This window comes from Trichosurus vulpecula, chromosome 1 (assembly GCF_011100635.1).
Source record: "Trichosurus vulpecula isolate mTriVul1 chromosome 1, mTriVul1.pri, whole genome shotgun sequence".
In the NCBI taxonomy this organism is placed as follows: domain Eukaryota; kingdom Metazoa; phylum Chordata; class Mammalia; order Diprotodontia; family Phalangeridae; genus Trichosurus; species Trichosurus vulpecula.
The window spans coordinates 330,156,594-330,228,682 of record NC_050573.1 but is presented as its reverse complement, the minus strand read 5'-3'; the positions used below and the strand labels follow the sequence as shown (position 1 = coordinate 330,228,682).

At 36.2% G+C, this 72,089-nt stretch overlaps 1 pseudogene; it reads right to left on the bottom strand.

Annotated features, from left to right (window-relative positions):
• Positions 1-32,842: 32,842 nt before the first annotated feature.
• LOC118837950 lies at positions 32,843-52,893 on the bottom strand (annotated as a pseudogene).
• Between the last annotated feature and the right edge of the window lie 19,196 nt (positions 52,894-72,089).

The following is a 72,089-nucleotide window of genomic DNA, read 5'->3' as shown; positions in this document are numbered from 1 at the left end:
TGGAGGCTTTTGATGTAGGCTCTTTGACTTTTTTGACTTCTGGCTGTATGTTTTGGTCTTCTTTGTCACCAGAAAAAGATTTCAAGGTCTGAGTCTGAATCTGAGACCATTTTTGCTGCCTGTTCATGTTCCCAGCCAACTACTTGACCCTTGAGTTTATCCTTCATAGTATGACTGCTTGTAGACTTGAGAGTACTTTGTCCCAAGCTTTAGGGTTCAAGCGCTGCTGTTTTCAGAGCTACTTCTACACAGCAAACTCAGCCACAGCAGTGCCCATCCTCCCCCAAGAACTGCCTACCCAGACCATAACCCAGATCCAAGCAGGCTCTGCACTCCAGCTCTGATCTGCTGCTTAATTCCTCCCACAGGGTGGGCCTGGGGCCAGAAGCAACCACAGCTGGAGCTCTGGAAGCAGCCCCAGAACTACACCACTTCTGTGCCACCAGGGCTAGGGCAGATCACGCACTCCTTTCACTCTGATCTAGAAGTTTTTTCCACAGCCTTCTCGTTGTCTTTGGCGTTTGTGGGTTGAGAAGTCTGGTAAATGCCACAGCTCAATGATTCAGGGGCCTACTGCCTGTTCCACCTGGCTACTGGTCTGGTTGGTCCTGGCAAGACCCACACTGGGCTGTGCTCTGCTCCGCTTCCAGGTCCATGAGATAGACCCTTTCCAGCGACCATCCAGGTTTTCCTGGGCTGGAACCCTGCTTCCCCCTGCTATTTCGTGGGTTCTACAGCTCTAGAATTTGTTCAGAGCCATTTTTTACAGGTGTTTGGAGAGACCTGGGGGAGAGCTTAAGCAATTCCCTACTTTTCAGCCACCATCTTGGCTCTGCCCCCGAAAGCTGAAAAGTTTTGAAGAATTGTTTATGGGCTAGGTATCAAGTTAAAGGAATTATTTAGCATCAAGAGATGGGGGTGAGCAGGACATGTAATTTTGAAATATGATGTTTTCTCTGGTAAGAAATTACTTTACTTTGAGAAAGGTAGGGGGCACAGTGGGTAGAGTGTTCGGTCTCAAGTCAGAGAAACTTGAGTTCAAATCCAGCCTTATATACATTCACTAACAGTGTGACCCCGGGAAAGTCACTTAACCTCTGTCTGCCTCAGTTTCTTCATCCGTATAATGGGGATAATAATAAGACCCTCCCCCCTTCTCCCCCAGGGCTGGTGTCACAATCAAATGAGATATTTGCAAAATGCTTAGCACAGTGCCTGAAACATAGTAGGCATTTAATAATAGGTGCTCTCAAGAAAGGCCATCCTTCCTTAAGAGTATAGACTGTGTGTATATGTCTGTGGTTGAGAAAAATAAGATTAAGAACAAAGTAAACATGCAGACAGGGCAGCGAGGTGGTGCAGTGCAGTACCAGGCCTGGAGTCAGGAAGGCTCATCTTCCTGAGTTCAAATTCAGCCTCAGACCTTTACCAGTGATGTGACCCTGGGCAAGTCACTTAACCTTATTTGCCTCAGTTTCCTCATCTGTAAAGTGAACTGGAGAAGGAAATGGCAAACCATTCCAGTATCTTTGCCAAGAAAACCCAAAATGAGGTCACTAAAAATCAAATACAACTGAAATGACTAAACAAAAAGAAATGGAAACATGCTGTTAAATACAGCCATTCTCATTTTAGTTGTCTTAATTTATTTTCTTTGTTACAAAAGAGCCTGCATAATATAATATTGTACTCGGGAACGAAGAAGACATGGTCAGATCCTACTTCTGATACTCAAGAGCTGTGTGATCCAAGGGAAATCACTTAAGCTTTCTGAAAATCAGTTTCCCTATTTTAAAAATGAGGGGTGTTAGACTATATGGCTTCTAAGAAGCACTAATTCTAGGATTCTATAGCTCATAGTGGGATATGGGGGTCATTGGGAAGTTACAGCAGCATAAAAATCCATTGATATGTACAGATTGGACATAGAGTTGGTGTCCCTTCTTTGCCTGACTCTTGGGAAGGACTCAATGTATAGACTTGCCTCTTTATAGCCACAAAGAAAAGAAAGTGCAGGACATGCAAAGAAATAATTTTATATGCATATCCAATCTGATTCAGCAGTTCCTGAGTCATCAAGTCCTTCCATCTCCAAAGAGAATTACAGGTCTTTCACCACCATATGTCATCAACCCTTGAGCCATCATTGTTGGAAATTAACTTCTCCCAAGTTTCCACATGGTTGCTTAGATTGAAATTAGCCAGGAAACATTTGTACATGTTGAAAGGATTGTCCTCTCATTGGTCAGTACACTCCATTACAAATAAAATATTCTATTTTTAACACATTTTATTTTTTCCCAATTACATGTAAAATATTTTAACATTTATAAAAAGTTTTAATTCCAAGTTTTATTTTTTTCTCACTCCTTTCCTCCCCTCCCTCGTCATTGAGAAAGCAAGCAATTTAATATAGGTTATATATGTGCAGTAATGCAAAACATATTTCCACATTAGTTATGTTGTGGAGAAAAAGAGCAAAAAAAGTTGAAAATAAAGTATGCTTGTCTGCATTCATATTCCATCAGTTCCTTCTCTGAAAATGGATAGAACTTCTCACCATGAGTCCTTTGAAACTGTGTTAGATCTTTGTTACAGAGAATGGCTAAGTCATTCACAGGGGGTTATTGTACAATATTGCTACTATGTATAAGGTTCTCCTGGTTCTGCTCACTTCAGTCTGCGTCCATTCATATAAGTCTTTCCAGGTTTTTCTGAAAGCATCCTGCTCGTTGTTTCTTAAAGCACATTAGTATTTCATTAATCATATGCCACAAATTGTTCAACCATTCCCCAATTGATGGGCATCCCTTCAATTTCTAATACTTTGCCACCACAAAAGGAGGTGTTATAAATATTCTTGCACTAGTAGGTCTTTTTTTTTAATCTGGCATACTGACCTAGTAGTGGCATTGCTAGATCAAAAAGTCTGTATAGTTTTATAGACCTTTGAGCACAGTTCCAATTTGCTCTTCCTAATGGTTGGATTAGCTCAAAATGGATTAGTGTCCCAATTTTTGCATATCCTTCCAACATTTGTCCTTTCCCCTTTCTGTCTTCTTAGACAATATCATAGGTGTGAGGTGATACCTCAGAGTTGTTTTAGTTTGTATTTCCCTAATTAACAGTGATTTAGAACATTTTATATGACTACAGATAACTTTAATTTCTTTGTCTGAAAACTGCCTGTTCATATCCTTTAATCATTTTTCAACTGGGGAAAGACTTCTATTATAAATTTGACTCAGTTCTCTATGTATTTGAGAAATGAGGCTTTTATTGGAGAAATCTGCTGGAATTTTCCCATTTTTTAATTTTCCTTCTCATCTTGACTGCATTGGTTTTGTTTATGCAAAAAAAAAGCTTCCTTTTAACTTAATGTAATCAAAATTATCTCCTTTACATACTGTAATGCTCTCTGAAAGGTAAATATTCCATGATCCTCTAATCTGATGATGGCATCATCCTTTATTTCCAAATGTTGTACTTATTTTGACTTTATCTTGGTATATAATGCAAATAAAATATTTTTTAAAAAATTAATAATATATAGAAGAGAAAACTAGACACTTACTGAACCAAGAAATATGATACCAAAATATTGAATTATAGATTACAAGTTAAATAAATTTCCTCACCCTCATCTAGATGAACTCTTAGTCAGGTTTGCAAATGTGACTAAGTTATCTCTAATTTTGGCCACTCTTACACAACTAGGAGTGATCTGCAACAAAGATCTGGCCAACTGGACAAATACCTACACTACCAAACTTTACCCTGACCTTGGAAGGGTCCTGATGAGAAAAAGTGGGAAGCCATCTCAAGCAACAACATTCCAAGAAGAGCCACTGAAAAATTCTCTGTTTGTCCTTCGTTTTCAAAGAGGACCATGAAATCAGGAAAAATGATGAAATGACTTGCAGTTGACTTTAATTTGAGCGAGGGAGGGCTGTGCAAGGTCACCAGCCTCACTTTCTCCTCCAGAGCCGTCTGGATCCAGTGGCCTGATATTCACCAGGAGGACTTGAGATAGCTCAGGATGCAATGGGAGACCCTGGCCCTTTTCGGCTAAGGCCCTTTCAGGTTCTCACTTTGAGTGAGGTAAGGCCCATTCAGTGAATAGGCCTCTTTAAGAAACCAGTCAAGGGATGAAAAAAAAAATCAAACTGTGAGGGAAAGATCCTCAGGGTTGGTAGTCCAAAGAGAAACAGTTACCATTGGCATTCACTCTGAGCCTGGAGGGCCCAAAATATAGCCATTAAGTGGAGCTTGGGTGGGGAACTACTGTGGTCTAACATATGAGCTTCAGAGTGAAATGGTGGAGAAGAGAGAAAGAAAGAAAGAAAAAAGGAAGTTAGGAAGTTAGGAAGGAAGGGAGAAAGGAAAGAAAGAAAGAATGAAAGAAAAAGAAAGAAAGAAAGAAAGAAAGAAAGAAAGAAAGAAAGAAAGAAAGAAAGAAAGAAAAAGAAAGGAAGGAAGGAAGGAAGGAAGGAAGAAAAGAAGAAAGGAAGGAAGGAAGGAAGAAGGGAGAAAGGAAGAAAGAAAGAGAAAGGGAAAAAGAGAAAGGGGAGGGAGGAAGGAAGGAAGCAAGGAAGGATGGATGGTAGTTGGAAGGTAACTAGACAATAAATACCAAGTTAACTGGAAGCTTGGATGGGAAAAGTGTCCATATTTCCACCTGTGGTCTGATTCTGTTTTGTAACATGAAGTCACGAAGAATATTAGGAGAAGGGATATGTAGTATTGGGGCTATGGAAGAGACAATATTGCTATTTCCCATTCTTTGATTCTCCTAAGGAGAAACTATTCTCTTGGAAGCTGATGATGCCTTCAGCCTTTTAGAGAAAGTCCTTCATTCACTTTTCTGTCTATGAGTGAAATGTGTACAAACTTGTTTGTTACCTATTATTTCAATTTATTTTTTTAAAAAAATCTATTATAAAATGCACTAATCTTTAATCTCATTATTCACAACTTTGAAGAGTCAGAAATATGAATTGGTGAAGTTTTCCAAGCTTAATCTGAAGCTTGCTAGTAAAATTGTCAGAGTTTTGAGCTAATACATTTAATAGCAAGGAAAGTTTATCAGAAATGTTTCCATGAGTTACCCGACACAAACAGCAAAAGTACCTCCAATACGATGCTTATGAAATCTAAACCAGTAAATCCTCAGAAGTTAGTACACACGATGGAATATTATTTTCCCTTACTTCTGGAAGGCAGAATATCCATATTTAAAAGTAAATGTTGCCTATTCAAAGGAAGCAGGGCAAAGTCTCCAACATATACAGACTGTCCATTATAGTTAGTATGATTCATAGCTCATCTCAACTTGCTCATCAGTATCAATTGACAGTTTGACTAGAAAGCATCATACCTCATTAGCAAATCTGGTGTTTATCTATTTCTTAGCCTAGCCAATGCCCAACCCTAGGTTTCCACATGAAACTTAATTCTCTTCCTGTCTTTTTCATCAACTTCTTAAGACAAGGATAGCTTCCAAAGTACATGATTCTGCAGCATTAGTTAGAATCTATCATTTTAATTTTCCATATAAACATAGATCTACATACACACCATAAAAGTGTAGCAGATTTATGACATATTAAAGATATAATAATAGTGATACACGATTCCCTCACCCAACTACCCATCTCTCCATCCACAATAAATAAAAAAGAATAGAAGAGGGCAGATTATTTTATAGCTTAAGAGACATATTCAATTACTTAATAATTAACCAACAATAATTTACAATTAAGAAACAGTATGAGGAGCCAAAAACTGTATGTGAAGATGTAAGAGAAATCAATTTGGCTGGATAATAGTATTCAGGAGGGAGGATGACATTCAATGAATCCAGAAAGACAGAAGAGAACCATCTAGTCCATCTGAATTATGGAAAGGTGTCTCTAAATAGTATAAGACCAGAAACTGCAGTCAACTTTTATGGCTTAAAAATTGAAAACTTGATTCCTAAAAGGTTTCTCATACCCATGTAATTTTAATCATATCATCATTATGTATTACTTATTTTTATTGTTGTTGTTGAGTCATTTTTTTAGTTATGTCTGACTCTTCATGACCCCATTTTGGGGGGCCTTCTTGGCAAAAATATTAGAGTGATTTGCCATTTCCTTCTCCAGATCATTTTATCAATGAGGAACTGAGGCAAACAGGTTCAGCCTGGTCACATAGCTAGTAAGCCTCTGAGGCTGAATTCGAACTTATGATGAAATATTCCTGATTCCAAACACTGTTCCAAATCACTGGAATAACTTAGTGCAATAGAAAGAATGCTGAGTTTAGAATCAGAAGGCCTGAGTTCGAATCCCATCTATGCCACATGCCTTTGGAATCTTATTCTACTCACTTAACATATCCAGTATCCTCATCTGCAAAATGAGTGACTTAGAGTAGATTAACTATAATGTTCCTCCTATCTCTGAATCTACATTCATATCAACGTTAGAGTTTGGCACAAAGCAGAAGTGACTTAGTGATTTCAAGCAAGGGATAGTGAAACACAATATAGTTGCATTATTTTCTTTTTGTCCTACTATGTTCGATTACAGTGTTCTATTATCTACTAAGAGAAAATACAATTAAAATAACCAGTTATAAATATGGTCAAGGACTGAACAATAACTGTCAAAAGTAAAATCCTACAACTTCATTAAGCCTTGGCTGAAACACCCAGCTGGCCTGGAAGGTTAATCTATTTAGAGGGCAGACGGTAATCATATGGAACGTTCATAAAGTCACATACAATTATAGTATACAATCTGTCCCATGGAAGAGATTACATCCTACCTGATGAAAAAAAGGTGCCAAGGTTGACTCCTTGTAATCAAGAAATAACCTTAGATCAAGTTCAATTTTATGAATGAAGATTTTATCTTTAAGTTTTAATATTCTTCTACTAAATCTTTCTTCAAGGCTCAATATGATATGGAAATAATACAGGGTTCTGTAAATCTGATTGACTCAAGTGTTAGCTCTAACATATCCTACTAAGTTTAAATAGCTTTTTATAAAGCACTATGTCTGTCATCTTGGGACACATCTAGCTGGGTGAGAAATGTTCAGCACCATAAAGTTGGTTATCAGGTGATGAATTTTAACCACAGCAATTCATTGATATATTTACTAAGTAGGAGAAAACTGTAAACTCTTTGGTGGCAGGGCCTGTTTCATTTATGTCTGCATATCCCCTATAACCAGTACAGTACCTCACAATTATTAGATGTTTAATAAATGATTACTAAACTGTTGAATTTTAATGATCTATGAGAAATGGAAGAAATAATCCCATTCTATATGATGATTATGTTAAAATATTTTGGAATGGAAGAATTTGAGCTACAAATCAAATATAGTAAGAAATAAAGGAAGGAAGGAGGAAGGAAGGAAGGAAGGAAGGAAGGAAGGAAGGAAGGAAAGAAGGAAGGAAGGAAGGAAGGAAGGAAGGAAGGAAGGAAGGAAGGAAGGAAGGAAAGAAGGAAGGAAAGAAGGAAGGAAGGAAGGAAGGAAGGAAGGAAGGAAGGAAGGAAGAAACAAAGAAAGAAGGAAAAAATTAAGTAACTGGGAAAATATTTGTTGCAGGTTTCTCTCATAAAAGTCTCATAATCAATATATATATATATATATATATATATATATATATATATATATATATTAGGAAGTGATTCAAATTTAGAAGACAGAGACATTCTCCACTTGAGAAATGGTCAAAATACATGAATAGCTTAAAAAGAAAGAAATTCAAGCTCTCAAGAAGCATCTGGGAAAAAATACTGCAAATTAAATAGTTAGATAAAAAGAAAAATAAAATAATTTTGAAGTTCCACTTTATACCTATCAGGCTAGTAAAGATGACAAGAGAAAAATGACAAATGTTGGAGCTGCTATGGAAAAGGTGCACTAAAGCACTGTTGATGGAGCAGTGAATCAGTCCTGCTTTTCTGTAAAATCATTTGGAAAGATGCCCCCAAAGTTACTATAATTTATGTAGTCTGTTACCCAGCTATGCAACTATTAGGCCTATGTCACCCAAAGTAAAAGAAATAGGAAAAAAATATATTTGCACAATATAAAAGCTCTAGGGCAGGCAGATGGCAAAATAGAAAGAGTGCCAGATCTAGAGTCAGGAAGACATGAGTTCAAATTTGGTCCCAGACACTTATTAGCTGAATGACCCTCGTGTCACTTAAGCTCAGTTTCTTTGTCTTGGTTTCCTTATCTGTAAAAACAGATATAATAATAGCATCTCCCTCCCAGAGTTTTTTGAGGATCAAGAGATTAGATATGTAGATATAAATATATATGTGTGTGTATATATATATATATATATATATTCATATATATATACTAACAAACTAAACTGTACACATACACATATATGCACATCAGACACACACATATATCATATATATATATATATATATATGTATGTATGTATGTATATGTATATGTGTGTGTATGTGTATCTCTTACCTTCAAAGAGCTTACAGTATAATAGGGGAGATAACTTGCAAGCAAATAGGTACAAGGCAAGCTTTATACAAGATAAATGGGGAATAATTAATAGAGGGAAGGCACTCTAAGAGGGGACTGGGAAGGGTTCCTATAGCAGATGGAATATTAGTTGTAACTTAAAAGAAGCCAGGGAAGCCAATAGGTAGAGATGAGGAGAGAAAGCATTCCAGGAATGAGGAAGAACCAGATAAAATATCCATAGTCTAGAGATGGAATGTGTAATTCATTGGACAGGCAGAAGACCAATATCACTGGACCAAAGAATACATGATGAGAAGAATAATGAATACATCTTAGGCTGAATGGAGGGTGGATTGGACTGAGGAGAAACTTGAGGCAGGCAGATCCACTGGTAACAATTCAGTCATCTGCTGGGAGAAGGGTACCACTAGAGTGTCTAAAGATGGTGAACCAGCTCAGATCAGAAACAGAATAGATAAAAACTTTCTTGCCCAGTCATCGGCCTGTGAGTGGCCACTATACTTCCAGTCTGGGCAAGATAGGCAAAAGAGACCTATTCTCAAATAAATAACTAAACAGATAAAAGATCAAGCAATAGCTGTCTAGCTATTTATCTAGCTAGCTAGCAAACAGATAATAAGATATACGGATGGATAGATAAAAACTAGAATTCAAAGGACTATCAATAAATGGTTTATAGCAAATGAATTGCAAAGCTAATAATCTAGCTAATAGATAACTAGATCTATGAATAGATAAATAGATAAAAAGTAGACATTGAAAAAATAATGATACATGAGTAGTTTAAAGCAAATGAATAGTAAAGACATAATTGGAAAGGACATATTTACAAATCTAAATTATTTGCAAAACTGCAATGTAAACACAGCCAGCATTCTAAATCTAAATTTAAAAAAAAAGATTTTTATCTGTTCATTAAGAAAGAATTCTACTAGGTACTAAGCTCAGTTCAAATTTTCATATAAACTTTAAATTAATACAATCATATTTGCATGTTCATTTTTGTCCTTTTGTCTCTAGCACCTGGTACTGTGTCTAGCAAATACTTGACATTTGATAAATATTTGATGATTGACAGATATCCATTTAACATAATGTGCATGTGAGTTTATGTGTGCATCTGTGTCTTAATTATTATTAAGTCCACCAATGAGGCTACTTATCACTCTATAATGGTGGGGTCTGAAACTGGTGCCAAATTAATCATTTTGCTAGGGTAGGTTTATTATAATGATAGCTGTCCCATGAGAAGCACGTATTAGAGTGGAGTGAGGTCAGGCTTTGCAATTCTCCCTTTAACATATATTAAATGTATAACTCTATGCATGTCCCTTAACATGTCTAAGCTTTAGTCATTCCTTTAAAACTGTAAGTTAGCAATAAGAGGCTGATCTGCATCGGTGTAGGAAGTTTATACAACTGAAATTGATCACAATGATTAAATCACATGCGAGGACCAGCCAATTGACATACACTAAGTTTATCCTCCTTCCTTTTCATTTAATTTATGAACTACATTATAAAGATGCAACCTGGCATTTTTCACTGTTAAAATTATAAAGATTATTATCTTTTGGTCTTTATAGTTGCTGGTTCATAATTTATTTTTTTCCTCGCTGAAATTAACACAAAAAATAGGTAAACAACATTGAAAATTGCCATAAATAATTCTATAGAATTATTGTTATTTACAAAGGGATAAGCAATTAAGATATTTTATAGAAAGAGAATATAAGCAAAATGGATTGACTTTGATAGACTTAGCTCTTCTCAGCAATGCAAGGACCCAAAGCAATTCCAAAAGACTCATGATGGAAAATGCTATCTACAGCCAGAAAAAGAAATATGGAGTCTGAATGCAGATTAAAGCAGACTATTTTCTTTTTTTATTTTGTTTTATGTTTTTCTTTCTCATGGTTACTCCCATTTGTTCTAATTCTTCTATACAACATGACTAATGTGAAAATAAGTTTAATAGGAACGTATATGTAGAGCCTATATTGCATTGCATGCCATCTTGGGGAGGGGGAGGGAAAAGAGGAGGAGAAAATTCAGAAATTATGGAAGTGAATGTTGGAAACTAAAAATAAATAAATTAACTTATTTAAAAAAGAGATAGCAGATTCCCTCTCATCACAGTTGGTTGGGGAAACGCAGCATGATCCCTCATCAGCTTCATTTTAGAGGACATTTTTTTTCTGTTGTGGGTTAGAACAAGTAAAATCCTCATCAAAGCTCTTCAACTATCTGGAGATATCTTTGGTAAAGTTCTTCTTCTCCTAGCTAAGCATAACTAGTCCCTTCTCAAATGATCCTAATAAGGCATGGACTAAAAGTCCTTTTTCATTCTCACTGCCCTCCTCCATACACTCTACAACTTAACAATGTTCTTGTTAAACTTTGATTGCCAGAACTGACCATATCATTCCTAATACAGACCAACCACAGGTAAAAAAAAGAGCTTATTTGCCTCACGGTTCTTTCCTTAATTCTCTCCTTTCTCTAGAGTTTTTTGTTGATATTGTTCTCTCTTATTTCTTTAATTGTAACCTTTAGCTAGATGACTTTCAAATCTAGAAGTGATCTGACTCTCAAATGTATACTTCACTTCCTTATCTCACCATATTTACAGCCGTATACATTTAACATCCTACTTTGAACATAGATTTCTACTTATCATACAAACTCAACATACTAAAATCTGAACTCAGCACATTCTCCACAAAACCTTTCCCTTCTTATAACTTATTTATATCAATATTACCAGAATCTGCTCTATCACAATGTCTCATAACCTCAGAGTTATCTTAGGTTATTTTTCTCCACTTTCCAGAGTCAAACATTTGTTAATTTAATAATAATTCTTGTAATTTATGAAGCTAAACATGCTATAAAACCTAGCCAATAATAATAATTCCTTCTCTTCTGTGTGTACTCTTCTTTCCACTTAAACTAAGCCATGGTTAAAGTCCTCATCACCTCTCTATTCTACTATTAAAATATACTTCTACTATTATAATATGATTCTAAGCTGTAACTTTTAATTCTCTACAAACTTTTATTTACACCACCACCAGAATATTCTTCCTGTAGCATTTTTTTCTGATACTAATATGTCTCTTCTCAAAAAGTTCTAGTTATTTTCCATTTCTTGCTAAAAACAAACAAACAACAACAATGCAGTCATTCTACCCACAATCTGGCAACAAACACAACTCATAATGACATAAGTAGATAAGACAACATAAAAACACAAGTCTTTATGTGTATAAACATATATACATACATATATATATATATATATACACACACACATATATATGGGTAAAACTGATTTATGTACACGTTGCCTTCTCTAATAGAGCATACAGTTCTTGAAGGTGGAGATGAATTTTTTTCTCATTTTTGTGTCCTCAGTGCTGAGCACAATGCCTGGCACATATTAGGTGTTTGATAAAATATTACTGATATATTGGCTTATACTATTATCCCTTATATACTCTACATTTCAGTGAAATTTTAGTAGTCTCTGTCTCCCATCCTTATCTTGTCTCCACCTCTTTATTCCACTGACCCATCTGTCATAATCCTGGAATGCTGAATGGACTTTCCACCAATCTTCATCTGTTAAAGGCCTTTCTCTCCTTTTTTCAAGGTCCAATTCAGGTGCCTCCTCTTGCATGATTCCAGATTTCACTTCCTGTAAGAAAACTCTGCTTCCTCAGAGTTTTCATGGAATAGACTTCTTTACATTTAATAAAATTTCCTTTTATCGTAGTTATTTGTGTACATACCATTTGCTTACAATTATATGGATGGAAAATGAGACATTTCTTTTATGTATTGTGGTATTTCAAGCTACTAGAACAATACCTAGTACACAAAAGATATTTAATATAGCTTTGACTTAATGGATTTGAGGTTGGGTTGGTAATTTTCTATATAATAGTGTATCAGGAAATGGCAGAATAAGGAAAAGTACTAAACTTGGACTTTTAAGAAATAGGCTCAACTCAGATGCTTACTAGATGTATTACGTTTACTAAGCATATAAATTTACATCATTGGATTTCAATTTTCTCATCTGTTAAAGCAAAGAGAACAATTGTAGTATCTTCATTGTGGACTTGCGATTAAATTTGTTTGCAAATCATAAATTCTTCTATACATTTGAGACTATTATGCTATGTTAAATGCTTTGCCTATTTGAGTCAGACATAGAGTAATCTTGACTAGGAACTATAGTAGCAGGCATATTTTAGCTAAGCCCACATTAGTTTGAATAACAAATCCTGCTTCCATATTCAAAGTAATAATTATGTAAAATGATGGTAATTGGTTCCAACACAATGGAAATATGCAGTGGAAATACGAATAATGCAACTATTTCAAGGGATTAATTATTTGCATTATGATGTTTAGTTACATTGAAGAAATCCTAAGTATAAATGTTGCAATCCAATCAAATGTTTTTGTGATGTATACCTAACCTTGATTCATATTCTATCCAATCAGAGATTAGTAGGCCTCCACTTCTAACTTGTTATCCAATCAAAACTTTTCTGGTATGAGGGGAATGCAGATAGATTTAGGTCTTGCCATAGTTTAGTAGGAGATGCATCTTCTGCATGTTATGGATTACAGAGGAATCTTTCAAATTGCTGAAACACAGTACTGCTGGAAGGCAATAGATGTGTGTCAAAAGGAAAAGGTTAACCATCAATAATAAGCCTAGTTATTTTTAATATAATATCATTATATATTTTTTAAATTATCAAGCATTCATTTTTTTCTCCCATGTCCTCATCCACTTAATATTGACTGAGAGATAAGTATACCTTGATCCAGAGGGATTAGGTACCAACTTATCAGGAAACTACCCTGCAGAACTCTTAGGGAAGGAAGGGCTTTTGCGTGGAGGTGCTTGATGGGAGTGGCGTTTGTTAGTATCCAAAAACATTTCCGTAACGGATATGATATACTGAGGGTGCTTTGTTTATTGGGAACTCCTAGCTGAAGGTTGGGTCCTGTTAGGAGTATCAACCAATCTAACATAACATTTGGAGGAAGACAGTCAAAGACCCTACATACTAATGTCAATATTCTCAGTTTCAAGAAGGAATTTATCTTCTTCATCACTGAATTTCAGACTAGCTCTTAGCCTTGGCATCCACCATAATTTATAATACTGGATATGCTTTTGTATTAAGGGTATATTTACACAGAGAGTTCATTGACAAAGTATGCTAGCATAGTATATGCTGGCTCCCTTTCTCCCCTACATTTCCTTTAAATCAAAAACCAAAACCAAAACTCATAGCAACAACAACAAGAAAAAGAAGAAGAGAGTGCTAGGAGACAGTAAGTGTTAGCAATTTCACTGGAATGCTAGATGATATTGGGTGATCCATCAAACCAAGCTGTACCCATTTTTTTTTTACTCAGAGAAAATAGAATCTGTTATCAGTTATCTTGTCTTTCCTCTCAGGGGAGATGCCTATAAAATACCAGTGCTTTAGAAAGCAGTGTAAAATAACACAAACTCACTTTCTTTTCCTTCAGTTATAGCTCTGTTTCCTTTTACTGAGACTGCTCTCCTCCAGCCTGTCCCAGGGGAATTAGTGGTATTCTGGTTTTCTAATGCTGGCTTCCTATAGTTTCCTTTCAAAATTCCATTAGATACTAACCACTCTATTGAAGAAAAAGCATATTGTTGCTTACAGTGAGACCAGCTAGGTATCCTAGTGTTAGTCTTTTCCAGCACATTGGTTCTCATGTTTCCTTTTTTCCCTTTCATTTTCTTTTTTTCATGGATCATGGTAAACATGAGTTTCTAAAAAGGATGGCTATGTAATCAATACAATTTTGTTATTGGAGGGCCTATGAAATAGTTCTTTTGCTTCTCAGTTCTCTAGGGATTTTTTTTCAGAAATGTTTATTTTGCATCTATTATGTTTGGTATACTCTCCTTATATAGACCAGTTTTATTAATAGATGCATAAGTTATTTCATAATGTTCACAAACACACCACTTACCTAAAATATAGTACCTGTGAAAAAAGAAGAAATTGCTTAATAGTTATCCATTCCAAACAATCTATGGATATGATATTTACCATATTTAAACAACATCAACAACCTCCAAACATCCAGCAATTGTGAAAGGTGACCAGATGGAACAAAGGAGGTAAAAATATAATTGACAAATAGAGTGAACACTCAATTTATAAATGGAAGGTCTCTGGGAATAAATTTCACTTTGCCAGTTATGTTCATTAATTTTTGAGCTCCCCTGCTGTGTACCCACCAACGATTTGTATATTTTCTTCTGATCTGCTATAATCACATATACACAAATATACATATACATACATACATATGTGTGTATAAAAAAAAAAAAACTCTGGATTTAAGCATTCCTAGAATGCTGTTCCAGAATGTTGATACAAAATTCAATTAACAGCTCTTTTGTCTGGTCCATGAATATCTAATCTATTAAAGTGGATTTAAGAAAATAACTGTTACCTCATATATCTAGCATATACACATCTTTCCTTGGACAGAAGGAATTGGAAATATGTTACTTTCAACAATGTTTTTTGCTTTATTGGGATGTATATCTATTAATACAGTTCCCATGCTAAAAAAACTCTACATATTCTCTTTTTCTCAGTTTTTTCTCTTTCCTGACAATCACCATTTAAAAAAAAATCATAGATTCGGTGTTGAAAGATAACCCAAAGATTTTCTAGATTAACCTAATTTTAAATGAGAAAGCTTAGGCCCAAATACAGAGCAGTCAGGTTACATCTAGGCTACTATTTCTAGGTCTGAGGCCCACAGTACAGGGAGGTTATTGATAAGTCCTATATTTAACACCTCATCATTGTATAGAAGTGATCCTTTGTTCGCAAAGGCTATGACAATAGAACACATGCTATAGTAGGTTTTTCTAGACTAGAAAACCTTTCTGAATAAGTCCCAAAACTCTGGAGCTAAGAACTGGATTTGAGATAGAGTCTGATGATGTAAAAGTTCAAAAATCCTTCACTGCTTAGACTAAAGTAGATGACACCATGGATAGAGCACTAAGTCTGGAGTCAGAAAAACCTGAGTTCAAATTCAACCTCACTTACTTAATTTCTTATCTGCCTAAGTTTCCTCAACTGAAAAATAGGGATAGTAATAACACCTAACTCTAAGCATTTTTGTTAGGATCAAATCAGAGAATTTCTGTAAACCACTTAACATAGTACCTGGCACATAACAGTGGTTAATGAATGCACATTCCCATTCTTACATCATTCTCTGGACACTTCATTTCTATTAATTCAACCAAAGATTATATTTTCCTCTTTGGTTGCTGCATCACACTTTTAAGCCATATTGAGCTTGTAAATAACTAGGGTTTTTTAAAGAAGAAATGATGCATTTTAGCCATGGTTCTTTTGACTCATACTAAGGCAGTTGAATCTGTGAATCCAAGTGTAAGTCACTTCTTTCGACAGTATTCCACTTCGTTGTATTAGAGTTGGTCTTCTGTTACTGTGTATTAAAATCATGAAACATTATTTTATCAAGTAATAAATTAGCTATAACTTCTAATGTTGATATCTGCCCAGGCCTCCAAGCCACTTCTTGGTTATCTCCTCACCATGGCCTGGCTCTCCAACATCTTCCCTCCCCCCTCCTGAAACTTCAACTCCACCTCTTGGCTCTCTCACTCTAATAGATGAAATTTCTATTATCTTCCTTGGGCAAAACATATGGGGTCTTCTTGACTTTCTGCAGTATTCTTGTCATACCTGTCTCTTCCAAACCACTTTCCAGCACTTAATTATATCTTGTCTTCCTTATACTGTAAGCCTTTCATGGGCAGGGATTTGTATCCTTGGCACTATGACTTACAGAAAGTAATTACTTAAATTCATTCATTCTCTCTCTCTCTCTCTCTCTCTCTCTCTCTCACTCACTCTCTCTCTGCCTTTCTCCTGTTTGTCCATGTGTTCAGGTCACTGATATATTTTTTGAAAAGGCAGGGCCTAGATACAGAGTCCTTTAGCACTTCTCTGGAGAAAATCCTCTAGGTTGACAGCATCTTGTAATCAACATACTTGGGGTTGCATTTTTCAAAGACTTCTAAACCTAACTAAGTGTACCATTTTCCAAACTATATGCCCCCTATTTATAGATTAATATGGATATAATCCTATACAGATAGTATATATAATTTATATATGTAATCTCTATTATAATGATACATAATTGATATGTTTGTATCCATACTGATCTATAAATAAGGATATATGTGTATATACCTACACACAAACATATGTATATATCCATATTTATTTATCTGTAGGATTATATCTATCTATACAGACATAAATATCTACATATCTATGTCTTTATTGTCTGTATTTATGATTGTTGACTAATTTCTATGAAAAATATCATGCTTTCATATCCCAGAATACACAGTCCATTGTCCTGAATCCATTTATCTACCACTATTTAAACCTTGCTGTCTTTCATACTTACAGCTTTGTAAGACTGAACATAAAGCAGGTGTTACTACAAAACTGCAATAGGCAAAACCATTTTTCCCTGAAATATCAGCAACATGCATCCTACATTATTATTAATCAATTTTTTATCACACAGACAATTCAAAAGAAGAAAGAATAGGAATCTAGACATCTTATATCGCCCTCACCCCTCCACCCAAAAAAAGATTTTAAAAAAGGAAGAGACAAAGTTATTTGCCCCATTACATATAGAAATATTCATGTCTGAAGTGTGCTTTTGTTTTTGTTTTTTAAGTCAAAGATCTAGGGAAATAGCCACAGAAAAAAGGAAACATTATGGGCCTCACCAATAACACTGGAAACATAAATTTCATATTATCAATTTCCTATTCTCTCTTCCATTTAGACACAATTTAGGACTTCTTCACTTTTCAAAGGATTCTGCCAGGAAATCATAGGAAGTACTATATAAATACCAGAACAAAGGGTTTAAATGACTCCATAAATCTAATTAAGGCAATATACATGTATAAACGCAAACAGAAGATGGTGCTCATTTATATTGTTGTTAAGTCTCTCCCTCCAGACTGTTTCTACATGGTATTATATATACTTAACCACAGGCAAGGTGAAATAAAAGATAGAGAAAGATCCATTTCATTTCAATTCCAGAAAATGAAGCAACATTTCAAATTGCCAGAAACACTTGTTGTTAATTGCTTCTATTGATTGTTTCAGTTCTGTTGTGGTAATCCAGATCTCCTTCTGATAGCTCTCTGCACTGTAAAGTGAGACATTCTTTGATTCATGAATTCTTAAATTGAAACTGAAGCCCAAGTTTCCAATCATTAGGCCCCTGTGTATACCCCACAACTGAGCAGCTCTTAGCCCCACATTATTTAACTTCCTTTCACCATTCTAACTCTTACAAATGTGGCTATTTTCTTTTAACATAACCTGTCAATAGAAATAACAGGAACAAAATGTTAACCTTCCTTTCCTTTCTCCTTTCCACAAGAATACTTTGTCCTGAAGACTAATGCCAGAAGTAAAACAAAATGACATTTGGTAATGACATTCATTTAAGGTTTTTATTCTTTGATGCAAAATTGCCTTGATTTTTTTTTCATATGATTTCACTTTTGAATGAACATTAATCTGGGGGCCTAAAATGTAACTATTTTCTTTTCTTACTTGGTTTCTCTGTCTGTGATAGATGCGAAAAAATTGAAAGACCAAGAAATCTCTAAGACTTGTCACTAAAGGAATGGAGATGGTAGCTTTAGCAGTTATTCATAATGAAAAACTATTGGAAAAGGACTGCTTTAGTCAGGAGAAGAAAATACCAGGTTTTGAGGTCCATCTTAAGCTATAGAAGTTATTTAGAAAGGCAATTTAAAATGCAAAATAAAGGAATGAGGAAGTAAAAATGTAGCCAGGAAACAGTCCAGTCAAATAAAACTTTTACAGATTCCTTGAGGATTTACATCTGTATTCATTTCACACTACAAACTATTCAAAACATCCCATAGCTTGGGGACAGTTGATATAAAGCTAAGTGGTTGAACACAGGTTGTATGCAATAGAAGACAGATAGGAATGAAGAGGGAATTTATTAATATGAATAATGTATCAGAAACACTCTCATGAGTCTATATATGCTCCACAGCACTTAACATTGTATTTTAGTATAAAAAGCATATTTAAAATTTGTTATTCATATTCACCTAAAGTTATTTTTATAATATCAAGCACACTTTCTTTTTCATATTGTACCCACATTAGACTGCAAGTTTTTTGAGAGCAGGGACTCTTCTGCCTTTTTCTTTGTGACCCCCGAGCTTAGCAGAGTTCCTGCCACACAGCAGGTGCTTAATAAATGAATGTTGACTAATTTACATTTGGCTTATTGTTTTTGGTGAGGAGGGGAAGGGGATAAGGATAAAACCACCAGCCAAATTCCCCACTGTACTCAAGGCAAATTGTTCCATTATATTTCAGTGTTTGTGGCTCAGTAATCAAAGGGTAAAGTGCTTAACATTTTTATGAATAAGCAGCTTGACTTTGGATTTGAGAGTAGATGGAATAGAATGACCTCCTTATCCTGAAATATTTATGAGTATTCCCTTACTTACAAAGGAAATGCCAATGGTCAAGCTCATCTGAGCCAAACTGACTTTAAAATGTAGTCATCTAAATCCAATGTTGTATAAGTGAGTGACTCCATAATAAATGAATATTTTGCCAGCAGCAATGAACTTCAAAGCTAGTTTATTTTATATGTACATAAAAAGGAAACAACTCAATTGCTTCATTTTCCTTTTGAACATAGGTAAATTTTATATTCATGTTCCCTGAAAAGGGTCTGACAGAAAGGGGCAATAGATAGTGTTAAAGAAAAGAGAATCAATTATTGGAACACAAAGCTAGCCATGTTAAGAATTGCTGTTCCATAACATAAATAGAAATATGGAATAAAATATAAATCCTATTATCCTGCAGAGTTATATATACTTTCAAGGGATACTAGCATAAACGAATATGGCTAAATTCCACATAAAATAGATTAAAATTATTGAATCTTTAAAAAATGGATGTGTAAGCTTGAGTCACCATGGCATTTAAAGTTAGCAAAAATGAGTATAAAGGAGGTAGTATTTGATAGGGCCAAAAGAAAGGTACAAATAAAATACGGTAAGCAAATTTGAGCAATCAATGTTCAGCCTCCAATGGGAGAACTGAGGAAGTCTTCATGGAATATGAGAAGCATGGGAGCAGGGCCGGGACTGAATCCTCAAGGAGGAGGAGGATTTCATATTCGTTTGGTCCATATATTCACCTCCAATTAGACTTTGATATTTCAGTGACAGACATCCCCCCACCCCCAGTACTTATCACTTTGGCTTTCACAGAATAAATAATAATACATGCCAGATTGGTCAAATCTACACAAAGTTCTAGATGAAGCCTGTGTGGATCCTGATAGAGTGTCAGCATTTTAATGCTTAAATGAATGCATGCCGGTTTCCTTATTTTAAATGATATGAAAGAAACTCACAGAAGTTATGACTTGCCCAAAAGCACAGTCAGTGAGTGGCACTCTAATACTGTATCAACCCTACATACTATCCATATGGATGCCATTTCTTTATATCTGAGTTTTGCTTTATGTTTAAATTTCTGTTCTCAATGAATAAGCTTCTTTCAACTCCTACCTTTTCCACAAAACGTAGGCTCATGTCTCTCCTTTTTTTTCAGAAAATCTATAAAAGATTAGCTTGGGAGGATTTTATCTTGGAATAGTAATAAAGCCTCAAGTTTATCGTCACAAGTTTGGCTATATTCTACCCACCCTCTAGGAAATGAATCTTAGTGGAAAAAAAAAAAAACTAAGGAACAAACCAGTCAGTGCTTCTGTTCTAACCCCAGAAGGGACATAAACAACTGGCTCTTCAGTATTGCTTCCCATTACAGAAACCTTAGGGTAGATGTCCAGGGAAATATACTACATTCATGGCTATCTATACCCACATCCCATCATGTCCTCAGCTACAAGGAATCTGGGATCCAGAGTCATATAGAAAAATTTGAGCTGTTGGCCCAGGACTTTATGGGACCTTCACTTGCTGCTTATAGGGATGCTGACTTATATCTGCTCCAGTGTACCCCTACAATAAACCCTGCGTATTTTAAAAGCAGTCCTAAATTTCCCCTATATATTTATTTCTTCTCTTAATTCAAATCTGACTTCTGCTTAGCTTGCTCATCAGGATACACAGTAAATTTGCATATGAATCAAAGCTTGGGAAAATTAACTCTCATGCTACAAGTCAGTACCCCAAAAATATAGGTTAGAATTCCATGCCAAATTTAATTAGTTGAAATTTAAAAGGGATAAGTGTGAAATTGTACATATCAGCTCAAAAATCAATCTCATGTCTACAGTATCCAAAAGCATAATTAGGTTTTGTTGGTCTTCAAAAAGATCTGCAGGTTTTAGTAATTTGCTAATAAAATACGAATGGACAACATTAATTGCTAAATTGAAAACAAACGATCAGACATGGTGGAAAATAGAAAAATTTTTGGAAATTGTAGAGAGAATGATTTCAGTTTGTTGTAAATGGGGAAAAAAACAGATCTGTTTAAAACAGAAGAGACTATCATGATATATAGTGAATTAAAAAAAATGGACGTCTTCAAGCAAAGGCTGAAGAGGTGCTGGTCAAAGATGTTGTAGATGGTATTTTGTTGTTGTTGTTGTTGTTGTTGTTGTTGTTGTTGAGGCATGGTGTGGAATGGAGGACTTAAAGGTCCCTTTCAACTCAAGATTATACCGTTACATGATTCAAACTTTAGCTTTCTCTACAGCTATCAAAGGGAATGAGTGACAGTTACAGCTATAGTAATGTTAACCTACTTAATCTGACTGAACAAATACTTGTGGGAAAAAAAATCTACTTTTGTTTTGCTTTTGCTAGTTGTAAATAAAAACCGCTAGTTATGCTCACTTTTGGAGAGCAGAATTATCTTGGTACAGATCAGTGCATATTATACAAATAGCCTTCACCTGGGTGAAGAGAACAAACTGGTTGTTTGAGGGACATGAAATCACTTTGTAATTCCCCACAATCCAATTAAGATAATTTGTCATCCATATCTGAAGATGACACTAACTGGAAGTATGTCATCATCAAAAGGGCCTGGACTCTGAATTGCTCTTCTGGTAATGCAATCAATCCATCAATATTTCCTTTTCTAATCCTCCTTGCCATCTGAACTACAAACTTAGAAGCTGTTCAATTTGGTGGTCCAATATGAGGCCACAGAACAAAGTATATGCATAACAGAAAAAAAAGTATTTGTGAAATTATAATGGAGGATAGTGATTTACTTCCTGAGCATAAATGGCATATTTATTTTCAGATGTAGGGGAAAGTCTATTAATAGCAAGAATGGAGGGAAGTCTATCTAATTTTTCTGAGTTGTGCTATTTTTATTTTTCTATAATGTGACTACAGGGATTTTCTCTTTTCTTCCTTCTACTATTGAATTTTATAATCTAAAAGGTTTTTTTTTTACAAATATGAACTATGGGGTTAATAACAACTATACAAATGACTCATATTTATACACTATTTTGAGCTTGTAAAGTAAAGACAAACTCACCAAAGGCAGTTATTTGGATTTAGGAAATGTACATTTATTTTATTCTCTATTATGCTGTATTCAAAGATTAGGAACTGGAAAGAGACTGAGCCTATTATTTTATCGATACAGATATCTACCATATCATCAAACTCCCTTCTACCAATGCAATTTGGCACCTTTTCTGGAACATATAGGCTTAGAGAATTGCCTATTGAGAGGTTAATGACTTCTCAGCTTCACATAGTCAACATATGTCAAATAAGAACACTCATATATATTCAACTATATCATTCATACATATCATTAAAATTATATAGGATTAAAATAATGTAGGGACTCTTACATAACTCATTCATACTTCCTAACTTATTAATCAATTACAAATGATCTAAATCTTTACATTCTTTCATTTTTTGGCCAAGTTATTCAAGAAATATTCCAGAAAGGACCCAGCTACCATGTCAAAACCCTTACTTTTGGTCTTTTAAAATTTTGTTGGTTTTAGTATAACACTTCAGTATAACATCTATCATTTCTTACCCAAGCCATATGGCCACCTCATTTTAGGTAAAAATGAATAGATTATCTTTCTCAGATAATTTTTGCTACCTTTCATTGGTTATAACTAATGTTTTTGTTTGTTTTATTTTATTTAGGGGGAGGCAGAAGGTAGATAGAAATATAATTTAGTGGAAAGAAATGGATAGATTTGGAGTCAACAGAAAAGGGTTTGAATCTTGTCTCTTTCACTTTGGGCAAGGAAATTAACGTTTTTTCTCCTTGGTTTCCTCATCATTAAAATGAAGGCTTTGAATTAGATACCCTGTAAGGTCCCCTTCAACTGTAATCCCAAATTCCTATGATAATTTTTCTGCAGGCTACTTCTCAGAATTAAGTCACCTAGTCCAATAACATGTTATAAGCCTACTTATGCCTAAATATGTAGCTCTCATTGTCCAAGTCTCCATATTCTAAGATTATCAGCACTTCAAATCTGTCATTACAAACAAACCTAGAACTGATAAGCTCACACTTGATAATCTCTGAGTATATAATGACTGTTACTTCAATTTACATAACATATATATTATCTGTGTTCATAATATACCAGTGCAAAATAAACATTTTACAGATAGAGAAACTGAGGTCCAGAAAGTTTTAGTAACTTCTTTAAGATCACATAAAAATGGTCAAACCAAGAATAAAACTTAGTTCTCCTGAATCTTAAAGTATTGTTGTTCCCACCACACACTTAGATTTTATAAATGAGGAAATTGTATGGTTATGAGAGAGTAAATCCAATTGCAAGTTTTCTAAGGGACCCAGGATTTAGTCAGATAGATCGGCATGCAATCAATAAATATTTAATAAACTCCTAGCCCTAGAAGATAGTGGCTCAGTGGGCCTGGACATAGGTGACCTGAATTCCAATCTAGCCTCAGACACTTACTAGCTTGTGACTCTGTAACAGCGTTACTTGCAGCTACTGTGGCTGTGTAAGGCCAATAACACCAGCACACAGGACAGCTAGCACAGGTTCTTTTATCTGCTTTTCTAAGGAATGTAACTTTCAGGGGTTTACAATCTCACTTAAATTAAATATACATATATCACTCACTTAGTTCAGGGGAAAAGGTCAGCACGCCGAACTTTAGAGCAAATACAAACAGAGAAAATATAAACAGATCAACAGACAGAAATATATACAGAGTTACCAAAGAGAGAAGCACCAACATTTGGGTTTTCAAAGCCAGTGGACTCCTTAATGGTTACCCAGAGTCTTCACAGCAACACTCTTCCAATGGGCCCCCAAAATCCAACTGCCAATCTCAGAGCATATATACCCTGTTTAGGGGGTTGGGGCTTAGCGCCTACTTAGCAAAAGTGTGTGGGAAAAGGCTTAGGATCTACTTAGCAAAAGAGTGTGTGAATGATCTTTAATCACTAGCACTACAATCATATATTCTTTCCAATTGATGACTCTTGATTCAAACAGAGGCAAGACTCATCAAAGGCACTTAATTGTGTTAGTGCCAAGAAGCACTCCAAAACAAAAGACAACAAAAAGTTTCACCTTACTTGCCTGATTCAAACAAAGGCAAGACTCAAAATCATTTGATTGCCTTAAGTGCTAAGAAGCACTCCAAAACAAAAGACAACAAAAAGTCGCAACCTGCTTGTCATTATAGACTTTCAGACAATAACTTAAACTCATCCAATTTTTGTCTCAATTTCCTCAAACCTGAAAAATAGGGATAATAATAGAAACTTACCTCATAGGGTTGTTATGAAGATCAATTGGGACAATATTTATTAAAAAATTGAATTTTCATAGTGCCTAGCATTAGCTCTAGTGCAATATACATTCTTATTCTTTGTCCTGCCTCTACCCTCTACCCAGACACTATGCTAAGTGCTAGGAATTCAAAGGAAGGCAAAAAAGCCCCTGTTCTCAGAAGTTCATTGTTTAATAAGGGAGATAACATGCAAACAACTATGTACCAACAAGCTATATAGAGGATAAGTTGGAGATAATCCACAGACAGAAGGCTTTAGAATCAATGGGATTTGTAGAAAATTTCCTGCAGGAGGTAGGATTTTAGCTGGTGTAGGAATGAGTCTAAAATATAGGTGGAAATTCTGGAAAACAAAAGGAAAAAAAAAACACTTTTCCCTAATTCATTCTGAGTATTAGGTTTTGAAATACATTGTAGATTTCTAATTTTTAGCATAAAAAATAAATAATTCAGAAGCTCTGAGGCAAATGATATCTAAATAAAAGTCTATGCAACGTGTTTAAATGCCTGGTCAAAATTATTTCTCTTAGCATTCCTTCGACAGCTCATTGTTAAGTCTCTATATTATGTCAAAATGCATTATTCTATCAATTAACAAAGTCAAATGTAATGTTATATGTTTAAAAGCAGTTATAGTTTTCATTGTGAGAAACAGTAAATAAATATGAGCAGAAGATACGAATACAAAACCTCAAATAAATTATTTAGCAGTGAAACTGGCTTGAGGCACCCAAATCAATATTTTAAAAAGAGAACATATTTAAAGACTTTTGTTTTTGTTTTGTGGAGGGAAGAGGGAAAGGTTATCCCTATTAGAAATAAATAGAGTAAGAAAGGAAGAACCAATGAAATTCCTTGTTCTTGCTTCAAAGGGCTCCTATGAGCCTGTGATACGGCAAGTGCCAAACTTTAGTAGGTACGTTAGAGTGTGCCTGATAACTTAATGCCACTTCTGTTATCACTTGATATAGTGTTTATATAATACCTAAAAAGTAAAAAATTTAATTTCTTCTATTTCTACAACTGAAATTCTGGACTTAACCTATTGAAATCTTATGAAATAGCCAAAATTTACCAATGGAAAACTAAGTACAAAGGATAAAAGTTTAATATTAGCAGCTTAAAAATGCATAGCTGGTGGCTTAGTCTTCTGGCACACCTTACAGGAGCTTTCTCATTACCTCTTCCTCTTCCTCTCAGCACAAGGTCCAAAATGTATCTCAGCTGAATTAGTTCACATACTCTGCATTTCTATAGACAGCAGTGAATTTGTAAAGGAAGAATATCTGGGATACTAATCATAAATTCCTAATTCTTAATGATCATCTAGTCCAAATAGCTCATTTTATAGATGACAAAACTGAGGTGCAGAAACTGAACTGATTTTTCCAAGGTCACGTAGCTAATTAGTGGTAGAGCTCGACCTCATACTTAAATTTGTTGACAAGTCCAATTCTCTATCTGCTAAATTGAAGGAAAAAAAAATAAAATAAGCATACATAAATTATAAGTAAAATAAAATAGTCAAAACATACAGCTTTATGTTTTTTATTTGAAAATGGTTTTAGAATATCTTTGCTAGAGATTGTTCTTTTATGAATCTTGGTAAATTTGAATAGTAGGTCACTTTAAAGCAGTGATCTAAAACATGGGGGAAGCAGTTCCTAGGAAACTATGGCTTGACTCTAAGGGATATGTGATCAACCAATTAGAAGTGGAGAAGATGGGGCTAAAGGAAGACAGAGCAGAAGGGAGGGCAGAAGTATGAGGGGAAAGGAAAAAAAGGGTAGGGGGAGATAATAGAAGGGAGGGCAGATTCAAGGAGGTAGTGGTCAGAAGCAGAATATTGGTAAGGAGGGACAAGGTGAAAGGAGAGAGAAAAAGTATTACAGAGGGGGAAAACAGGATGGAGGGAAATACACAGTTAGTAATCATAACTGTGAATGTGAATGGGATGAACTCTCCCATAAAGTGAAAGCAAATAGCAGAGTGGATTAATAACTGGAATCCTACAATTTGTTCACCAAAAAAAAAACACATTTGAAGCAGAGAGATACATCCAAAGTGATGGTAAAAGGCTGGAGCAGAATATATTATGCTTCAGCAGAAGGGGAAAAAAAGAAAGTAGGTGTAGCAATCCTGGTCTCAGACAAAGCAAAAGCAAAAAAAAAACAATCTAATTAAAAGAGACAAGGAAGGAAATTACATCTTGATAAAAGGAACCAGAGATAATGAAGTAATATCAATACTAAGCACATATGCACCAATGGTATAACATTTAGATTCTTAGAGAAGTTAAGTGAGTTACAGGAAGAAATAGACAAAAAAACTATAGTAGTGGGGGACCTTAACTTCTCCCTCTCAGAACTAGATAAATCTAACCACAAAATAAACAAGAAAGAAGTTAAGGAAGTGAATAGATTTATAGAAAAGTTAGACATGATAGATCTCTGCAGAAAACTGGATGGGAATAGAAAGTAATTTACCTTTCCTCAGCAGTATATGGCACCTAAACAAAAAGTGATCATGTATTATGGCACAAAACCCTCACAATCTAATGCAGAAAGGCAGAAATATTAAATGCATCATTTTCAAATCATGATGCAAAAAAAATAAATGTAACAAAGAGCCATGGAAAGATAGATAAAAAATTAATTGGAAACTAAATAATCTAATCCTAAAGAATGAATAGGTCAAATAAGAAATCACAGAAATAATCAGCAATTTCATCCAAGAGAATGCCAATAATGAGTCAAATTACCAAAATTTATGAGATGCAGCCAAAGCAGTACTTAGGGGAAATTTTATATTTCTAAATACTTACATGAATAAACTAGAGAAAGAACAGATCATTGAACTGGGAATGCAATTAAAAAATTGAAAAACAACAAATTAAACATCTCCAATAAAATACCAAATTATAAATTCTAAAACAAAAAAGCGAGATTAATAAAATTGAAAGTAAGAAAACTATTGAACTAATAAAGTAAGAGTTCATTTTATCAAAAATAGAAGATAAAATTTTGATTAATTTGATCTCAAAAAAAGAAAGAAGAAAACCAAATTACCATTATCAAAAATGAAAAGTGTGAATTCACTGCCAATGAAGAGGAAATTAAAGCAATAATTAGGAGGTACTTTTTTCAATTGTATGTCAATAAATCTGACAATCTAAGTGAAAATGGATGAATATTTACAAAAAAAATAAAAATTGCCCAGATTAACAGAAGAGGAAAAAATATTTAAGTAACCACATTTTAGAAAAAAGAAATTTAACAAGCCATCAAAGCACTCCCTAAGAAAAAAATCCCCAAGGTCAGATGAAATTGCCAAGTGAATTCTTTTTTTCTTTTTTTTTTTGAGGGGTCAAGATAGGGCAATTGGGGTTAAGTGACTTGCCCAAGGTCACCCAGCTTGTAAGTGTGTCAGATGTCTGAGGCTAGATTTGGACACAGGTCCTCCTGATTCCAAGGCCCGTGCTCTACTCACTTTGCCATCTAACTGCCCCTTACAAGTGAATTCTACAGAATGTTTGAAGAACAATTAATTCCAATACTATATAAACTGTTTGGAAAAAAAAAACAGGCAAAGAAGGCGTTCTATCAGACTGCTTTTGTGACACAAATTCAGTGCTGTACTATTCAAAATACAAAAAATCCCTCAATTTATACAGCTGGAAAAAATAATGACAAAATTCATCTGGAAGAAAAAAAGTGAAGAATACCAAGGGAAACATGGGAAAAAATGCAAAGAAAGGTGACCTAGCCATACCAAATCTACAATCATTAAATAAAGTTGCAGTCATCAAAACTATTTGGTACTGGCTAAGAAATAGAGTGGTGAATCAGTGGAATGGATTAGGTATACAAGACACAGTAGTAAATGATTATAAGAGTCCACTATTTGATAAACCCAAATACTCTAGACTTCTGGGATAAGAACTCACTATCTGACAAAAACTCCTCAGAAAACTGGAAAATAGTATGGCAGAAACTAGGCATAGACCAACATCTCACACCTTATAATAAGATAAGGTCAAAATGAGTACATAATTTAGATATAAAGGGTGATACCATAAGTAAAATAGGAGAGCAAGGAATGGTTTACCTGTCAGATTATGTAGAAAGGAAGGATTTATGACCAAACAAGAGATAGAGTACATTATGAAATGCAAGATGTATAATTTTTATTACATTAAATTAAAAAAAGGTTTTGAACAAATAAAACCAACACAACCAAGATTAAAAGAAAAGCAGAAAATGGGAAACAATTATTACAGCAAGTGCTTCTGATAAAGGCCTTATTTCTCGAGAAATGAGTCAAATTTATAAGAATACAAGTCATTCTCCAGTTGACAAATGGTCATAGGATATGAACAGAGAGTTTTCAAATGAAGAAATTAAAGCTAGTTATATGAAAAATGCTCTAGATCGCTATTGATTAGAGAAATGCAAATTAAAACAAGTCTTAGGTGCTACCTCATAACTATCAGACTGGCTAATATGACAGAAAAGGAAAATGATAAACATTGGAGATGTGGGAAAATTGGGACACTAAAGCATTGTTGGCAGAGTTGTGAACTGATCCAACTATTCTGAAGAGCAATATGAGGCTATGCTCAAAGAACAATCAAAACGTGCATGCCCTTTAATCCAGGAATACCACTACTAGGTCTGTATCCCAAAGATACCATGAAAAAAGGAAAGGGACCTACACGTACAAAAGTATTTATAGCAACTCTTTTTGTGGTAGCCAAGAACTAGAACTTGAAGACATGTCCATCAATTAGGGAATTACTGAATAAGTTGGGGTAATATGAATATAATGGAATACTATTGTGTTATAAGAAATGATGAGGAGGTGGATTTCAGAAAAACCTGGAAACACTTACAAGAACTGATGCTGAGTGAAGTCTGTCAACCCAGTAAAACATTGTACACAGTAACAGCAACATTGTGTGATGATCAACTGTGATTGACTTAACTCTTCTAATACAATGATCCAAGATAATTCCAAAAAGCTCATGAGGGAAAATGCTATGCAGGTCCAGAGAAAAAACTATGGATTCTGAACGCAGATTGAGGCACACTATTTTTACTTTTTTTTGTTTTGTGGCTTTTTCCTTTTGCTCTGTTTCTACTTTCACAAAATGACTAACGTGGAAATATGTTTACATGATTACACATGTATGACATTTGTCAGATTGCTTGTTGTCTTGGGGAGTGGGGGGTGGGAGGGAGTCAGAAAAAATTTGAAACTCAAAATCTTATAAAAATGAATATTGAGAACTATCTTTACATGTAATTAGAAAAAAAAATTTTAAAAAGATTTACCAAAAAAAAAAAAAGAAAGAAAATTATTCCTATCTTTATTCCTATCATGGAGGTTGGGGGCAGGAACTAACAGGGATACAAAAATATACATTTTGAAAAACAACTTCTTTGCAATACTGATTATTTATAGGTTGCAAGTACTTCAAAGTCACAAGAGCTACAAGACACATTTATAGAAAAAAAATGTCATTCAAGCTCCAAGAATTTTGCACCAGAGTACTGTTTTCTAATAACTAGCAAGATGGGTAATATTGCTCTATAAAGATGAACATAAATAGATGGCAATCATCTTAGTCGTCTAGCATTTCAGAAATTATTGAAGAGGCAGGAAAACTCTAACTTCTCCTGGAGAGAGGACACTCAATTTCTACAACACTAAAACATGGCAATCAAGCAATTGGCATTTAAGTAGGCACATAAGAAGTCAATCAGGCCTTGTATTTGCAGCATTGTAAATAGTTATGCCTAAAGGGAGCTGTTCCTAGGGGGCTCATTATAGGGAAAGAAAAGTTGTGTCATGAAAGTAACAAGGAAGCCCTGAGAAAGTGACAATCATCTGAACACGTTGGGTTGGGAAGAAAAATTCACTTCCTGACCAAGGTTTAATTGGCCTAGCAGTTATTGACTGGAGCTGGAGAGGAGCCACACAGGAAATGTCTGCAGTGCCTTTGACAATGCAATTCATAGCACAAATAACGATTTTTGCCAAAGACAACTGCCAGCAATTAACAAACCAGCTGATACATGTGGACAAATGTTCAGTTCCCATAGATGAATATACTGACAATGCTAATACCCAGAATCAGTTTTTATGGCGTGAGCTATGGAAAAAAAGAAAATGAAGAGAAAAACCACTGGTAAAACTGGAGAATAGAATTAAGTTTCCTTTACTTTAGGTTCCCCAATTTCTGAAATACTCTACCAATTTGTTTTAAATTAAAATTTCAAACAGCTTTGACTAACCAGACATTGTATTCATAATCCTTTTCTTAACATGTAAGCACAATCACTCACCATTTTTACTTCCTTCCCCAGGCTCTCATTTAACATTGTAAGGACTAGTTTCTATCCAATTTTATTACTACTCTTCTCCTCTTTCTTCTTTTTCTTGCCCAGCAGGATAAATGTCTGAGGTGGGATTCAAACTGAATTCTCATAGCTCCACGTACAATATTCCAGCCATCATATACTGACACATTCTAATGTTTTTAGGAGCACAGGAGTCACAAGTCTTTAAAAAAAACAGGTATCAGGTCCCTATTCTAAGTTCATTTTGCCTTCTGTTAGCTTATTTACACTAGTTTTCAATCCATTTCAATAATTCAATAAAATAAACATTTATTAAGTACCTACTGTGTGCCAATCACTGATCAAATACATACAAAATGTTCAAGGAGATTGCCACTAAAACACTAAGATTATATTGCTTGCTATTTATGGAATGGTATAAATTTTCTGACATTAGAAGACCACAGTTCCAAACCTGATTCAGTCTCTTATTACTTTCATAGCTAAGGAGAAGTCACTTGACATCTTTTGGCAATGGATGATTTATTTCTCAGGAACCTTCCCTGTCTGATATTCTAGCTCTTTCTCTCATTCCCCCTTTGCAAGCTGATGATACAACATGGGAATGGAAAACATAGATCTGGAGATGGATCTCAAAGGCCTCAATCAATTTATTAAACACTATGTTCTAGGGCTAGCTAAAAGTTACAAAGACAAAAGTTAGTCTCTGCCTTCCAATTACTTATAATGTTATGTGGAGAGATTTTAGATTTAGATTTAATATGAAGTTATTTGAAATTTATATACAATTGTGTGTTATACCAACTATAAGGTTTTTTTGGAGGTGGGTGTGTTGACAGATATCAGCTAGAAGGATGAGGAAATGTTTCACACAGAGTGAGGGTGACTAAGGTGAGCCTTGAAGGAAGCTAGGAATTCTAATAGATGAGGATAATGAGGAATTACACTGTAGGCAAAAGAAATAATAAATACAAAGGCATGGAGCCATATGATATAAAGAACGGTAAGAAAGTTAATCTGTTTGTGTGTGTGTGTGTGTGTGTGTGTGTGTGTGTGTGTGTGTAGAGGAATAATGTGTATTACGGGTCAAAAAAGTAGAATGGGGCCATGTTGTGAAAGGTTCTAAATGTCAGAGGATTTTATATTTGACCCTAGACATAACAGAATGCCACTAAAATTTATCAATAAAAAGAGTGACACATTCAGACATGTGCTTTAGGAAGAAAACAAACAAACATTTTGGCTGCCATATGAAGCATGAATTATGGTGCTGAAAGATGTGAAGCCAAGATAGCAGGAAGGAGGCTCTTGGAATTGTGCACCCATAAGGTGATGAGTGTCTGAAGTATGGTGGTGACCTAGTGAATGAAGAGAAAGAGAATATTGTGGGGACAGAAACTACAAAATTTGGCTAACAACTGGAGAGAAGCATGGAGTTAGTGTAAGGAATTCAGAATGAAATTCAATTTGCATACTTGGGTGACTGAAAGTATGGTAGCTCCCCTCAAGAGAAATATGTAAGTTTATACCTGGGTTAAGTTGTTGGGAAAGATATCAAGTTATGTTCTGCACATGCTGAGTTTAAAGTTTCATTGAGACATCTAGTCCAAAAATGGGCTAGAAAATAAGGGCTAGATCAAAGGAGGGAAATTCAGGATGAATATATAAATATCTCTACAGAGGACTCTCGAGTCATTCCCATAGAGGAGATAATTACTGCATGACTTGATATGGTCACCAATACAAAAACTAAAGCAAGGACAGAGTGTCTAGATTAGAGTCACGTTGTACAGCCATAGTTAAACTGCAGAATATTGATGATAATTCAGCAAAAAAGAGTGAGGAGTATTTAGACCTGAGAAAGAAGAGTGTCATAAACACCCACTGAGGAGACCAAATGCAGAAAGAGGGGTGTGGAATCCTACAAAGTCTATTTTCAAAATCTTCTTCAAAAGTACCTGGAAGGACACACAAAAGGTATACTTTAGTCCTTCTTAGGAAAACATTTTAGAAAATTAGGCTTGATAAAGGTGGATGACTTTGATTTTGAACTGAGTGTTAGGTTTCCTTCTGAAATACTTCTCTCATATTTTCTCTGCACGCCTGGACTTAGTTCATGGAGACTTCTTTTATATGCCTTTGCTGGTCTGTTTATCCTAGAATATTCATGACCTGAAAGATCCTTTCAAATACACTTCATAGCTACAGGATTTTGTGTGGTCCTTAACAAATTGCTGGGTGCAGGACTTGTTAATTTCCATTTCCTCTTGGCATCAGCAGCCATTGCCATGTAGGACGGGGCTTCATTTGTGACGTGGACAGACATCTTAGTCAACAATGAAGGGAGGCTAAAGCTTGTTAAAATGTTATTATTTCATTTGGTTCTAATTCCCTTTCAGAGAATATACCATTTGTGTCATTGCTGTCTTCACGTACAGTAAACATAGACTCCAAGTTCTCCTTGACACACTCTATCCTTCTGTCAAGAGGTATACAACTTTTTGAAAAGAGAGCATGAAAGAGATCACTGTTTGTATTCAAACTGTTGATTTCCTGAAAACTGGTTCCATATGATGACTGTGAACTGGGATTTTGAAAGGATTTTCTACAATTTTCTGTTGTAAATACAACAGCTTGGAGATCCTGTGTGAAAGATCATTGAGCTGACTTTTACTAGACAGTTTAAGTCCTTCGGAATGTTCGGTCATCAAGGGAGACTGGATTAATTTCCTCCAAGGTCTTTTTTGTGAAGGAGTTTTCTGTTGATTAATTACTGGCTGCATATTTTCACTTGATTCATCTGAAGGTGTACAGCTTGGAATGGATCCAATTGGTTCGAGTTCTGGAAAGGCCATTAGAGCTGTGATCTCTGGCAGGTCAGCTTGCCTTGGGTCTTCCAAAGTTTGGTCTGCCCAAATGACCATTGTCTTTTTCTCCACTAAATGTTCAATTTACTTAAAGTCAGATTCAAAGCGAGAGCTTGCTAGCCCAGCTTCTTTTAATGCCCCATGCTGCTTTCTTAGGATGGGAGCAAAGCGTTCGGCAGATTTTCTGTCAGTATGAAATCCTATAGATAGAGGTCAATGAGCATAAAAGAGTGCCGTGTGTGTGTGTGTGTGTGTGTGTGTGTGTGTGTGTGGTGTGTGTGTGTTTTATGAATGGGTGAAATTGGGGTCCTTAAAAAAAGTTTTCAGGAAAAGAACCAGTAGATACCGAGAAAAATGAAAACAAGAGAAATAATGGTGATAGCCATGGAAATGACTTGCTGAAGAAGATAGGAGTACAAAGGGTACATGCAGTCAGATTAGTCCTAGTTAGGAGAAAGGTCACCTCTTCATCACAGAGTAAAGAAGAAGAGAATATGGAATAATGTCAAGAGGTTGTGATGTAGTAAAGGAGAGAAGTGAAATAGTATAGAGAGTAAATGCAAAATGGCCTTGCAGAAGCCAAGGACTTAGCTTTGTAAAGATTAAATTTGTGGTTAAGTATCCAGTACAATTCCCAGGAAAAGGCCCTAATAAACCTGGCAGGGCAGTAATTGTGTTGCTTATTTTGACTCAGAAGTACTGATCGAAAGGTGTTTAATGGGGTGAAGTGAGAAGAATGTGGACCAAGAGTTCAGCACCTTTATAAGAGTCAGGCGGAGACCAAAATCTGAATTTGGGAACAAATCTAGTGGTTGTTTATTCTAATGAACATGAGTATAAGCACAGGTCTAAAACTAAGAGATCAAAAAATAGCAAAATGTGTGGGAGGAGGAGAAGGAAAGAGACTGGGACAATGGAAAGGACATATCCAAAATCTCTAAACTATTTCCAAGGTCTAAGATATGTTACTAAGCAGGGGCAACTATTCAACAAAATGCCACAAAGCTAGGTCAATACTGAGGTGTTTCAGCACATTTTGGTGAAGAGATTTCCAATTCACAGCACAACGTGAAGAATTAGAAAGGAATAAAGCAACAAGGGAAACTGGGGCATTTCAACCAAGCCACACCAACTATAATACTATCTCAAAGCTTAGCTGAAGATCACCTAGACTCCTTATATCTCTCTTGCTTAACTGGGCATGTGATCTCAAAATGTATGCCATGGCTTTCAATAAAGGTAGAGCCTCAGTTTTGGGTGTTGGAAGACTATCCAGCCAGAGTAGCCAGAGATTTAAGCAAGCTACTTCTCTTAGAATTTTAAACATGTTTTATCAAATCACTTAAATGAAAAGCATCCTTTAAATACACCAGGTAATGCTCCTTATTTAAAGGAGCTTTATAGAAGATCCTATTTTAAAGCAGATAATTTTAAGTACATTTACTAATATCTCATATATGTGTATGTATTACATATACATATATAGACATAGGCATTTTTTTTCTTTTTGCTTTGCATTTTGAACTTCTGTTTTTGTTTCAGAGATTCACTTGGATATATAGAAGTTGAGTTGCATTGTTATCTGAAAAGGACAAAACAAACATAATAATTAAGAGCACTTCAATAGGGCGCTTTAGCTCCTCTCAGAAGGTCCTCTTATATAACTTAAATAGTCTTGCTCTATTTGCATGCATGCACACAGACACACACACACACATGTGCAGGCACACCATTTTCACTTGCTTTTTCTGCCTAGAGCCAGAAGCAGGATCTCAGTTAATCAGAGCACTGGCCATTTATTATTGAACCAATTGTCACTAGCTCTGTGAGTTACAGCCTTGAAAGCATCCCAGTGCCAGTTCTTAGCCTTGAGCACACATGGTAACTACACCAAAGAGGATGGTCAGCTTCATTCTGTGTCATGGTAAAGTATGCAATAGTGTTCAAAGATAACTCACTAAACTCAAAAAAATTTAAGGCAATGTCATTTTATTTTCTTTAAAAGGGTATTTATTTTCATATTTCAAAATTCATAGACTCAGAGAGCCTTTTGAGAAGGAAACAAAAGAAGTCTCAAAAAGGTTTTCTTCAAAGTACATTAGTGGGGAAGTCCCAGTGAGTAAATTCCCTCTACCAAAAAGAGATCTAAAACCATTTTCTAGCTTAAAGTTCTGGAGGGCTCCCCAGGGCACTGAGAGATACAAACACATGCCCACAGTCAATGAGTCAGTATGTGGAGACACGATTTGAACTCACAGCTTCTGACTGTAAGCATAATCAGATAGTCTTGGCTATCTACTGCATGGCACTGACTCTTAGCTATAAGATAGGGAGACTAAAAAGACATAGATAAAATTCTTCGATTTTTGATTGTTTAAATATTAACCCCAAAAAGTAATACTTCATCCTTGACTGAACGATGACAATCTGAAAAATCATATGTAAAGTGCTAGATTAGATATAAAATAATATACACATGTAAGTTATTAGTAGTAATATTGTTACACTTTGATCACACGAATCAATTCATGTTAAGACAGATGGTCCAATTTTATTGTATTCCTTTCATTAGACTTTTGTCTTAAATAAGGTTATAGAATTTTGGAAGGAAGCTGAGGTTCTTCTATTCCAAAAGTTTCATGTAATATAGGGGATGGTGGGGACTGGGAGTTGGGGTGGGTGGGGGAATAAATGTAATGACTTGCCAAAGGTGAGTGATAGAATTAGAAGTAAAACCTAGGTCTTCTGACTCTAACCTAATGTATCTTCCACTCTACCACAGTGTAGTATGGCACGACAGGCTGTTGAATGGAGCTGATTAACATAGCTCTGGGAGTAACTCTTAGCTACTAACATTATACACAGGAGCTATGGTCAGCATATTTGGACCTTGACCTCACCCTTTTATGACCTGCACTAATAACAAAAGTGTCTACTTTTGAAAACCTTACTCTACACCAAACATTCCTAATACACTTGAGCCCTAGTGGATCCTTTAGTAAAACTGATTTGAGCCTGGTTGTCCTGAATAGCAAGATTTGGCAGGATTATCATGTGCTAGGAAACACTCTAAAATCTTAGTTGGAAAGTTATATGAAATTATTTCTAGTTTTATCTAATCCAGAATCTAACATCTAGTAGTTCAACGGCAACCATTAAATAATTATGATGAAAGTTTATTATCAAATGCTATTGATGATGTGATTTGTACAGAAAGTTTTAAATCATCCAATTACAGGTTCAAAGATCAGTCATCTAGTTCAATTCCCTTTTTAACATGAAGAAAGTGATGATCAGAGAGGTAAAGAGTCTAAGAGAAGGTGACATAGGTAGTAAGGAACAAATCTGGTACTTGAACCCAATTCCTTTTACTCCAAATCTAGAGCTCTTTTCACTGCCTGATGTGCCACCTTGGTATACATTCAATTATTCATCAAATGTCTATTTAGATCCTACATGTGTAGAGTATCGATAAAAATGAATAAAATAGGATTCTTCCTTTCAAAGATCTTACAATGTAGAAGGATTGGGAAAGTCAATGCATAAATCATTATGCTAGATATAAAAATGAAAGAATAAATGGGGAATAAAATGTGCTGAGATGGCAATAATAATTTTGAGGCATATGTAATGTTTTATGTATGCCCAAATACTTTCACATATATTATTTCATTTAAACCTTAAACAATCCTGTGAGATAGATGAGAAAAATGTTATCTTCAACAATTTTGAATGGTTCTGGTTTTACTCTCCCTAATTTACAGATGAACATCTGTTCCAAAAGGTTGTGACTTAATCAGCGTCACTCAGCTAATTAATGTCAGAATCAGGACTTAAACACCATTGTTACAAATCTAGATTCTATGTTTTTCCCCGTCACACTACCCTGTTTCTTTTTTTAATGATTATTACTAGAAGTCATAGTAATAGTAACTGCAGTAGTAGCAGTAGTAGGTGTAGTAGGCATAGTAGGAGTAGGAGTAGGAGGAGGAGGAGCCAGCATTTATATAGACTTGAAAGTTTGTAAAGTGATTTATATATGTTACCCTATTTAAACTTGGATCACATACTGCTTTCCTTGCTGACACAAATTTCTTTCCTATTATGTTTTGCTAATTTTTTAAGACTGAATGAAATCATGTATTACACTCACATATTCAGAAGTTCAACTTCCAAGAATATTTGTGACAAATATTTAAATGAATTTAAAGCAAGGGAATTTTAAAACACCTGAGGACCTTAACGATATCATAAAACCACGGATCTTAGACTCCCCCCTTTCAAAGCATTAAAGGAGACATCAGGCCATCATTCAGGCTTGTGGCCTCAACTTACACAGAGTTGTAATTATTTTGGTTATGTGATTTTTCAAACTAGGACAGATTAGAAACAAGCAATTAGGAGGAGGATTTCAGGAGTCAAGCCTGTCCACTCACTATTGAAGTAAAAGGAGGTCATAAGAAAGGGAAACCCAGATAAGCTATTATATTAAGGCATTAGTATTTGTTTGTCTTTATAATGATCTTTGAGCCTTGAAAGACCGAGTTAAATTGCCTTTATTATACTGTTTATTCCATTGAAGTTTTACTCCTTTACTACATATTGTTAAGGAGGTGGGTGACTTTGGATTTTAAAAGATTGTGCCTGTAGGACATAAGGCCTACATAATCCTGATAACCCTAATAACCTTGAGGTACAGGCTCAACAACAGATTGACACACAGAGAACATCCAAATTTATCAGCAGAGAGTTTATCATCACCAGAAGAATGAGCAGCTGATAAGAGAGAGAGAGAGAGAGAGAGAGAGAGAGAGAGAGAGAGAGAGAGAGAGAGTGTGTATGTGTTCTGTTGTTATTTTACCACCACAAGTCACTAAATTATATAAGGATTATAATCTGCCTTGGCGAAGAGAATATCCTTACCAATAAAATTATACATCATCTGAATAAAATAATTATTTTTCAAATTAAAGAGAAACCAAGTAAAGCAAATAACTGGCCATCTGACCCTGAGCAAATCACTTAACCTCTCAATGCCCTCAGACAAACCTCTCAGACCACTAAATGCAAATCAGATACTGTTCTGATTTGGTAAAGGGAGTTTTCTTTTCTGAAGGTCTCTATATGAATGACATTATCAAACTGATTTAATAAACAAAACAAACATTATGTATGCAATTCATAATTTAAAAAAACAAACTAACATGTATGTCTAATGTAAAAAAAATGCTTCCTATTGAGGCTTCTGTTACTTGGACAACTCTTAAATGTGAAACACTGAATCCTCAGGCTGGTAATACTGGATTGATGAGGCATGTCTGTGCATCAATTCATATTTCAAGTAAAACTGTTTTCTTTCCTTGTATTACAATGGAAAGATGTGTTATAAAACATGGGGCTAATTTATGAAATTATTTTTGCTCTTGAGTAGGATTTTAAAAATAGAACTAGCCCAGTCTGCCTAGTGGAGTTGATCCATCTCTTCAGTATTGTCTGGAAGGAGCAAAACCTAGACTTCTGTCTCAGTAAATCTATTTTTCCTTGGGTACCCTGTTATCACTTTTTAATTTAACTTGCCTTCTTTTTTTACAAAAAAAAAATCTCATTTTAATTCATTTTTATGTTGTTTGGGGAGCAAAATGTACTATGCTGTTTTAACAGGACTTTCCATGATGTTATGCTTATCTTGAGTTTTATTTTCAACCCAATATAGATGTCTGATATGGGCTTGTGATGGCTTTAATCTTTTTTTCACAAGTGATGAAAATCTGTGTTTATCAAGTGAATATGTCTCAAACAAGTTCTGCCAAGAACAAAAATATCTAGTATATTTTATTGAACCTGAAGAGGATGCTAACTTTTATCAAACATGACAGAGATATTTTCTTCTTATCTTCTATGCGAAATGATAATTGCATTCTCTTTAGATGTTATAAAGGCATGTTCTGTAGAAATCACCAAGGTTTTCAGGGTGGCATCCTGGTAAATGAAGCTTCACTGAAATGAAACTTCAGCTAGAGAAATAAGAAATGCTCAGTGTCAACAACAGTTATTACAACTGGCACCAGTGGACTACCATACTCCAAGGTAACCTGAGGCCATGATGGTCATGCATCATTCTCACAGAGGTTAGCCATGTAGCCCTGTGTATGATTTAGCTAAAAGAATACCTGCACCAATGAATGTCATACCCCATAGTTGCAGGGAAGAGCTTTGATTTCATGAAATGAAGTTCCACATATGTATCCAATCTGATACAATAGTTCAACACATAATGTTCTGCTCATATCTGTGGAATCTGCCAAAGAAGTGTGCATACACTGCTGAGATGTGAGCTACTCCAAAGTTCCAAAATTCTCTTGGAAAACATTGGCACAATAGTGTTGTAGCTTTTTTTTTAAGTAAAGAGAAATAAGTGAGAGTGTGTGTGTGTGTGTGTGTGTGTGTGTGTGTGTGTGTGTGTTTATGTGTGTATGATATTACAGCCAATTCCCCAGCTCAGCCACCAAATCTTATCGACCTGGACTAGACTGACCAAACACCTTCCTCTCTTGGTTAATTACAGGAAAAATCAGGTAACCTTTGCATTTAAATAGATTTCTAAAGCAAAAGCCTTTTTAATTTCACTTTTCTCCCCTCCTAAAAGCACGCACGTGCATGTGTGTTTGTGTGTGTGTGTGTGTCTGTGTGTGTGTGTCCCCTTACCATTGATCTGTGAGAGGAGAGTTTAGGACACATATGAGTTATATCAAGATCATGTTTATGTTCTTAAATTTATCCTTCCTAATCTTTGTATTACTGTTCAAGGCTTTCTGTAATCATTACTTGGCAAAATGTGTTCTGGAAAGACGCAGTATTCCGAGTAACAGGCAGTAAATGAATTGGAGCTCCATGGATATATAAACACAGTGCCTCCCCCTACTTGGTAGACCTATCCTGACTTTTCTTGGATTCTCCACCCCCCCCACCTAAGTTTTTTTTTTTTAATTAACACAATTAATTTTGTTGATTGGTGACTGTTCATGAAAATGGAGGTTTGAAACCAATCAAACGAGTTTCCTATAAACCCCTTGTACCAACTTATAAAGTATCTGTTCTTATTATGGACTGTGGAGTAAGTGGGATGAAAGAATTCAGGTGACAGTCAACAATCATATCACTTGCTTTTGGCCCAGGAGGCAGAGCTCTAGACTTGAAATCAAGAAGACCTAAAGTCAAATCAAGCCTCAGACTATTGCTTCCTGTGTGGCCTTCATTGGTCAAATATTAACCTTTGTCTGGCTCAATTCTTTTCAAGTATAAAATGTGACTGTTACAGAGCCTACCATTCAGGTTTGCTGTAAGGATCAAATAAGGTAATATTTTTGAAGCTTCTAGAACAATGCCTGGTCGATAGTAGAAGGAGCTTAATAAACATGTTTTCCTTTCTTCCTTCCTTTCCCTCCTTCTTTACTTCCTTCCCTACTTCTTTCACTTCTTCCTTGGTTTCTTCTTCCCTCCCTCTTTTTATACTTACTATCCTGGGAGTACTAATAAATTAATTGGTTTGCCAAAACCAAAAAGGATTTGTGAATGGTAGAAATTGAACCAGGGCTATCTACCACATCACTCTCTATCTACTACAACAAACTTGATCTCTAAGAAAATATATTGTCCAATATGCTATATTTAATCTTTGCAAATAGACTTAACAGGGCTAAAATGGGGGAGGTAGAGCCAGAATAACAGAGTAGAGGCAGCAACCCAACAGAACTCTTCCAGCATTCCCTTCCATACAACTTTAAAATAATGCCTTAAATTGAATTCTGGAGTGCCAGAGCCAAAAAAAGATCAGGCAAGACATTCAGCCTAAGACTACTTAGTAGCTTACAAGGAGAAGTCTCTGACACTAGGATTGAGTCCAGCCTGTAGCTAATGTGGTGCGAGAAGCAACTGTGGGCTTTGGAGGTGGCTGGTACAGTAACAGCAACATCAGCTTCTCAGCCAAGAGATGATAAAGGGTTGGACAGTTCATCAGAACGAGACAACAGGCAATCCTTTGCTGGCACTGGGTGCAGGACTAGGCACTGTTAGCACTTTATTGCTCATACAGAGATTTAGGTAAGTGCTTGTGGTCAGTCATGAGGGAGCAGGGGTTCTGACTGCAGTTCCAAGGCAGAGAGAAACACTAGGGCTTGTGACCTCAGAAGTAGAAGCCCTCCCTGTATAAAGACCAGAGCATCGACTAGGAGAATAGTAACCACACTTCCCTCCATGTCACACCACTTTGGAAAAACTGAAAACTTGAAGACCTTCAGAACTAACTCTATAAACAGCAGCATGAAAAAGTCTAAAACTTGGGACAGTCCTTCTCTACCCCCCCAGGTGAGCAGAGCCCAACTTTAACATTAAATCCAAAGTTAAGTTATAGGCTGGAGCAACAAGCAAATAACAACAACTAAGAATTTAACCGTAAAAGGCTACTACAGTGGAAAGAAAGACAAGACACAAAGTCAAAAGAAGAAAACAATGTCAAACAGCTATAACTAAAACCTCAGAGGAAAAAAAAAAACAACTAATTGAACACAAGCCCAAAAAAGGATACCTAGAACATTTAAAGAGATGAGTGGTAGAGGAAAACCTGTGAGAGGAATGAAAGCAAAGCAAGACAACTGCAAAAAGAGAATTAACAGCTTTGGAAAAGAGGCACAAAAAATATTGAAGCAAATAATACCTTAAAAAACAGAACTGGCCCAATGTCAAAAGAGGCACAAAAATTCACTAAAGAAAAGAACTCCTTAAAGAGCAAAAATGGCCAAATGGATAAATAGGTATAAAAGCTCACTAAAGAATTCCTTAAAAAACTAAAATTGGACTTTTAGAAAGTAATGACCCCATGAGACATCAAGAAACAATAAAACAAAGTTGAAAAAAAATTTTAAAAAAGAGAAGAAAATGTGAAATATTGAATTAAAAAATAACAGACCTGGAAAAAAGCTTAAGGAGAGATAATTTAAGAAATTCTAGACCACACACAACTCAATATAGAAATCTATCTTACCTAACAAATGAGTAGGAGGGGAAGGTGATAAAAGAAATGGGTGGTGATACAAGGGAGGGCAGATTAAGGGAGGTGGAGGGCAGAAACAGAATAAACTTTTGAACAGGGACAGGGCAAAAAGGGAAAGATAAATAGAAGAAAATAGGATGGAAGGAAATACACAGTTAATAATCATAACTGTAAATGTGAATGTTATAATCTCACCCATGAAACAGAAGCAGATAGGGAAGCAGAAAATTGGGAGAAAATCTTTACAACCAGTATCTCTGATAAAGGCCTCCCTCATATCTAAAATATACAGGCAACTGAGCCAAATTTATAGGAGTACAAGTCATTCCCTAATTGAGAAATAGTCAAAGGATAAGAACAGGCAATTTTCAGAGGAAGAAATTACAGATATCTACAGTCATATGAAAAAATGCTCGAAATCACTACTGACTAGAGAAATGCAAATCAAAACAACTCTTAGGTACCACATCTCTCCTGTCAGATTGGCTAAAATGACAAAACAGGAAAACGATAAATGCTGGAGAGGCTGTGCGAAAATTACAACATTGCTACATTGTTGATGCAGTTGTGAACTGATCCAGCCATTCTGGAGAGCAATTTGAAACTATGCCCAAAGGACTATAAAAATTTCTATACCCTTTGACCCACTAATACTACTTCTAAAGCTGTATCTCAAAGACATCACACAAGTGGGAAATGGACCTGTATGTACAAAAATATTTTTAGCAGTTCTTTTTGTGGTGGCAAAGAATTGGAAATCAAGGAGGATGCCCATCAATAGGGGAGTGGCTAAACAAATTGTGGTATATGAATGTAATGGAATACTATTGTACTATAAGAAATGAGGAGCAGTTGGACTTCATTATAACCTGGAAAGACTTATGAATTGATGAATGAGGGGAGAAGAACCAGGAGATCATTATCCATGATTACAGACACATGGTATTTGTAAGGACTAACTTTGATAGATATGTCTCCTCTCATCAGTGCAAAGTTCAAAGACAGTTCCAAAAGATTCACGATGGAAAAAGCTACGCACATCCAGAGAAAGAATTATGGAGTCTGAATGCAGATTCAGGCAAACTATTTGTTCTCTTTTTTTCCCTTCTTTTTTGTTTTCATTTCGTCCTTCTCATGATTCATTCCATTGGTTATAATTCTTCTTTACAAGTAAAGTGTTATGTAAATAAGTTCAATGTGAAGGTATATGTAGAACCTATATTGGATTACATGCCATCTTGGGAGGATAGGAGGGAAGAGATGAAGGGAGAGAAAATACGGAACCAAAAAAATTGTGAAACTGAGTGTTGTAAACTAAAAATAAAAAAAAAATAATAATTTAAAAATTAAAAAGAAACAGAAGCAGATAAAAGAATGGAATTAGAAACCAGAATCCAACAATATGTTGTTTACAAGAGACAAATTCAAAACAGAACTATGTGAACAAAGTTAAATAAAAGTCTGGAGCAAAATCTATTATGCTTCATCTAAAGTTTTAAAAAAAAAGTAGATGTAGAAATCATGATCTCAGACAAAACAAAAGAAAAAAATAGACCTAATTAAAAAATCATGCAAACTCTATTTAGACAATGAAGTAGTATCAGTAGTATCAAAATGTTTTACAGCAACTTTCTCAGACAAAGGCCTTATTTCTCCAATACATAGAGAACTGAGGCAAACTTATAACAAATAACATCTATTTCCGAAATGATAAATGGTCAAGGGACATGAACGGGCAGTTTTCAGAAGAAGAAATAAAAATTATCAGTAGTCATATGAAAAAATGTTCCAAATCACTATTGATTAGAGTAATGCAAATTAAAACAGCTCTAAAGAACCACCTCATGCAGATCAATTGGCTAATAAGGCAGAAAAGAAAAATGACAAATGTTGGAGGGGATGTGGAATAATAGGGACACTAATGCACTGTGGGTAGACTTGTGAACTGATCCAAAGATTCTAGAGAGCAATTTGTAACTAGGGCCACAGAGCTATAAAACTGCAGAGCTTTAAAACCTTTAACCAAGCAATACCACTGCTGGCTTTGTACCACAAAGATATCAGAGAAAATGGAAAATGACGCATAAGTACAAAAACATCTACAGCAGCTCCTTTTGTGGTGACAAAGAATTAGAAACTGACAGGCTGCCCATCGATTGGGGAATGGCTGAATAAGCTGTGGTATATGACTGTGATGGAATAATATTGTGCTATAAGAAATGATGAACAGGATGCTTTCAGAAGAACCTAGAAAGACTGATATGAACTGATGCAAATGAAGTTAGCGGAACAAGGAAAATGTTGCACACAGTAACAACAGTATTGTACAATGATGAGCTATGAATGACTTAGCTATACTCTGCATTACAATGATTCAAGACAATTCTAGAGGACTTATGATGAAAAATAGCATCCATCTCAAGAAAAAGAACTGACGGAATATGAGCGCAAATTGAAGCATACTTTTTAAAACCTTTTTTTAAATACTGTTTTCAATATGACAAAACAGGAAACTGATAAATGTTGGAGAAGATATGGGAAAATTGGAACACTAATGCATGGTTGGTGGAGCTGTGAACTGATCCAACCACTCTGGAGAGCAATTTGGAACTATGCCCAAAGGGCTATGAAACTGTGCATACCCTTTGAGCCAGCAATACCAATACTAGGTCTGTATCCCAAAGAGATCATAAAAGGGGGGAAACAGCCCACATGTACTAAAAAATATTCATAGCAGTTCTTCTTGCAGTGGCAAAGAATTAGAAACTGGAGGGATGCCCATCAATTGGGGAATAGCTGGGCAAGCTGTGGTATATCAATGTAATGGATTACTATTGTTCTCTAAGAAGTGATGAGCAGATGGATTTCAGAAAAACCTGGGAACACTTACATGAACTGATGTTGAGTGAAGTCAGCCAAACCGGAAGAACATTGTACACAGTAACAGCCACATTGTGTGAAAACCAATTTTGATAGACTTAGCTTTTCTCAGCAATGCAATGATCAAAGACAATTCCAAAAGACTAATGATGAAAAGTACTATGCATATCCAGAGAAAGAACAATGTTGTCTAAATACAGATCAAAGCATACTATTTTCTCCTTTTTTTTTTCTCTTGGTTTTTCCTTTTGTTCTGATTCTTCTTTCACAACATGACTAATGTGGAAATATGAGCAATGTAATTGTAAATTTATAGCCTATATCAGATTGCAGGCCCTCTTGGCGATGGGGAGAGGAAAGAGGGGGGAAATTTGGAATTCAAAATCTTATAAAAATGAATGTTGAAAACTAAAAATTAATTCATTTTTAAAAGAAGAAAAACTAAATTATTCTTGTTTTTGGTCTTTTTTTTTCATTTAAAACATGGCTAATCTGGTATGTTTTGCCTTTTAAAAGAGGGTAATGGAAGGGAGGGAGAGAATTTAGAAGTCAAAATATTTTTAAAAAACCTAAAGTTAAATTTTATTGCTTACATGCAATTGAGAAAAAAATTAAAATTAAATAATAAAAAAACGCCATTACTACGGAACACACGTAGGCAGTTAGAAACAACTGTGTCCTGGGCTAACTAATCTAGCTAATAGGTGTCCAAGCAACCTGGACACCCATTTAATTCTCCCTATATTCTCCATGGTCACCTCTTTATAATCATCCAAATTTCCTACCTTCAACCTGTGACATCCCCTTACACCTGAACAAAGTAGTAACTCATTTCTTTTATCTCACCAGAGGCCAAGTCAAATTTGCAAATGCTGACTACTCAGGTACAAATTTCCAGGGTGAGTATTCAATTGATCTATTTGCTTCTCTCTCCTTCCTTTTGTTTGCATATATTGTTAACATTTTCCTTCTGTCAGTGAGTAGGGCAGTCATCAAAAGAATATGAGTTGCTATGTGATACACAAGTAAATAGGTCTTGAAAACAGATGAAAAGGTCTGTAGACAAATCACACAATCCAGTTTTGTGGAATTTTGTACTTCAGTAAGACTTTAGATGTATCCAATCCAACCATCTGCCAGAGAACCTCTACAACACTCCCTTTGAAGCAGTCAGTTGTCCAAGTTCTGCTGGAAGAATTCCTATGAAAGTAATTAAACTTTTGTCATTGCTGTTTGCTTCCTCCTGTTCCATCTTACGCTCCTCCCTACTTGTCTCCACCACACCCATATTCAGAAATATCAATATAAATCTTCTCTGAAACAAGTCAGGAATGGGGAACCTGTGATCTTGAGGCCACATCTGGCCTTCTAGGTCCTTGGGTGAAGCCTTTTGACTGAGTCCAAGTTTTATAGAATAAATCCTTTTATTATTGGGATTTGTTCTGTGAAGTTTGGATTCAGTCACAGTGCCACACTTGAGGACCTAGAGAGCCACATATGGCCTTGAGGCTGCAGGTTCCCCACGCCTGTGTCCTATATTTACCTTAGAAAATCAAAAAAGGATGAGTTCTCCATGGTATAATTGGCACAATTGACTTCATAGGAGTTGCTATCCGAAAAGGGGTTTATATACGTGAATCATTCAGATTATTAGTGCTACTGATTTAAAGATAATTTTAATGAAAGGTATACATCACAAATTTCTTTAGTCTTTTTCTCTTATTTGCCACCTCCTCCTTTGCAATTTACTTTAGTTAATCTTTTAACAATATTCACAAAGGTCTCTTTTTCAAAAGTTTATTTTGATCTTCACCCATCCCTGCCATCTGGTGTACATGCATGGAGCCAAAATTTGCTAAACCACACCAAGCCTACTTTAATTCACTTTTTGTCTTGGCAAAACCAAAAGGGTATTTGTGATGGAAGGTGGGGAAGGAGAGGACAATGGTAAGAATTTGGGGACCCAGATGCCCCCCAAATGTCTTAAGATTAGTGGTGGCAGCTGGTTGGCTATGGTACTACTACCTCTGTTACTGACTTTGGACTCAAACTACCTATGAAACGTTGTCACTAAGCATAGATCCTAGACTTTTTTGAGCTCTCTATAAAAGGTGGGAAAATGTAAAATAAAAAGGTTTTCCAGTCTATCCAGAAAAACCTAATTAAAGACAATTTATTTATTTTTTATAATACGGTATGGTGGGAATTTTATATTATCTTACCTTAATTTAGGATGTTTCTTGGCCTAGTAATAACAAAAATTGGGTAGCCACAACAGCAAGACCATCTGGTGTACAACTGGTTTTGGTAGCTGTCTGTTCAGCCATTATTTTCAGTGAGTCCAGGGATATCACACAGAAAAGAATTATTTTGAAAGCACAAGTTAGTTGATACACATTAAAAAGTTCATTAAGAAATGCTTCTAAAAGCAGTATATACCTTACAACTTGAAAGGAAGCATATGGTAGGGGATAGGACTTGACTCAAGTTTGGCTTTTGATATATATTTGTTGTTTGGACCTGGGCAAGTAAGTCTTGAACCGCTCAGTGTCTGCTTGCAACTCTCCAAGACAATAAATTGGAGGACAGTTGGTGATTTACTTTGGAGGATGGAGTTTACTTCCATAAAACATCCCTACACCAATTTAATCACAGCTTTTAAAAACAAAATATCTAGTGTGATTTCTGGGCATCAATCATATAATTTTGAAATCTAATCTACTATGATGTATGACGGCCTTGAAAATGGGGTAACAGTCCATTTTTACCTTTTGCAGAGAATTTTGCCTAAGTCTTAAAAGGATATCTGTATCTGTCTATCTATACATACAAACATATATACACATATATATTATTTATGTATGTATAAATACATATATAAACATTTTCAGTAAACATTAACAATAACCTCTTTTGTCAATATATTTCTATTATATTATGTTATGGAAATGTTTATTTTATTCCATAAATTAAAAAATAAATAAATAAAAATTAAATATATACACATATGCACGTGTATATACATATGTGTGTATTTATGTGTGTGTGTATATATATATAATATATATATATATATATATAGTATAACATGTTCAGATGTAATTATTTTGATGGTCCCATGTTAACTTCAATAAAGAATGTTTTATATTCTCCACTATACATCAAAGTTAAAAATTAATTGCATGTTGAACATTGTGAAGTTTATAAAAGTTATTTTTTTCTATTTTGGAGCCAATGAAGGTCACTAAAACTAGCAGCTGCAGAAGGCTAATTAGAGTAGCATTAATTCACAGCCTGGTCAGCAATCCAAGCAAATAGGCAATTGATTTAATGCAGTAACTAATCTACCATTGAAATCCCAGAAGCTCTCACTTTACTAGAAAGCTAAGGCTATCAGAGAAAGAGCCGTGTCCATCCTGGTAAGATTTTAATTCATCAATTTGTAGAATTTCAAGGGAATAATAGACAGATAATAAAGTTGTTTTTTAGCATGGTTCAAAATCCTCTCTATGCTGTATTGTATCAAGGCTGGAGACACTGTAGAAATTGATGAAGCAGGGCATATGGGCATTAAAGTAAATTCATTAACATTTTGAAGAAATAATGAATGCCATTAAATCAAAATTAAGTTTCAAACTAATAAGGACTATTTTATGATAATTACCTTTGTCAAAATTCTTAAGTAGCTAACCAGAATACATCTAGACATCCATATATTGTTTATATGTTTCATGCTGATTTCATTTTTCTGGATATCCATCATCTTCAAAATAAGCAAATTGATCAGGCAGAAAGTTTTCTTTTTTTCATAGTTTCTTCATTTAATTTGTTTTGGAAAGACTCTTTTAAACACTTATAATTAGCATACCAAAAAGAAATCCCTATCCTACTTAGTGTAACACACTTTAAAAATATATTTAATAGAAAGATGACCTCACTTCTGTCTGAATGACTCTGGGCAACTCATTCTTGTCTTTGTTGCAGTCAAATCTCTAAGATCATAAGTTACAGAACATATGTTGGACTGCATTTGGAAAATGAGGCCTGAGGAAGAGGAGGAGAAAGCAAACAAAAACCAAAAGCTAGGAAGATGATAAAGATGAATGAGCATCTTGTTCTTTTAATGTATTTTGTCATCATTAGTTTTTCATTGAGACTTCTTGGAACATGTGTTTCTTGGAAGGATTATCTATTCTGATAATTATAATGTCAAATTCGCTTGGAAAGAAAGTATCAGTTCAGGTAAGTTAATCATTTGAATGTTCCTCTCCATTCTAAAAAGAATCATTTTTTAAGTACTATTAAGATCTATAATTATGGAAAGCTAGATATTGCGTATTTTCTAAGTTGCTCTTCTAGTCTCTCTCTGAATTCCTTATATTTTCTTGTTCCTTCAAAGAGCCCCATTTTAATCCACTTCTAGAATGTTGCTGATAGCAAGATCAATGCTAATCACATTATCCTTTATTAGATTATACAGTAACATTTTAGTGTCATCCTATAGGCAGTGATAGATGACCTATAAGGTCACTTATATTGTATCATTATATGACACTATGGAAGATTCTAAGACAATTTTCTATGTCTTTTTAAAGATAAATGATTTTACTCACTAATGAATACGTGGGTAGTAACCTTGGTTAAGATAGATTACTTGCTATATTGAATTCCCTAGAAAAGCAGATCCATATATTTGGATACATTGACAAAGTGATTTTTAACTATATCTATAAATAATGTCATTCATTTGACTGAGAATTCTTAGCGTCCATTTTCATTTAAACTTTAGAAAATGACATTTTAGCCCAAAGTTATTGCACATCTAAAAAGAGGCTTAAAAGAAAAGCATTTATTGTGCTTGTTATTATTATTTAAGTAGGAATTCAATGTACATTTATTATGTGAATGAATAAACAACATTCATGACAAGAAACCTTATATGATGAGGGAAGAGCAGAGGAGGGAGAGGAGAAGGAAAGAGCAGAGAGAGTCAGAAAGACAGACAGAGACACAGAGACAGAAATAGGCAGAGGAACACAGAGACATAGAAAGACAAACACACTAAGAGAGATAGAGACTGTTATGGCCTACTTATGAGTTTATTGGTGGTCTAAGATTCAGTCTGTACAATTATAAGCAGGATTGGAAGGAATTAAGCAGTATGTGTTGAGAAAGTGGAAGCTGAGCACAGAGTATTCTTTTGAGGAAAGTTTGGGTAGAAGGAAAGAAGGGTAAATAAGGAGAATGGTGGCTAGAAGAGATACAAGGGTTGGGGAACAGATTTAAGGGTAGGGACAGGCTATTAAAAACTTACAGAAATTTGGTTGCAACAGTGAAGGAAAGTGAGAGAGCTCATTGGGGAAAGAGATATAATACAGAGAAAAGAGTGTTGGACTTGCAGGCAGATGAAGCTTAAATCATTTATATGGCTAGATGTCACCAGGGCAAGTCACTAACGTCAGCGTCCTCACATGTAAAATGGGAATAATAATATCTACCTCACAAGTATGTTTCAGCAATCAAATGAAATTGATGGAGTCATGGGACCTGAACTCCTAAAAGGAAAAAACCCTGTCTTTGAAAGTAAACCGGTCCCTGAATTTTCCCATACATTTGGTAAACCAGATCACTGATGCCTCCATCCAAGGCATCTGGCCCACCCCAGCCCACCTTGATCATTAGTTAGCTTACTTAACACTCCTGAATCCCATCCAGATCTTCTTACTGCCCCTTTTTCTGCATAAAAATACCAATCTTACCCCCATTAAACAGCCCAGATTTTTAGAATCTCCCCACTTCTACCGGTAATACAATAAACCTTGCTACCTTGACTGAAAGGAGGCTTGAATGGTCAAATTATTTTGACCCAGACTCACCCTACAAAATTGCATTTCAGGGTTCCCAGCACCCCAAAAAGCAACATATTAGTGGTCTGTAAGGGGAGATTGTCTGACCCTACCAAGCCCTCCTCTAGTCAAGCCTGGAAGATATTTAGAAGCCTCCTCTCTCTCTGTATCCCTTTCTCGATCTGCAGTTGGGGTCCTTCTCCAAGCTCCTAGAAAGGCTTGAAGATACTTTTGGAGCCCAAAGCTCTCAGGATCTCAGTCCAACAGTTCAGTTACAGGCCATGGACCCAGGCACATCTTCCGCCTCATACAGGACAGATGTCTTATCCAAGAGTGTATGTATGCCCACTGCTTTCGATTCTCTACAATCCCAGAGAACTGGGAAAATTGCATGTGCTTTTTTTGGTTTGTTAAGGCTTACTACAGCCCAGCCCAGGATCCTCCTTCATGGAGGGACTCCAGGGCCCCATGCCGGTGTCTGCCAGAGCCCCCCTTCTCTTCTGGCCTCATGGCCACCAGAACCTTAAGCCCAGCAGCCGGATACAGAGGGACTTCCTTCAAGATTTGCCCCTAGGTTTGAATTGGTAAAAGCTTGGTCTTCAAGACCTTGAAAAGGAAAGCTTTGAGCCTGGCTTTAATACACCCTAGAGGACCATGAAAATTATTGTACCTGGCCTCAATATGATCTAGAAGACCAGGAAAAATTGTAAAGATTAAAAAAAAATATTCTCAAGATTCTTCTTCCTGTAGTCCTGGCTCTGACCCGGTCAAGGCTACAGTGAAAAGTCAGAACAGCTAAAAACATCTAAGCAGATTCTGATCATTAAGGAGTTTTGAAACATCTCCTTACAATCCCAGTCATTCCCTTTTCCCCATTCCCTTCCCTTGGGTCAAGAGGGTATCTCAGTTCTGGCACTGCAAATAGCCTCGTATTTTCTGGTTAACCCCTCTTGTCCCAGATCAGACTAAGGGAAGAGAGTGCTGGAGAATGGTAGGAAATTTGCATTATCCCTCCCCCACCTGAGAACTCACCCTCCCCCACCTGGCAAAAGGAAGGAAGGGGGAACGACAGCAGCTACAGGGAGGCCCCACTAGCAATGTTCCTGGCCCCTGGGCACCCTATAGCCCACCCAGAAATCCTGGAAGTATCACCCAGGTTTAGCATATCCTGTTCACCACCACCACCAGTAGCTGTGGGTGAAAGAGATATGGGTGAAAGCAGCAGTACTGGGTAAGAAGCCAGCCAGCCTCCACACTTGGGTGAGCCCACTCTTTTAAAAAGTTGAATTTGTAACATGTTAATGATGAGATGCTGATTTTCTGCGTAAAAGAATTTGGATATGTATTCAACAAGATTGAAGTCACCTAATCGGTAATGGGTTTGTTCTGCCATTTAGAAATCTGGATATTTTCACCTTGGCCTATAGTTAAGAGGAAGCTACAGCTAAAACAATTTGGCTCTCACTTATGAAAACTGTAAGACTGTTAACTAAAATATTTGGGTTATTTTCAACACTAAAACCTAAAACAGGTAGTTGATTTCTGTGTGTGTTGAAAGGAGGAGATGAGGAGAAAGTGTCATCCAGATTGGTTCTGCCCCCTCAGAGCAGTCCTCAGGGCTAGTCAAAAGGCACAGCCCACAGCAGCTATAAGGGTAGATGGGGTGGACAGGAAGCCCCTTCTCAGGGTTTCCTGTCGATCCCCTTTATTTTGTAAAACTTGCCAAAGAGCTTGTTTGGGTTTTGGAGTTCCTAAACAATAAACTTGGTTTGCAGAGAACTTGGAAGAATATAGAAATGATTTCTAACAATTGGCTTTTACACAAAGGCCAAATTTTAAATTTGAGACCTAAGTCTTGGTAAATTTTTCCCAAGCTGTGATTAGTGAAACTTGCTGTTTGAGGTAAAAGCCCTTGGGACTCTGACTGATTTTGAGTTGTCTGTTGCATCATAACAATCCATCCATAATCAATAGTCAATAATCCTCCATCTGAGAGAAATGCCACAAGATAATTAGAGAGAACATGGTACAGGTGGAGGTTTATATCTGGAAACGCTGAGAGGACAGTTTTATCCTCACTCTAAGATCCTCCTAGCTCAGTTTCCCCATTGGGTTCCTTTGTCAAAGAATGTTACCTACAGCCAGGCTGTTTCTGAGTCTGGCTATGAGGTGGAATTGATAAACTGAATTATCTGAATTCTAAGGATGTTTTATTCTGTCATACTTGGCATAAATCTTGTTCCTGCTTTATCTTTTTAGAGCAAATTTCTATAATCATAGCAAATGGCCAGTAAATTAGCACTCAGCCTTGTCATCTGCCTGTTGGCATAGTCATGTGAATTATCCCATAGACTAAGGCCGGGATAATAAAATGTGTGTTTGAGATCTGAGCTGTTCAGCCTAAAATTATTCTTTTCTATATCCTAAACAACTTACTAATTGGGTATTGCTATTAATTATTGAAATTAAATCAGAAAAACCTTCAGTTTGGTTAAGGGAAGAGAATTGCAGTGCAATCAATATTCTTAGAGTGAGGTAACCTATTTGACCTAGTCATCACTTGAGTATACTACCAGGTCTTTCCTTATAATTGGAGCCAAAGTCAGTCTCTGGCAAATTCATTTGTGTAACTATTGGCCCCAGGGGTGGAAAATTTCTACCTGCAAAAGTGTTCTTACTTCCCTATAGCATCTGATCCTCCTAAAGGAATTGGAATCAGAGTGGAAACTTTTGAGAAAGTAACAAGATCAGATAATTCTGTTTGTCAAATGTAAATGATTCAGATAAGGCTTTTGTTTTCTTTCTTTGTTTTCTGTCATTCTGATATCACTTTTAATTCTCCATATTTTTGGGCCCTACATATTGAAATTGCTTGTCATTATGTCTTCCAGACTATGGCCTTTCACCTACAGTTGGGAGCAAACAATGGATATCAGCCCATGTCCCGCCCTCCTTTCCCCCATCATCCCCTGAATTGCATCCTGTTCTCTGTTCCAGTCAACCTCCTCTCTGGGACCCCCCTTGATGGAGGGGCAGGTCTTTGACCGTTGCAGAGACCATCTCCCCTTACCCCAAATGATTTTGGGTCCCCTTTGAGGGGAGAATGATTGGGTCATGGGCCCTGAGCCACTAAAAGGAGTGAGGATAGAGAAAAGAGAGACCATATGGTAATTTGCCTGTTAGAAGGTCTAAGAACTGCATTTCAAAAGCAAATAAATTTTCAAAAAATTAGGGAGATTACTCAGGGAGAAAAAGAAAACCTTGTCCTTTTCCAGGCCTGGCTAGTAGAAGCTATTAAGAAGTATACAAATTTGGATCCTGATTCTATTGAAGGGGCAGCAATACTTAACATGTATTTCATTAATCAGTCTGCCCCAGATATTAGGAGGAAACTGCAGAAATTGGCAATGGGACCCCAAACACCTCAGGCCCAATTACTGGAGACAGCATTCAGAGTGTTCAATAATAGAGACTTAGTCCAGGCAGAGGAAAAAGCCAGAGACAGAGAACATGCCCAATTCTTGGCAGCTGCCATGGCCAGGAGATTGCCGGAGGGTGCTTCTGGCAACCTTGGCAAAAGGGAAACCTGCTTTCGATGCCACAAGGAGGGTCACTGGTCTAAGGAGTGCCCCTCTAGGGCGCCCCCCTGGAAGAAGCCTCTAGGATCCACGCCTCCAGGACCATGCCCAGCATGTCCCCGAGGCTGGAAAAGTGGTAGAGCCTCCTCCCAGCACCCTGTCCTCCAGTCTTCTCAAGACTCGGAAGGAGGGGAAAGCCTAGGGCTTGGCTGTGCTCCCACTTTCTCCACCTCTCTCGAGGAGCCCTGGGCAAAATCGAGGCAGAAGGTAAGGTTACCCACTTTATCACGGCTATGTTCTCTTGCTTTAACTAGTGGCTCTGGCCCCACATGCCCCTCGACCCATCAGGTCATGGGCATCAAGGATCTGTTGTCTGAACACTCCTTCTCTGGCCCTGCCCCCTTTTGGGGAAGGGACCTGATGGTGAAATTGGGAAGCCAATTTTCTATAGTTAAACCTCATAACTCCCTTTTCCCCCTGTTTCCCAGACCTCCCCATGTTTCCCCAGAGGCGTGGGAGAGGGTTGAGCCAATTGTTTGGGATCAGGGAATTCCTGGGCAAGCTACTTCTGCCACCCCAACCATAGTTCCCCTCCATTGCCTTCATTATTCAATTAAGCCCAAGGCTTGGGAGGGACTGCAACCATTAATTGGCACTCAAGGCCCTGACTCACTCCCTCTAGAGTGGGGCCCCTACCCAGCACAAGCCTTTGGGACTTTGAAAACTAAACTGACCACCACTCCAGCATTAGCTTTACCTAACTTTCACTCACTCTGCTGATGAAAGGAGAGATCAGGTTTTGAGAATCCTGACCCAGTCCTTAAGACCTGACCGCAAGCCCTGTTTTCCAAAACAATTAGATTCTCTGGCTGCTACAGCCATTCCAATTGAGGAAGCTTCTAAGCCTCTAGCAGACCAGCCCCTAGAAGCTCTGCCTTGCCAGAGCACCCTGGAAGCAGAGGGCCACCAGTGCCTGGCTAACCACAGGCTCACCAAACATCAAACCTTGTTCTTAGATATCCCCGACCTAATTTGGATGTGCTACACACTCCTGAACCCCGAAGCAGAACAAGTGGTTAGGGGAGCTAGGTATGAAATAGTCATCTTTAATTCCCACCAGGGATATTGTCCTTTCTCTGTACTCCTGTACTGTCTGTTTTGTTGTTTGCTTAACTTCCTTGCCAGGTTTGTCTCCTCCAGTCTCCAAGCCATTAACTTCCAGATGACTGTGCACCCCTTGAACTGGACCCATCAAGCCAGCTCTACGCCCCTTGTCAGCAGGAAGCAATTCCAGAAGCTGAGACCTTCGTCCCTGACCCCAAAAGAATTTGGGTCCCATTTGTTTGAGGGGGGAATGATGAGGGCACAGTCTCTGGGAACCCCTTGAACCCTTGAACTCTCCTTGAATCTTGCCACTCGACCTGGCCTTGGCCTGAGGCTATAACCATTAAGCCCAAATGCCTACCTTGCCCAGTCCTCTATTGTCCAGCTGTTTCCCACCCTTAATCCTGTTTCCCATCCTTAATCCTGATCAAAATATCTATACCCTAGCTCCACTACCCCAGCCCTTGATGGGTTGTCATTTCCATATGGCCTTCAGCTATTTCCCCCACCCGGGAATCTGACCTCATCCTTAAGTCCCTCCCTAGACCCCTCTTCTGGTCACCCCAGACCACCCCTCAATCCCTCCCACAACCTTTGTGTATATAATCTCCATCTTGCCTCCATGAAGGAGTCAGAACCAATCTAGCTCAGATGGGTCTGGCCCTTTTTCCTTACAGGCATCGCAAGGGGTGGGATCTCTCGGGGCAGGCTTATTTGGCTAACTCTTAATAAACTTTATCCTTTCCCTTGGCTGAGAAGGCTTGAGTCGAATTCTTTCGGCAGGACCCGGCGTGTCGGTACTTTGGGGTGTCGAGCACCTCTCACCCCAAACCCTCATCAATAAGACTAAAAATTTCTGAACTTGGAGAGAGCAGAATAGATAAGAAAATTCCAAGCTCTCTAGATTTTTCCCCACAATAGAGATGAAATAGTGCCTCAGGGTGAATATTGAGGAGTATAAATAAATAAGAGTAGGACAGAACAGGAGTCCTCCTGGGACAATCAGAGAAGATCTGAGGAAAAGTTCCAGGATGAGGTTTGGTCCCTCAATATTTAAATTTAAAATATGTTCCCTTTTCTTTTATTCTTAATTAAGTGTCAGTAATAAAAAAGGGCACAAAATTATTGAAACATGATTGACTTGATGTTTCTATCATGGATATGTAAATTAACCTTCAATGTATTTATGTTCCCACTATAAGCAGTAACCTTTTTACAGACATCATGTATCCCTTTGGCAGTCTGGTGAAAATGTTGGACTCAGAATAATCTTTTGTTTTATTTTTTTTCTTCTTCATAATATCAAGAAAATCTTTGTATCAGTTCAAGGTCAGGGAAAAATAAAAATGTAACTTTTTTTTCCATCCAAGATCACAGACCCCTTGAAAACCATTCACAGACCCCTTTAGGAAACTGATAAATAGAATGTGTGATGGAGCTTATAATCACACAGCCTTTTCATGGCCAATGTGAAAAACCCTGAAAACTTTCCCCCACATATCCCAGCCTTGTTGTCTCTCATCCCCAATACCCACCACTGAAAGCCTCTCCAGTGTTTTTTTTTAAACATTCATGCATTACTTAGAGTTTGGAGAGGCACTAAAGGATGGAGTGCTAAGTAAGAACATTTAAGAAGCATTTGTGGTATCTGTTAAAAAAAAGGGAAGATTCTTCAATTTGTTTGGGTCCTTCAAAGCAGTAGTGGGCCTAAGTCTAACAGCTCTTCCACTTCAACCTCAACACTCAAACATAGTGCCTGTGAGGACTTTCCAATATTTCACTAATCATGAAGTTTCTCAGATGAATAGAAATGATCAACGCTCATTAATAACTGAAGTGCAAGCTGAAGAATCAATTAAGCTTCAATTATGAAAACTGTAATCTAGTCCTTACATTGCAGTTATTAACATGCAAATGATAACTCTACCTGACTTCTGAATTAAACATTCCCATTGAAAGTAATTGGTTTGATATCCTGATTCAAGGGCACATGTAGCCATGAGAATAAACTATCCAGGTATAATATTATTTAATGCTATAGGACGAAATGGAAGAAAAAGGAAGATGTAGAAAAAACAAACAAAATCCCTAACAACATAACTTCATAATATAATCCTAAAAAATGCATTTATTCATCTTTAACCAACCAACAAATATTTAATCAAGTTATATAGTGCATATCATCTTCTACTTTTCTGAGAAATTGGAAAGAATGTGGAAATCAACTTTGTACTAGTTTACAGTTTTTTAAAAAATGAATGAAAACTGTTAAATACCATGAGACTCCCCTCATTTCACTATGTTGCCATTTATTTGCCAATGGAATCCCCATAGGACCCAGCTTTATTCATTTGGAAGGGCATTTTTCATGAGATATGAATGTCCCCTTTTGGTTTCCTTAGAGGCAGCAAAACAAATAATAAGAGGTTTTAAATGTCTTCTTTTATCATGACATTGATAGTTCTTCCTACCCAGAATTTATAAGAACATGAGTAGCAGGTGGTATAAAAAAATTCCCTTTTTATGCAGCTGGATGGAGCCTTAACAGCACTTGAGCACAATGGAATGCACATTGTTTAGCATCCCAATGCACTTACAGAATGCGGCTTAATTTGCCTTTGGTAACTTCTAACAGGAAAAACAATCCATTTGTCATGAAGAATAAATTAATGCAGTATAGAGAATCTAAATAAACATGTGTTTGGTGGTCAATAACCTTGACTTTATAAAGGAGATTTGTATACAAATGCATAATGGTTGCTTATATACACAGAGAAGCAAACCTGAAGTAATTACATGAAATAATGATTTGTATTTTTTAAAAAAGTGAATTATGGTTTGATTCAGGATTTTTGCTCACTATTTTATTATACTCACAATTAAAGCCATGAAATAGTTCTCCAAGCTTCCTAATAGCCAACTGAAGTATGAATAGTCAATCGATACTTCATTACATTTCTTCAATACTTCTGGGGCCTTTAATTGTATAGATGTGGCTATTCCATCCAGGGACACAGATTACAACCCTTCCACAATGCAGTAGCAATTATCTTTGAGAGGAACTGTGGCAAAAACAAACGAACAAATACATAACCATTCTCTGGCAAACCTCATGATTGTGGAATCACAGATCTATAGCTATATGAATGAGAGACATGGACTACCAGCTATCAGGAGTTTATTTACCTTTTACTACAGATGCTCTCTTTCTTCTAGACAGCCTGTACTCAAGGATGAGTTTTTTTCAACAACTATTTGGAACATACTGATGAGGGCACAGTTTCTGGGAACCCCCTAGAATCTGGAATACAGTCTCTGGGAGCCCCTTTGAACTGTCCTTGAATCTTCCAACTAGATCTGGCCTTTCCCTAAGGCCATAAGCCTTACATGATCATTAGGCCCAAATCTCTACCTAGCCTTGCCCTTTATTATCCAGCTGCTTCCCACCCTTGATACTATCAGTATCCATGCCTTCAGCTACTTCCAACCCTTAATTCCATTCTCTTGGTTCCTGGACTCTGACCTCATCTGGTCCTCCTTAGACTCCCCCTCAAGACCCTCCCTAAAGCCCTCCTCTAGTCACCCCAGACCACCCCTCAATTCCTCCTACAACCTTTATGTATATAATCTCCATCTTGCCTCCATGAAGGCGCTCAGGTTCAATCTAGCTCAGCTCAGATTCAATCTAGCTCAGCTTAGATTGAATCTTGGCCCTCTTGAGAAAACAGGAGTCACAAAGGGTGGGATTTCTTAAGACAACCCATTGTGGTGAATCCCTAATAAACTTTTGTCTTTTCCCTTGGCTGAGAAGGCTTGAGTGGAATTCTTTCAGCAGGACCCGGCGTGTTGGTATTTTGGGGTCTCAAGCACCCCTAGAAACCTATGGTTCCCTACAATCATCATTTTCCTTAAACCTCTTCAATACCACCTTAATAAATACACCTTTGTAAAAGAGATGTGAGAATGACTAAATTATTTTCAAATAAAAATGCTGGGGAGAAGCACAATAGTAGGGTCTCAAGCAAATGGTATTAGGGACTCACCCCTGACTTCTCAAGGGATTTGAGTAGGAGATGTGGCCAGCCTAACCCTGGGAACATTGTGCAAGCTGGAGTTGGGATAAGTATCCTCTAAGCTTACATGGAACACATATGTATGCTAATAGAATCACAGAATGTTCAAACCAGAAGGGAATTTAGAGATTATCTAATAAGAAGAAAGACAAGTATTGATAAAATATTTTAAAACTTGCAAAATATTTTGCAAACGTTATATCATTTGATCTAATATAGAGGATTCAGCCTCAGTTCCAGGCTTTTTACAGTATATATTCTAATCTATCCAAATTATGTTATGAAATTTCCATTTTTCTTCAAAAAGCCAATTAGTCAGTGGTCATGGACAATCATGCAATCTCTCATTATGCCAGGCAATAATCTAAGGTTACAAATTATTGGAAGGTTGCTCTGAAGGAGTAAAGGAAGTTCATTCATTTGGAGTTCATCAATGGAGAAAATTCCCGTAGTAAATCAAAAGTTCATACCCTTCTGCCTCATCATTGTATTACACATAAAAATAAAGCAAAATACTTAAATATTTCTTACATACATTATATGAAATTGTTCAAATTCTATTAAAGTTTAAAATGCTCCATTATCATACAAAAGTATACGACATGAAACAATAATAATTATTTTATACCCTTCTATTTGAGGTTTTTTCCTAAGTCTGAACTCAAATTTGGATTATAACATAGTAAATTTACTAAACTATAAAAATATCAATACCATATAGAAAGAAATTTCTAGAGAAATATATAATGCTATAGATCTCTCCAGATGAGCAAAAAAGAGATGCAAAAAAGTAACTAAAACCTATCACCCACCCCCACCCCACACACACACACATTATAATATCTTTTTTCCACATTTAAATACCTGCAAATTAACCCAGAACAAACTTTAATTTTCATTCCTTTATGATGTGGAACTTTGCATATTATGCTCCAAAAATACGAAACTGAATTTCTAATGAGGAAAGCAGCTGCCAAAACTTCTGTCTGAATGTGGCCATGATGTGAAAGATATTCTCTAACATTAACTATAAATTAGGAGGGCATCTTTCATGAGATAGTTGGGTTTTCATTAATGCCAGGCTGACATTTGCAAAATTCATTTGTGTTGACATTTAAAGTACTTCTGCTATAGTGCAGGTCCATGTCTGACATTAAGCAAACTAAAATACATTGGTTATGCTTAAAAGCTTCTCAAAGAACATTGTTATTTTACATGATGGAGAATATAACAACTATTTAAGTGTGAGCACAGAGAAAATCAGAGGTAGCATCTGGTTCTACAGCCAAATCTCAAATAAGGATAGATTTACTGCTTTAAATCACTTAAAGGAACATTGCAAGCACCCATAGAGTAAAGAGGTTCTGGTGTTCCTCAAATTAATAAAGTTTCTCAAAGTTTTCAACTTAAAATCTGCAGCTATTTTATAAATAAGCAATGTTAAAAAGGAATAATATTCTAGAGAAGTGAAAAGGAAAATGAAGCACTATTTTTTAAGTTCCTTTGGGATTGAAACATGATTTTAAAATCTACCCAAAAATATTTAAATTTTTCTTTAAAAGTTCTTTTCTAAATTTTAATATAGTTTATAATTGAAATAACTCATTTGAGCTGTAGCACATACCCCTCCCCCACTTTCTTTTTCCTCTTGAAACATATATAGAAAAGGAGCAGCTGCTTTATATATGATGAGGGATTACAATGACTAGCTCTTCATTTATGTTAAATAGCCTTAGCTGTATGTGTATGTGTGAGACACACACATAGATAAACAGAGACAGAGAGACACAGAGAGAGAAGCTAATAAACCCAGGATGCTTGAGTGTTCAGATAAATCAAAGGGAGAAGACGTTGGAAAGAGTAAAGGCTTTGAAATCAGAGAACCTAGCTTAGAATCCTGCCTCTAGTATACATTACTTAGGTGACTTTAGAAAAGTTACAACCTTTCTGGGCATCAGTTTACTTCATTTGTAAAATGAATGGGTTGGACCAGATGGTTTCTCAGGTATCTTTAAATTCTACATCTGTGATTCTGTGAGAAGATAATAGTGATAATACATTCCTGATATTAATATAGTGTTTTAGAGTTCGCAGGAATTTTATAAAATTTAATGTGTACATACCATAAACCTGTGAGGCAGACATTTCAAATACTGTTATTCCCTTTCAACTGAGGCTCAGAGAATTTAAGTGAATTATCCAAGATAATAGAACTAGCAAGTGTCAGAGGATGGATACAAATCCAGTTCTTCCTGACTCTAGACTTAGTATTTCTTTTACATGACACACTTCTGGTTAAATTAACAAAGGAGCTTTGAACTACAAATATAGAAACAAAATATAATGATAAAGGTAAGTGAATTTAAGTGATAAAAGCATAAAGTTTTACTCTAGTTATTGATGCCTTTACAAATCTTTCCACAAAACATTCCATGTTTAATGAGAAATATTATAAGAATATAATTATAGCTGTTAAAATTTATAAGTATTATCTCATTTTAGCCACATTAAACCCTTTTAGGTAGGCACCAAGAGCTATTCAGAGATGAAGAACCTGAGGCTCAGAGAGTTAAAGTGACTTTTATAGGATCACAAAATTTATAAATATAAAAGATGGAATTTGAACATAGGTCTTTCTGAATTCAAGTCTGGACCCCACCTATATAATGCAATACTACCTCTCTACATGTCCTCTGTCTTCAAAGATTTTAAACTCATTTTAGCAAAGAATTTTATTTTGTTTTTCATTTTACTACTATGAAAATGATGAGGAAAATGGAGACAAAATAATTATATTTTCTGTTGGATTTGAAAATGGTTGAATAACCAGATAACAAAAATAGCCATTGATGGTCGGACAAGATTAACTTTAGCAAAGAATTCTGGGAATTTGTGCTCATTGTTCTCCCTTTTTTTTGGTCAAACTGGACAGATAGCTAAAATATAAGATGTCCTCTCCTCTCCTCTGTTCTTCTTTCCTCCGGGTGCTCTGACCAAAGGAGGGCACATTTTTTAAAAATTTATTTATTTAACTTATTAAATATTTTTAGTTTTCAGCACTGATTTTCACAAGACTTTGAATTACAAATTTTCTCCTCATTTCTACCCTTCTTCCCGCTCCAAGATGGGATATATTCTGGTTGCCCCATTCCCCAGTCAGCCCTCCCTTCTGTCACCCCACTACCCCCCCATCCCCTTTTCCCTTACTTTCTTGTTGGGCAAGATAAATTTCTATGCCCCATTGCCTGCATATGTTATTTCCTAGTTGCATGCAAAAACTTTTTTTTTGAACATCTGTTTTTAAAACTTTGCGTTCCAAATTCTCTCCCCTCTTCCCTCCCCACCCACCCTCCCTAAGAAGGCAAACAATTCAACATAGGCCACATGTGTATCATTATGTAAAACCCTTCCACAATACTCATGTTGTGAAAGACTAACTATATTTTGCTCCTTCCTATCCTATCCCCCTTTATTGAATTTCCTCCCTTGACCCTGTCCCTTTTCAAAAGTGTTTATTTTTGACTATCTCCTCCACCTATCTGCCCTCCCTTCTATCGTCCCCCCTTTTTTAATCTTCCTCCCCCTTCTTTCCTGTGGGGTAAGATACCCTATTGAGTGTGTAAGTTATTACCTCCTCAGGTCAAAACCAATGAGAGCAAGATTCCCTCATGCCCCCTCACCTGCCCCCTCTTCCCTTCCTACAGAACTGCTTTTTCTTGCCACTTTTATGTGAGATAAATTACCACATTCTATCCCTCCCTTTCTCCCTCTCTCAATATATTCCTCTCTCATCCCCTAATTTTATATTTTTTAGATATCACCCCTTCATATTCAACTCACCCTGTGTCCCCTGTCTTTCTCTCTCTCTCTCTCTCTCTCTCTCTCTCTTTCTCTGTATATATATATATATATTTATACACACACACACACACACACACACACACACACACACATATATATATATTCCCTTCAGCTGCCCTAATACTGAGGTCTCATGAATTACACACATCATCTTTCCATGTAGGAATGTAAACAAAACAGTTCAAATTTAGTAAGTCCCTTATGATTTCTCTTTCTCGTTTACCTTTTCATGCTTCTCTTAATTGTTGTGTTTGAAAGCTAAATTTTCTATTCAGCTCTGGTCTTTTCACTAAAAAAGCTTGAAAATCCTCTATTTTATTGAAAATCCATATTTTGCCTTGGAGCATGATACTCAGTTTTGCTGGGTAGGTGATTCTAGGTTTTAATCCTAGCTCCATTGATCTCTGGAACATGATATTCCAAGCCCTTTGATCCCTTAATGTAGAAGCTGCTAGATCTTTTGTTATCCTGATCATGTTTCCACAATACTCAAATTGTTTCTTTCTGGCTGATCATAATATTTTCTCCTTGATCTAGGAGCTCTGGAATTTGGTGACAATGTTTCTAGGAGTTTTCTTTTTGGGATCTTTTTTCAGGAGGAGATCTGTGGATTCTTTCAATTTCTATTTGACCATCTGGCTCTAGAATATCAGGGCAATTCTCCTTGATAATTTCTTGAAAGATGATATCTAGGCTCTGTTTTTGATCACGGCTTTCAGGTAATCCAATAATTTTTAAATTATCTCTCCTGGATCTATTCTGCAGGTCAGTGGTTTTTCCAATGAGGTATTTCACATTGTCTACCATTTTTTCATTCCTTTGGTTCAGTTTTATAATATCTTGATTTCTCATCAAGTCACTAGGTTCCACTTGCTCCAATCTAATTTTTAAGGCAGTATTTTCTTCAGTGGTCTTTTGGAGCTCCTTTTCCATTTGGCCAATTCTGCCTTTCAAGGCATTCTTCTCTTCATTGGCTTTTTGGGGCTCTTTTGACATTTGAGTTAGTCTATTTTTTAAGGTGTTATTTTCTTCAGTATTTTTTGGCTCTCCTTTAGCAAGTCATTGACTTGTTTTTCATGGTTTTCTCACATCACTCTCATTTCTCTTCCCAATTTTTCCTCTACTTCTCTTACTTGCTTTTCCACATCCTTTTTGAGCTTTTCCATGGCCTGAGACCAATCCGTATTTTTCTGGGAGCCTTTTGATGTAGGCTCTTTGACTTTGTTGACTTCTTCTGGCAGTATGTTTCGTTCTTCTTTGTCACAAGAAAAAGATTCCAAAGTCTAAGTCTGAATCTGAGACCATTCTCACTACCTGTTCATGTTCCCAGCCAACTACTTGACCCTTGAGTTTTTCATTGGGCTATGACTGCTTGTGGTGTAGAGAGTACTTTGTCCCAAGCTTTAGGGTCCAAGCACTGCTGGTTGCAGAGCTACTTCTACACAGCAAGCTCTGCCACACCAGCTGTCCTTCTCCCCTAAGAACCACCAACCAAGATTGTGGACCAGATCCAGGCAGGGCAAAGCAGGCTCTTCACTCCTCCTCTAATCCACTGCTTAATTCCTCCCACCAGGTGGGCGTGGGGTCATAAGCAACTGCAGCTGTAGCTCTGGAAGCAGCCTCAGACCTGCACCACCTCCATCACCCCTGGGGTGGTGGCCGAACCACGAAGTCCTTTCACTCTCTCCCAGCAGCTTTTTCCACTAACCTTATCTATTGTCTTTGGTGTTTGTGGGTTGAGAAGTCTGGTGACTGGCACTGCTCACAGATTCAGGGCACTAGGGCCTGGTCTGCATGGCTCCCAGTCTGGTTGGTCCAGGCGTGGCTCATGCTGGGCTCTGCTCTGCTCCACTCCTAGTTCTATGCAATAGACCTTACCCCACAACCATCCAGGCTGTCCTAGGCTGGAGCCCTGCTTCCCTCTGCTATTTCGTGGGTTCTGCAGTTCTAGAATTTGTTCAGAGCCATTTTTTATAGGTGTTTGGAAGGACGTTGTAGGGAGCTCACACAAGTTCCTGCATTCCAGCCGCCATCTAGGAGGGTACATTTTGATGGCTGAAGGCTGCCTCCTTAACTCTGGGTTTACTGCCTAGATTTCTTTCTCAAAAAACCAAGCCTTAAACCCAATTCACTCTGGAGCTCATAGATTGGACAACAGATCCCTCCCCTACTAGCACAGAGTGAATGTAAACACTAAATAATAACTGTTTCTCTTTTAGGCAGGAACCGTGAGGGTCTTTCCCTTCCCAGTCTGATTTTTTTTTTGAGTTTTTGATTAAAGGGGTCATCCCTTGATTAACTTTTTTTTTTTTGAGGGGGGAAGGCAACGCAATTGGAATTAAGTGACTTGCTCAAGGTTACACAGCTAGAAAGTGTGTCAAGTATCTAAGGCCAAATTTGAACTCAGGTCCTCCTAACTCCAGGGCCAGTGCTCTACTCATTGTGCCACCTAGCTGTCCCAATTAACTTCTTAAAGATGCCTATTCACTGCATGGGTGTTATCTCACTCAAAATGAGAACTTGTAAAGATGTTAGCCTGAAATGGCCAGGGTCTCCTAATGCATCCTGGGACATCTCCAGTCATCCTGGTGAATATCAGGCCACTGGAACCAGATGGCTCTGGAGGAGAAAGTGAGACTGGTGACCTTGCACAGTCTTTCCTCACTCAAATAGAAGTCAACTGCAAGTCATCTCATCATTCCCTTATGTCATGGTCCTCTTCAAGAACGAAGGACAAACACAACTTGACAGAGTCATGATAAAACAAGCATCTTGATAGGCTAAGAGCTTGGGAAATAATATTGCATTCCATATTGATAAATATTAAAGTTTTATACTTTAGTTTAAAAAAATTACAAAGTACAAGATGGGGAAGGAGTTTATCTGAAAAAGAGTTGGAAGTTTTACTATTGTGAAAAAAAGTCAATCCCATTTTACACTGTATTAAGAGAGCCTTTCTGTCTAGAAATAAGGAGTTGAGAGTGCCTGTGGTCCCTTCCCTAGGCAGACCACATCTGTAATATTGTTTCTAGTTTGAAGTTCTGCCTTTGAAAAAAAATTAATAAGCTAGATAAAGTCTAAAAGTAAGTGGCCAGTATGATACAGAGTTACATGAAGGTAATTTAAAGGATCTAGGGATGCTGAGCCTGGAGAAGAGAAGATGCAGAGGCAACATGATAGCTATCTTCAGATATCTGAAGGATGGTCTTATGGAAGTCAACCCCATGAAACTTACTCTGCTTGAATGAATCAAAGTGGGAATAAGGGATGAGATTGAGAGAGGTGAATTTAAGCTTGATATGGTGGTGGGGGCAGGGGACAGTGTGCAAGTAGTGTTATCTCTCCTAAAGTTGCATGGGCTGCCCCTGGTGGTGTTACCTTCTCCCTCATTAGGTGTATTTAAGTAGAGGCTAGAGGAACACATTTTGGGTACATGACTGGGGGAAGGAATGGATGAGCACTGGGTTTCCTCTCAACTCTGACTCTGAAATTTTATGATACTGTGAAATTCTGGAATATTGAGTAGTGACCATATAAACTATCTTAATGTATACTCGTTATGATCCAATAAACTAAGCTTATATTACTCTTTTTTTCAGATTAGAAAATGCAGAAAACAAGAGATTAAATTACATACCACATGACCATACAGCTAATAGTAAGTTGTCAGAGCTAGAAATAAAATTCAGATCATCTAACTTGAAGTGCATCATTCTTTACACTATCTCATAACTATTTAGGTTGGTACAAAACACTTCTAAGATCCCAAGGTTATGGTAAGGAAGCATATGTAGTGGGGCAAATGATCTCATAAAGCATTTTTCAAAGATGATGTCTCTGCTGACTAGGTACTGTGAAAGATGAAAAATCACTCCTCACTGTTGCTGTGTGGACATGGATATACTCACTTTTCTCTTCAGTGAAATGAAGGCATTGAACTAGCTCCCTTGCAGATACTGTACCCAATTAGTATTTTTAATTTTTTTTTTTATTTTTAGTTTACAACATTCAGTTTCACAGGTTTTTGGGTTCCCAATTAATAATTTAAAAACCTCAATACAGACAATCTAGGAAACTGCAACTGCAGGACTATATTCGCAATGAAGAACAACATTGTGTCTCTCTGAATGACAATATTTAGATTCAAATGTATGTTTTTGAAGCTCCCTTATAACTCTAAGTCCATGTTCCTATGATCTAATAACAAGGAAAATACTAATAAGAAAAAAAAGAAGATAACATGGGTACAGAAAATTACAGAGTAGCCCAACTATAATCCTACAATCAAGATATTATCTCTCTTTCCTCCTCTATCTGTATCTGTGTGTGTGTGTGTGTGTGTGTGTGTGTGTGTGTGTGTGTGTGTCTATCTGGATCTCCACATCTCTGTCTCTCTATCTCCATCTCTCTCTTTCTCTATCTCTGTCTGTCTCTCTGTCTCTCTTATTGTTAAATGGCTCTGTGAAGACAGTGATATGAAAGCTTGTTCTTTAACCCTGGAAATAAAAATTCTTATTTGATCTCCTTAAAAATACCAGGCATAGGTGGCACTAATAAGTGTTGGAATTTGGTCTACTCCTTAGGTTCTTCCAAATACCTGTACCCTTCTCCCACTTAGGCCACAGCTGCATTTCCCTTCCAATTGTGTTTATAAAGATGTAGAAAGTGAAACAGAGACCATTTTGGAGTAGCTGGATGATACCCACAAGAATATACATTTGAATCTATATATTGTCATACAGAGAGCCACCATGCTGCTCTTCATTGCTGATATATTCCTATAGTTGCAATTTCCTAGAACATGTGTATATAATGAGGTATTAAAAATAGTTATTGGGTATAATATATGTAAGAATGAGTAACTTAAAGAGGGATTTATTTTAAATTTGTATGACATCAAAAAATCCTTTACTCATGGAACCAGCCACGTTAGAAGTTTCTGAAGCTACTTGTTACGACCTCTGTCACCCACACTGGTCTTGTTTGGAACCCATGGTCAGATGTGGGCCTAGCCAGAGACATTCTATTCTAGTATTTGAAGAAAAGTAGTAAGACTTTGTCTCTATTATTCCCCCACTTCTCTTAATTCCTTTAAAGGTATCCCCTTTCACCCCTACTATCATTGTGTTCTTTTTTTCTTATAAGACCTCCCATCCTTTTTTCCCCCTTCTATTATTGTAATCTTTCTCATGACAATAGTACTATGTTACATAAGAGTCAGCTACTCTTATTTCCTCTTCCACATTAGGAAATAAAACTGGCTGAAGAAGGGCAGTGTGGTGTAATGAAAAGGGCTAGACTTTTGGACCTAGATTTAAATCTTGGTTCAATTACTCTTTTTCCATTATGACTACGGGCAACTCAACTTCTCATGGCATCACTTTTATCAACTGTACAATGACGAGAATGGACCAGAACATTTCCAAGGTCCCTTACATTTCTAAATCAAGGATATTGCTAACATGAACTTACCTTCCCACAGTAAACTATGTACACAGTCATACAGGGGAGAGATTTATTGGGTCAAGATCAATGAAATCAGTGCACATAAATAAAAGGATGATGGTGTATGACTTGATTAATGTTACTAGATAAGGTTGAAAACCAATATCCAAAATTATGAATAATCACAGAACTCTAATGTAATGAAATTTAAATTTAAATTAGCAAAGAAATTACATTTCCCATGTATGTTTCATTAGATTTGATGTTAAATATACCATATCCCATTTATTTTTAATGCAAAAAAGATACATTCTAATTAGTGTGATTTTGAGAATTCAATTTATAAACTATCTTAGCAGTTAATTAACTTTTGGAGAAAGGATGATTCAGCTTACCAGCTGCCCTATTTGAATTTGCATTTCAATATAGTTTGAAGATTGATATGTCAAACTATAGACATCTTAATATGTTTACTAAAGCTGAGTGAAACAACATGTAATTTTGATATTTTAGCCAAAAGAATTTATTTTGCTAACAGAAGCTCTGCAATTTTTTGTGGGTGATATTTTAATTCCTATTCTGTTTTAATTGTAAATTCAAATTACTATCTTATATAAGACCATAAAACAAAGAACACAATGCATTTAGAAAATTTGAACAATAGTTGAAAAATATTAATGGTCATTGACAAAGAGCCAAAATGGTATCCATTAAAAAGATGTTTTCATTTAAATCTAATGGACTTTTAAAATTTAAATATTCAATTGTAATGCTTCTGTTTGTTAATAAAGCTATCATATAAGAGTAAGAAAGCAGCTGCTGTAGTCACACTTTCAGTGGCATTAAATCACTGTCCTTGAAAATTCTGTTATTATGGTTCTAATATGAGTCTATATTGATCTGACTGCAGGAAGCAGCCTTCCTATTTTCTGATTGTGCTAAAAACTCCTAAATGTTAAAAAAAATGTTCCAAATTATGCACTATTTGTTTCCTTGCCACATTCATTTTTAATGACTAATGAACATCAAGAGCTTGGAAATCATTTAAAGTCCACAGGTAATTACCAGAAAGCAAACTGAATTATGAGGCTATGGCTTATAATAAAATGTTTACTACATGATTCCCATTGTTACTTTCAACTGGGAATTTCTTTATTAAAAAATCAATAGAAACTTTCAGTCTTGCAGGGCTATAGAAATCCAACTTTTCTGATGTTATAAGAATTATGTACTGGAAATCAGTCAGTTGCATCCATAATAACAATGTTTATAGCCTCTATCATGATTTTATATAGTTTTAAAGAAAATGGGTATTACAGGCTATGGTTTAAGAAAAAGATATTCAGATTTGAAATTTCTCTTCATTGAACTTCTTGATATGATTTTTAAATACATATGTGTGCATATGTGTATGTATACATATATATACATATATATAAATTTATGGAATGAAACAAGCATTTCCATAACATAGTATAATAAAAAAGATGAGTGCGCATGATATTAGTAAGAAAATTTGATTCACAACTATATGGAACATTTCTAGAATCCCAGGCAAGCACAAGCAATCTGATTGCTACAAGTTGTCTTTACACCACAAGGAGCAATGCATCATCAGCAACAGCAATCTTAATAGAATTTTTTGTCTTGATTAAATCCCTTGGAAAGATTGGAGTTTTCTTTCTCATGGGAAATGTATAACTTGTATTAGGTTCTTCATCATATGTGTCCTAAGTTTAGATAATAAATTAGATATTTCCCCACATATATCTTTAAATCATCCCAGAGAAGAAAAGAAAATAACATATTCTACTTACCTACTCTTCAGTTAAAAAAATGATAGACTTGAGTGAATCCCTCCCAAATAATGCATCCTGTGTCAGCTTCATAGAATCATAAATTTAGAAGTAGATGGCACCTCATTGTCCATCTAGTCCAACCCTTTCATTTTTGAGATGAAGAAACTGAGGTCCAAAGAAGGTAAATGATTTACTATAATAATTAAATATCTCCATAAAATATGTTAAAATGATGATTTGCAGCATGAAAATAGTGCCTAATATTGAGAGCCTTCATAATGTGTAACATATTTCTGGTATTATCTTTTAATAAATAAAGGGCCATCTGCTCACTGAAAGTAAAGAAAAGCCTTTTGGTTAAGGAGAGTAGTATGACAGAGAGAAAATACTCTAAGAATTTGTAAGAGATCACTACAGCAAATCTATTGTGAGGGTCTGTGATGAGAAAGACAAAACACACATTAATCCAGGAGAACATGAAGATAAATTTCCTGGCTCTGTCCAACAAAACAAATGATCAATTTAATCAAGACAACACAGAAGTCAGATCAGAAAAGCAAGCAAACAAACTGCTTATTGTGTATTATGTCTTGTTATAACCCTAAATTAGACAGCCTTAAAATGAATCTAAGCTTCAAAATACTGTAAAAATCCATATGGTTGAATGGAAAGATCAAAGGAACTGAAATAGGAAATTTCAGAAATCCTAGGTTTGAGTCCTGATTTTGC